This window comes from Coregonus clupeaformis, chromosome 20 (assembly GCF_020615455.1).
Source record: "Coregonus clupeaformis isolate EN_2021a chromosome 20, ASM2061545v1, whole genome shotgun sequence".
Classification (NCBI taxonomy): Eukaryota; Metazoa; Chordata; class Actinopteri; order Salmoniformes; family Salmonidae; genus Coregonus; species Coregonus clupeaformis.
The window spans coordinates 35,965,618-36,037,706 of record NC_059211.1 but is presented as its reverse complement, the minus strand read 5'-3'; the positions used below and the strand labels follow the sequence as shown (position 1 = coordinate 36,037,706).

General features: G+C 43.6%; 1 protein-coding gene across 1 annotated transcript; it reads right to left on the bottom strand.

Annotated features, from left to right (window-relative positions):
* Positions 1-12,252: 12,252 nt before the first annotated feature.
* Positions 12,253-71,504, bottom strand: LOC121553851 (ubiquitin carboxyl-terminal hydrolase 43). The gene is given in 15 exon segments (XM_045205482.1): positions 12,253-13,607; positions 13,609-14,159; positions 15,288-15,449; positions 15,878-16,036; positions 17,918-18,176; positions 18,347-18,466; positions 19,028-19,157; positions 19,344-19,421; positions 25,387-25,490; positions 32,613-32,724; positions 34,683-34,845; positions 51,266-51,410; positions 52,684-52,819; positions 54,243-54,335; positions 71,402-71,504. Coding segments are annotated over 15 exon segments (2,964 nt in total). The 5' UTR covers positions 71,503-71,504; the 3' UTR covers positions 12,253-12,956.
* Positions 71,505-72,089: the final 585 nt, after the last annotated feature.

The window sequence follows — 72,089 nt, the reverse complement described above, 5'->3', positions numbered from 1 at the left end:
ATATTTTATGTATACTGGGCATTGACAGTAGCTAGCTATGGATACTCCTTTCTGAGAACTTTCTATTATGGTTATTCTTGTCAAGTAATACCTCGTCATAGCAACCATCTGTCTCTCATGGCAACATTCATTTTCTCCTCTTAAAACAGAATCAGGCAACGTCATAGGTCATCGTCCTATCACTGTCATTGTGCCTGTGATTTTCCCCTCTTACTTTATATATGGAAAGTTGGAAGTCCATTACATGAATAAAAGCTTTCTAAGTTATTACATTACGTTTACAAAAGTTTTCAGTGTGAATTTTAAAAAGGCTTTGTGGAGGACGGCCCTCAAGGGGATCATCAGGTCCTGCCCTTGTTGTCAAGGGACTCTTACAGGTGAAGTGGGCGGAGCAGGTACTTGTTGGGCTGTGAAGCCATGGGAAAAAGCGATATGTCAGACCTCTCAGACAGATGAACACCCACACAAACACACACATACATGCACACCACAGACGACTACAGACAGTTGAGAGGCACCTCTTGGGCCCCAGAGAGATATTTTCTTGGGAGAGAGAAAAGAAGAGTCAGACAGTAACACAACATTTGCATACACTTGACTCACACCTAAGTGGGAGAAACCATTCTCTTTTCACTTCTTAGGTAGTTGTGGACTGTACCATTACAACCGTGCCACTCTCTATACATTTATCAGTTTCCACATAATCACCACTTTATATCTCTATCTCCTGCCTCTGTGTTTCTGTATTATTATTAAGTAAGTGGGCGGAGCAGGTACTGTGGTCCTCTGTAGCTCAGCTGGTAGAGCACGGCGCTTGTAACGCCAAGGTAGTGGGTTCGATCCCCGGGACCACCCATACACAAAATGTATGCACGCATGACTGTAAGTCGCTTTGGATAAAAGTGTCTGCTAAATGGCATATTATTATTATTATTATTATTATTAAGTAGGAGTAATTGTAATAAGGATCTATGTGTTTGATAGAAAGCACCAAGTGTGAACCCTTTTTCATATGTGCTCATTATAACAATTCCCAGCAGGGTGCCTCAGATGCAGCGTGAAACAAAAGAATGGGATCTACACTGAGTGTACAAAACATTAAGAACACCTTCCTAATATTTTGCCCTCAGAACAGCCTAATTCGTCGAGGCATGGACTCTACAAGATGTTGAAAGCGTTCCACAGGGATGCTGGCCCATGTTGACTCCAATGCTTCCCACAGTTGTGTCAAGTTGGCTGGATGTCCTTTGGGTGGTGGACCATTCTTGACACACACAGGAAACTGTTTAGTGTGAAAAACCCAGCAGCGTTGCAGTTCTCGACACAAACCGGTGCGCCTGGCACCTACTACCATAGCCCGTTCAAAGGCACTTAAATATTTTGTCTTGCCCATTCACCCTCTGAATGGCAAACATAATCAATCCATGTCTCAATTGTCTCAAGGCTTAAAAAGCATTCATTAACATGTCTCCTTCCCTTCATCTACACTGATTGAAGTGGATTTAACAAGTGACATCAATAAGGGATCATAGCTTTCACCTGGATTGACCATATGTCATGGGCGCTGTTCAAAAGTAATGCATTATATAGGGATTAAGGTGCCATTTGGGATGCAGCCAGTCTGTGTTCCTCTTTCCTTCATTTACCTTCTGCCTTTGTTGCTGGGCAGAAACTCTTCATTACAGCCTTTGTTTTAGTGAGGATCTTAGAGAGATGATAACTATGGTTCGCTGGGCTTTGACAAATGGACTGATTAGCGTGCGCACATTGCAGAATAGAGTTCTCACAGGCAGGCTGAGTTTGTAATGGACCAATGCTAAATAGGAAGAGAGGGAAGCAGCTGATGATGACTCATCAATTAACACCAGTTGCAGTTCCTGTGGTGATTGATTTTAGAGTGCCTCATGTTGCGATGTTGTTGATTGTACAGAGCCGAGTAGAGAGAGCCTATAGCAAGTCTTCCCATCTGAAGGCAACTGTATTAAATGAGGGAGGAGTTGAGTGTGTGTGCAACCACATACTTCCCTTTCATGAGATGAAAGAGATACACATAATATTCGTAGAACTAATAATGACAAAAACCACACAAAGGATGGAGGATGAAAAGGTAGAACGACAGAGAAGAAAAGGAAGTGGGGCAGTCCCACTCCTGTCATATTAAAAAAACATGTTTATTGGATAGGATAGAGACAGAGAAGAAGGATGGGAGGAGAGAGTGTGCTGAAATAGCAGTGGGCCAGATTCAAACCCATGCTGGCAGCAGTGTGTTCCAGAGGCAGCCTAGACCACCCTAGGCCACTCCAATACCGTTTTTAATCCAGAAACCTGAAGGCGACAACGGACAAAAGGAAACAGAAGAAGGTAGACCTCCAAGGGCAGGAGTGTGGGTAGCAGGGGGAATATAAAAGCTTTGAGAAACATTTTGCTTGGGAACCGTTGCCTTTTCCAGCTATTTTCAAACTTCAAGTGCTCTACAGATAATACTATAATATTATATTTGCTCTATCTATATATTGTTTGGCCATTTTTGGTCCATTATGTTCCATGATAGCCCTGTCCCCTTCATGTCCACATAAAAATAAATAAATAACAATAATAACACTATTAATAATAATAATAATTAGACATTGTCACTGCACCTCTTGGAGAAGGTCTCTTATTGGCTGAAGAGGTTTTGGTTGATTTTCATCTCCATCATGAGAGGAATCAATAAAGTGACAAACTACTTTAGGGTAACGGACAGTTGCTTTGCCACGATGTCTCAATGTGCTCAATTTACAGGATATCCGGTCACGTTGCAAGCACTTACATGGATTATAAGTAGCCTTTGTAACTTCACACAGTTGATATGACAATAAAGAACCAAGTCATGCTCCAGCAATGTCCTTAGGCTTTCTTAAGTTCTGATGTTGTGTATAGGGACAGAGAAATGTATAATATCGTGACTCAGTGAAAGTGTGAATACTAATGTGATTACTAGGAGTGAATACTAAAAGGAATGACTAAGAGATGATTCATTATGCATTTCCCGTGCCCATGGTCAGCAACAGGAGGGAGTTCGGTCACACTTAAACCAATTAACAACTTATAAAGGCTTCATAGAGCTTTCATTAAGTCTTCATAAGCACTACATAGATGGATCACCAATTATTTATAAGCAGACATACTCCATTAAAGGAGCTGTAGAAGGTCCTTTTATCTGGCCTTTGCCAAAAGTAGCGTAACCCTTTTGCCACCCTTTAAATACCATAACATTTACTTGAATTAATTATTTCTGAAGCATATACAGTAAATAGCCCTTATGAAGGGTTTATGAAGGCTTCAGTAAACCATATAAGTTACTTACAAGCTCAAACTTCTCAACAACCCAAATGTTTTGGGGTTGGATATTTGGTCAGACTGCGTCTTTTGATTGACAAGCAGCTCCATCATAATAGAACACAGACATAAAGCAGGCCTGCTAACCTAACCAGTGTTTATATAATGGATTTTCAAAGAGAGAGCATCTTGTATTGAGTATGACTCCTGGAGGTTATCATGCAGTGGTGCATCATTACATCCTGATCCCTGATCAGTTTGTGCTGTCTTGCCAATAGTTGTCAAGGTTGTCAAGACAGCACAAAAAGATCTGGGACCAGGCTAGCATCATTAGTGTTGCTGATGGATGAATAGAATGGGGGCCTAGCTTCATGTTGTCTCCACAGAGAGAGCTCACAGCATGGGATCAATGTGTGACCTGATCAACAGGTCTTCATATATAACTGGCACCTATATGGCTAGAGAGAGGTGTGTGTGTATGTGTGTGTGTGACAGTACATACAGATTGTTGAGTCTCAAGTGGATAAAGAAGACTAAGAAATACATTAATATGATTGAATATGGTTTCTTAATCCATCTTATTCATTTATGTACACACACTGCGTTAGATCTCAAACGGCTTCTCAATATCAATCACGCACAGTATGTGCCATGTTCAAAGAACATGTTTATTTATTGAACATGGTATACCCTCTCTAGTTTGCAACTGAAGATGGGTAAAGTGATCACATTTGAAGTCTTAACTATGCCGTGTGTTGTTTTTAAAAAAAGGTTTATGTTGTTTTTCTGTGCAGATGGCAAACATGCAATTATTCCCAAGCATGAATTTGTTTCTGGTTATAATTAGGGAGTATATATTCTGGGTTGCATTGACAAGTGCTGTGTACTTATGTTTCTAGAGAAAATAAAACAGATGGTCAATTCATACTGGAAATATGTTTATGAATAAATATAATTGAGTAGAGTCTTTAAATAATTAATTTCCTTAAAAAACACTCAGAAATCAAACAAACCTACAGTGGGGAAAAAAAGTATTTAGTCAGCCACCAATTGTGCAAGTTCTCCCACTTAAAAAGATGAGAGAGGCCTGTAATTTTCATCATAGGTACACGTCAACTATGACAGACAAATTGAGAAAAATAAAATCCAGAAAATCACATTGTAGGATTTTTAATGAATTTATTTGCAAATGATGGTGGAAAATAAGTATTTGGTCACCTACAAACAAGCAAGATTTCTGGCTCTCACAGACCTGTAACTTCTTCTTTAAGAGGCTCCTCTGTCCTCCACTCGTTACCTGTATTAATGGCACCTGTTTGAACTTGTTATCAGTATAAAATACACCTGTCCACAACCTCAAACAGTCACACTCCAAACTCCACTATTGCCAAGACCAAAGAGCTGTCAAAGGACACCAGAAACAAAATTGTAGACCTGCACCAGGCTGGGAAGACTGAATCTGCAATAGGTCAGCAGCTTGGTTCGAAGAAATCAACTGTGGGAGCAATTATTAGGAAATGGAAGATATACAAGACCACTGATAATCTCCCTCGATCTGGGGCTCCACGCAAGATCTCACGCCGTGGGGTCAAAATGATCACAAGAACGGTGAGCAAAAATCCCAGAACCACACGGGGGGACCTAGTGAATGACCTGCAGAGAGCTGGGACCAAAGTAACAAAGCCTACCATCAGTAACACACTACGCCGCCAGGGACTCAAATCCTGCAGTGCCAGACGTGTCCCCCTGCTTAAGCCAGTACATGTCCAGGCCCGTCTGAAGTTTGCTAGAGTGCATTTGGATGATCCAGAAGAGGATTGGGAGAATGTCATATGGTCAGATGAAACCAAAATAGAACTTTTTTGGTAAAAACTCAGCTCGTCGTGTTTGGAGGACAAAGAATGCTGAGTTGCATCCAAAGAACACCATACCTACTGTGAAGCATGGGGGTGGAAACATCATGCTTTGGGGCTGTTTTTCTGCAAAGGGACCAGGACGACTGATCCGTGTAAAGGAAAGAATGAATGGGGCCATGTATCGTGAGATTTTGAGTGAAAACCTCCTTCCATCAGCAAGGGCATTGAAGATGAAACGTGGCTGGGTCTTTCAGCATGACAATGATCCCAAACACACCGCCCGGGCAACGAAGGAGTGGCTTCGTAAGAAGCATTTCAAGGTCCTGGAGTGGCCTAGCCAGTCTCCAGATCTCAACCCCATAGAAAATCTTTGGAGGGAGTTGAAAGTCTGTGTTGCCCAGCGACAGCCCCAAAACATCACTGCTCTAGAGGAGATCTGCATGGAGGAATGGGCCAATATACCAGCAACAGTGTGTGAAATCCTTGTGAAGACTTACAGAAAACGTTTGACCTGTGTCATTGCCAACAAAGGGTATATAACAAAGTATTGAGAAACTTTTGTTATTGACCAAATACTTATTTTCCACCATATTTTGCAAATAAATTCATAAAAAATCCTACAATGTGATTTTCTGGAGAAAAAAATTCTCATTTTGTCTGTCATAGTTGACGTGTACCTATGATGAAAATTACAGGCCTCTCTCATCTTTTTAAGTGGGAGAACTTGCACAATTGGTGGCTGACTAAATACTTTTTTTCCCCACTGTATATTTTATCTTGAGTGGGCTGAAATGAAAACGTGCTTGGCATTTGGAGAAAAATGTCAAGTGTAGGTTGCTCAAAGCCCTCAGGCACTATATGAGCCTTCAGAAGCCAACCCAGCGCAGAACAGACACACTACAGGAGAGAGAGAATGCACACATGACCTCTCTCTGGAGGGCATTATCTTTTTTGAAGCACAGATTCTGAGAATGGCAGGTCAGTCAGTTTAATACTGCATGGGGGAGGTGTGTGTGTGTGTGTGTGTGTGTGTGTGTGTGTGTGTGTGTGTGTGTGTGTGTGTGTGTGTGTGTGTGTGTGTGTGTGAGCATGAGGCCTTTTAATGAGCGTACCTCACAGTCACACAGATCTGAAGTCCTGATTCATCTGCAACATCAATTTCGGTACCTGATGTCTCAGCTTGCCCCTGGAACTATTCAATATGAAATGACTCTGTGTGTGATATGATGACATACAGAAATACAACATGTGTTTTGAATAGTACTGATTATATTAACATTTACATTACATTTTAGTCATTTAGCAGACGCTCTTATCCAGAGCGACTTACAGTTAGTGATTTATTTTTATTTTTATACTGGCCCCCTGTGGGAATCAAACCCACAACCCTGGCATTGCAAACGCCATGCTCTATCAACTGAGCTACATCCCTGCCGGCCATTCCCTCCCCTACCCTGGACGACGCTGGGCCAATTGTGCGCCGCCCATGAGTCTCCCGGTCGCGGCCGGCTGCGACAGAGCCTGGATTCGAACCAGGATCTCTAGTGGCACAGTAAGAGCCATAGCTTTAACTTATAGGGCCTAATGACTGTCAGCACATGATTTTTATTACTTTTCCTTTAAATTACGTCATCACCTGAAGACTGGAGGCGCTCGCTGAGAGTTGGATTAAGAGAAAAGCTCCATAGTCATTAAAGCTCCATAGTGGGCTGATTTTCTTTCCACTTTGACGTTTAACTGAGCAAACAAGAATGGCTTTTAAAGGGCATCAGAAGTAATTGTATTATTACATTAGCCACCTTCTAGGGACTGAAGTTGAGGCTTCCTCCTTTTAATTTCAGAAAAGTCACCCAGAACTCAATAACTTTAAGTAAACCCTTAGGATGAGGGTAATATGGAAAGTACAGCACTGCGAGTTAGTGGCAAAGTCAACTCAAATAAACCCAACGTCCCAGTGGCCTCATTGGCGAAGCTTAGGATGCTGTTCCTTCTCGTTTCCAAGAACAGGGTAATGTCCTGTCCATTGTGTCCATTATCTGTGTTCTGTATAGTGGTCATTATCTCATTTAATCCCATTAATTCTACTGAGTCTGACAGTCCACTCTCCAGACCAGAATGCAGCCATAAATCAAGCCAAGATGATCACATATAAGAACACACTGGTTACGTCCCAAATTACACCCTATTCCCTTTATAGTGCACTACATTTAACCAGGGCCCATGGGGCTCTGGTCAAAAGTAGTGCACTATATGTGGAATAAGGTGCCATTTGGGACGTTTCCTCACATTGGTCAAAAGTCACTGCCCCAGAAAACGGACAAAACTCGCTGTACCTCTCAATGTCGTCAATGCAAGGCAGGAGGCATGGCGTGTGTTCTTTCAGACGTAGTAATACAAATCGAATGCATCAGATGTATCAATGAGACTACAATAGAGAGAGCGTGTTAATTCAAGTCTAAATGGGTGCCATCTTTGTGATGACTCCATAGGATACCTTTATCCTATTCATTCATCCCATCTCCTTTAGTTCACACACTGTGGATGTCTGTCTCACTCTGACTAAAGATCACAAGCCACATTGGTACATTTCTATAAATGGCTCTGAGCCATACTTGTCCGTTTCTCCATAGGAACTAAGGAGATAATTGTATCGGCATATCTACTGACCCTCAGGTGTCAGGGCAATGGCGTGTTGAATGTTCTACCTGACAGCTCACCATGTATCCCATGATTCACTGGTTCATTTATACACAATTTCATTTCTCAAGATGTACAATAATTATAAATGACATTAAGACAGGCTAATATGAATGTGTCTGGTCTCATTGCCTTCAGACTCAGGGCAGGTTTACTTTTCCAAATAGAATTAGAATGTGATGAACGTTGGAAATAAACCCGATATGATCCAATTTTATAATCTGCACTCAACCCCTAGACACAACCATACCAACTGCAATAGTACCATCTACTGAGCAATTATTGCCAACCATGTGAAATGGACTAATTGTCTAAATACTGGCATTAGGGTGATGAATGACAAAATGTCAGCTGACATTAAAATGAGCTGCTGCTTAGCCCCACTATGTGCATCCAAAATGACACCCTATTGGGCTCTGGTCAGAGTATTACACTATATAGGGAATAGGGTGCCATTTCAGAGGTAGACTCTTTGTAGAATAAATAGCACAGTATGATGTCACTGTGACTAGAGCACTAGGGGAGCTACAGTATAAGTATTCGTCTAGCCTTTAGAATCTCCATTGCACAGAAACATGAGCTTTATCTGAACAGAAAATGTGTGATACTAGTGGACTTTCTATTTACAGTAAACCTCAGACAAACGTCACATCTGAACATACAGAAAAAGGCTTTTATCATCATACTAATGGACTAGCTAGCTATACCACAGACAAACATACCACCTTTTTAGTATATAAATGTGCCATAATGCATTACACCTACGACGTTATTTGGACGTAATTATGACATAACTGATGTTCAAAATACTCTAGCGCTATACATAAAGGGAGATAAATAGTTTTGGATTATGCTGGACTGTTCTTGTGCTGTAGAAATGTAGGTACTAATTACACTATAATGCATACATACACCTGTGACATAATTTGGCCTTAATGGCATAATGGGCACATCCCTTCAAGAAAATACAGGAAGCCAGGGAAATAGCTTTGGTTAACAGGCTGCTCTTATTACCAATAAGATAAACACTGTTGAGGTATACTGTACTAGAGACCTCTTACAGTATGTCCTACCTCTTCTTAGGGAAATCATACTGAATTGCAAAGAGGCAGTATATTCAAACGAGAGCTTTGATGAAAGAGTATGAAAAATGCATTGTCCTGCTCAGTTAGTTATGTGTTCCATTATTCATTATTGTTCCAGTCACTCAATAGAATCAACAATTTTGGTCTGTTTATTTTTTTAAGTGTGAAAATTGCAGGTTTACTTGGAATTGTTCAGCGCACTAATGTCCTTGGTATTTGGCCTTCAATTCAAAACATGCCAGTTCATTCTAACTAAGTGCAACAGGGCTGGGGTCAATTCGAATTGAAGGTAGTCAATTCAGAAAGTAAACTCAACTTGAAAAAATTGCATCTATTTTCAATGACTTCTCAATAAATTGAGTAGTAGAAGCTATTTATTTCAAAAGTGTTACATTTTAGAATTGTTTTAATCACCTCCTGAATTGACTGCCTTGAATTCGAATTGAGCCCAGCCCTGAAGTGCAACAATGTGAACCTTTCAAAGAAATACTGGCATGTTGACGTTGTTAGGTGTGCTTTATGTAGACGCTTGAAGAGTAAAAAGACAGCTCCAACAATGGAACCAGCACCATACTATACCCATGTATACTATACACTGAGTGAACAGAACATTAAGAACACCAAGTAATAAGGCCTGAGGGGGTGTGGTATATGGACATTATTGCCATTATAAACTGGTTACCAATGTAATTAGACCAGTAAAAATAAACGTTTTGTCATACCCGTGGTATACGGTCTAAAATACCACGGCTGTCAACCAATCAGCATTCAGGGCCTCGAACCACTCAGTTTATAATGTACAAACAACACACATGTAGCCAAGTGAGTGAATACATCATAACTGCACACAAGCCCAATTGTGATAAACAATGTGTTTTATTTGCAGTATAAAAAAACCATTTGGATATCATAGCAGAGACATATTAGACAGATATAAACCCTTGTTGTTGTTTTACAGTAATAGCATATACCTTGTTGTACTCTTGTGCATAGAATAACAGTACACACCACAGTTGTAGCCTATACTTGTGCATCACCTTTAACCCCCATAGCCTCGCAATTTATACAAGGCTATACTACATCATGTCTCCCTTTATACATACATTATATAGAGCTATGTGTATTCATATATTTACAAAGCCTTTATAAAATGTAGAAAAGTTGCATATAAAACATCTTTATCCCACATTTCACAAAATAATTGGAAAAACATCCTTGATTCATAGTCTTCATTTTAAATACAAGTGCTCATTTTGGTACAAGTAAACTTTGTGTTAGGTACATTTTGTGTACTCATCTAGAACAAAATAAATAAACTAAATGTCAAATGAACAATACAGACTTTGTGTCCCATCTATACGCTCCTATTCCCACAGCAGACATAATGTTAGTTTCTGTGACATTCAGTATAACTACAACGGTTAATATGGCACTATTTTGACATGTTTTAATGAGACCATGTTGTCTACAGATAAGACATGCTATCTATCTCCAAGCATAGCTCTGTGACAGAAAAGACTACGGGCAACAGTGAAGTTTTAAGACGGTTGACTGGGAAGTAGCAACTCAAACTCAACCCCCCTCTATCCCCCTGGAATTCAAGCTGCAAAGACAAATTACACTCTTCACAATTTAGGATTGTAATAGTATAATTTATTTGGGAACTATATATTTAACATAAAACTGATGTCATCCTCCATCTTCCCAATAGAGTCAATAGTGACTGGTGAGTTTGGTACTGTAAAAAATTGCTCCGGGATAATACCAATGCTTTGGTAAAGGATTGGTCCACTAAGTTTTGCGAATGAAAACTGTCTATACTAACAAAAGCATCATTTGTTAAAGACATTAGCTAAAAACTGCCCATATGGATTTGGTAAATTTTTGTTATCCATGCTTGGTGTACCAATGATAAGCTGTTGAATTGCTGCCTACAATGCTTCTTTCAACTTGTACTTTAGCAGTGCATTTATTCTACGTGCAAAACATGGACACGACGTGACCAGACATTCATTCAACCTGTATTGCTTAGAACTGTGCCTGAGTGGCACAGACAGGCGCTAAGTGTGATGAGTTAATTAGTGTCATGGACGAACTGGTGTGGGGGTGTTGAAGTCTTTTTCTCACACCTACTATAAAGTGTGCCATTGCTAGGTCCGTTAAAAGTATCAACTGAAAGCTACATATACTGTAGCTTTCAGGAAGGAAAATGGATGACTAACCGTTCTCAGAGACTCAGACATATAGGATTACGTGACTGTCAGTATCTACGGTGTCTTCCTACAATGTACCTTAACGACTCTTAAGAAGGGACATTGTACCGTAGACACTCGACCCAATTACACCGTTAACTCCAACCCACAGTGAGAGTGAGGGTGTTTCAATCAAACGCCTACGCCGTTAACGCCAGCCGAGAGCTCTGCAGATTGGAGCAGATCGGTGACCTTTAGTCAGTGGCCAAAGAGACCTGATGAGAGACACGATGGATGACAGAGAATGAAAAAGAAGAAGATAAGATGGAGAGATGTGGAGGAGTGAAGTGAGAGAAGATGAGAAGCTAGAATGGATAAGGGGGCCAGAGAGCTCATCAAGGTTGATAAATAACATGTATGTGACGTTCAGGGGTGATCTGACCAGTGCATCTACTGCCTACTGTAGTGGACAGTCTGATGACTCAAATAAATGACCTTACTGTTACAGTGCATAATCCTTCATAGAGAACTGCACAGTAATGCAATCAATCGACAACGCTTGCCTCTCTAATACAGAACCACATAGACCCACATACCAGACTGTCAGTGTATCACCATCAATAAGTTCAATTACCGGTAGCAAGAATAGATCAATCTGAGGTCATTTTTTATTAATTTAAAACGCAGTAATTTCATTACAATCATAAAGCCTGATTTCAGTACTGAAAATGTCAAATTTCCATATAAATGTGCTTGAATTTATAATAATCTATTGTGTGGTCAAACTGCATATTTTTATGAGTTTAAGAATACAGGGGGACATGTTGCGTAAGCCAAGTTATATTGATAGGTATCTTTCTTACTGCATGAAATGGAGAGTTCGGTACCATTGGCATTGTAGAAAGTGCAATATCATAACCTTCATTTGCAATGTGTGAATCTATATAGCAGCCAGTTTGCAGTGCAAGCAGCACATACAACCAGTTAAATCATTCATAGTTCAATCTAGGAGGAAATCACCTATTAAAGCGCTGATGTATACTTTCAATGAATCAATGTTTTTGTACAAATCATCTAGAGCATATAGACATAATAACAAATGTATTGTCATGATACTGTCATAACTTTCCTTTAGGTGCCACCATTGGACAAACCGATCGAGGAAGATAAAGTGATGAATGCCATTAATTTACTGTGATTTTAAGACACAAGTGTAGATAATGTGTGTGAGTACATGCCTGTGTGTGTGTGTGCATGTATGAGAGTGTGAATAAAACATGTGCTTCCGGTGCTGACCAGGTGTCCACAAACTCATTGGTTTAAAACTGCATATCAGTTACTGAGGCACTTGTTAAGTCACAATAATTTTTACAAATTAAAATAAAAACAAAACTGGAATAGGAAAATATTCATTCTGATATGACATTTTGTTTATGTCAGCAGACGTCCTTCATGTGTCACCTTTTCTACATTTTCTCCTTGGCTCCGTGACTGGCTCTTTCACTGACGCTATACCCCTCCACAACACCGGAGGGAGCCACCTTGTGTTGTATACTTCTGTATGTACCTACAGGAGTATCCTTCCAACTGAGCTCCATTGCTTTGATCAGGGTTATATTGATTAGTGTACACCGCCACCGTAGCAAAATGTAGTAAAACATTTTGCAATGGAAAACAAAAACTAGCGTTTCTTACTGGACAAATTGAGCTAGTCCCTCCTCTTTCAGTCCATTTTCTTCTGTTTGGTGCCTAGTGAATATGACCCTGGTGTGTGCGTGTGTCAGGGTATGTGTGTGTGTGTGTGTAAGCTAAAAGCTGGACTCGGGGACCGTCCTCTTGCGTCCCAGTGAGGTGGTACTATAGCGAGTCTTCTGCAGGGTACCGTAGGAGGGCTTCTCGGCTGTGAGGCTGCGAGGGGGCGGAGCCACGCCATGGGACAGCCCGTTACGGTGTAAAGAGGCGGTCCTTCGCATGCTAGACTCTTCCTTGCTGGGGATGTTGGACGAGCTCTGGGAGCGTTTGATATCGGCGGCACGTCTGGCTTTACCGTTGGGCAGCTCGTCTCCGAGACAATTGGCACCCCCGTTGCGGGGGGCTCCATTGGGTTTCGCCTCCCCTGTCTTCGTGGCCCCGCCTGGGTCTCCACTGGACAGGGACAGCCGGGAGGTGCTGGACCTGCCGACGTCGCCAACTTTTCCAGAGTCGGACTTGCGAGAAGATGACGACTCCTTGTCCTTCTTCTTGAAGTTGCTCTTGAAGAAAGACAGCAGCCCCTCGTGGCTCTTGGAGGCCTCCTCTACCTTCTCACCCTTCCTGGTCTTTTCTCCCTCGGGTGGTACAAGGCGGTCCCCTGGTGGTGGGTCCTGGTTGCCCTTGGCACCCCTCCTCAGGGTGCCTTCCCAGTCTCTGTCCCTGAGGCTGTGGGTGCTGGAGCTGGGCTGGAAGCCTGCACTAGACCCCCCTCCTAGACTGGGCCTCCTGGAGCTTTCCCTGGTCTTTCTCCTTACTCTTCTTGGTACTCCTCCTGGTCAGAGTGTTAGTACTACTACCACTGCCCATCCTACCCTCGTCCCTCTGGTCTCTCTGCTGCTGCTGGGACCCTTTGCTACTTCGTCTCAGACTCCCTGTCTTGTCTGTGACTGGTCTTCTCTGGCCCTCTGGCATCTGCGGAGACTCTGGTTGTCCCATGCAGTTCAGGTTAGTGCTTCCCACACTGGGGGAGCTGATGGCAGATCCCTGCTTGCTCTCAGAGCCCGTCATTAAATTGACTATAGAGTCCTTGGTGCAGCGAGGTCTTCTTCCAGACTCTAGGTACTCCACCAGTTCCACAGGGGCAGGGGTGGGGATGGGAGCAGGGGCGGGCTCGGCTGCAGTTTTTCGGCGGTCCTTGGAGCCGAACGACCAGCGTAGCGGGAGGACCTTGTTCAGTGTCTCTTTGTTCTTAGTGGGGGTCCTCATGCTGACGCTACGACCCTGTATGCCCCGTACGAACGGCCTGCTCTCAAAACCACCTGGGGGTGAAAGAGAGAGAAAATAACACTATCATAGTGTCTCTGACATTTAAAGCTAGACTAACTTTCATTTTCAAACCCCTTTTATTAAGTTGTAAATAATAAGCACAGTGATCAATATGAGCTTTTCTTTCAGCAACATTACATATGTAGGCATGGACTGTGCATGGACTGTATAGTTTCTGAGTAGAATATGTTCAGCTAAATTAAAGAGATTCTGCAATCTATTGGCAACAACAAGGAATAATAATAACCATTGATTAGATTGAGCATTTTCCAGATGCTCAAAGTGATTTAAATAGGGGAGAGTGGGGTAAGTTGAGCCAAAGGGGTAAGTTGAGCCACCGTTGTTTCTAGGATACCATACACAACATTTATAATTTGACCACATATTTGGAGAGGTCATCATTTCATGGCATCAGTGAAGGAAGAAACCACATGGAAAAAGTGGTAAGCAAGTTAGGTCAAATTTTGGACCTTCACCAAGTCAAATAAATTGTATTGTATAGAGGTTTCATGATGCTTGTGTCTAAACAAAGGTAGATCATTTTAAGTTGGGGTCTCTATAAGCTTCAATATATGGTCCTAAACCTAACATGAAAGTGCATCCTTGTAACTGTGTGGGCTAAAAATGTTTGCCTTAGGGTAAGTTCAGCCAATGGCAAGTTGAGCAAATGTAAGTGTTTTCTTCCTAGGTGTAATGCAAGGCATTATCACTGGGATATGAGGTCAAAACAGGGCCTCAACAGTTTCCCGTGTGTATCAAGAATGGTCCACCACCCAAAGGACATCCAGCCAACTTGACACAACTGTGGGAAGCATTCGACAACATAGGCCAGAATGCTTTCGACGGGGGGGGGGGGACGTCGACTCAATATTAGGAAGGTGTTCTTAATGTTTGGTATACTCAGTGTATGTAGATATCTTTGTTAGAAAGAATACTATATTTCCCTTGACAGAGTGATTCTGAATGCAAATCACTCAACTTACCCCACTCTCCCCTACCGTAGTAACGAAAACTCACCACCCCACACCCATCACTCATCCACCACCAATGGAATGAAGACCTAAGTTTTTTTTTACCTTTCTTTGGTTTACCATGCATCTCATGTTTCCCAGGCCCCTCACCTTTCTCCTCTCTGGGGGGGTCATCAAGGAAGACGGGGGACTCTGGGGAGTCGGGGACAGAGGAGGGGCAGGTGGTGGAGGAGCGGGACACCAGACTACCCCTCTTACTGTCCCCATTCAGACGGACCAGCCAGTGGTCCGACATGGAGGAGCTGGTGGAGCCTACGGAGGGGAGAGACGTTTCTGGGACTATGGACACTGGACCAGAGAGATACCTACACATGTCAGTTCCATTCCAATTCAATTCCAGTCAATACAGAAAATACACAGAAAAACTATACAGATAATTCCTATATACTATATAGCATTTAGCAATTGAAATATCACATTGTGGTTTTGCTGGTTCATGTGGTTGGAGCAAGGTGCTTGCAACACCATATATTGCAGACATGAGTAAACCCTGCAGTTATGAGTTAACCTTTAGTGGATAAAGGCTAAATGGTTCAGCTGTAATGGAATTGAACCCAGAGTGAACTCTCTCCTGTGGTGTGTGTGTGTGCATGCCTGCATGTGTGTGTGCCTGTGTGTGTGTGTGTGTGTGTGTGTGTATGTGTGTGTGTATGTGCATGCCTGTGTGGTACACTACCCACCTCTGATTGAGCTGCTGGCGGACCAGGGGGGGATGACGTTACGTCTCTGGTAGAACAGTATGTAGGCCCCTCTGGTACACACCTCCTCCTCAGGCACCAGGTCCACACTGCTGTCATCATAGCTGTACCACTGGCCGTCCACTGAGTTCCTGCAGTATGCTGCAAAACGCACACAGAACACAGAACATTAGAGACAGGCTGCACCACAATCATTATTTCCTGGGTATAGTAATGTAGTATGTAAGTTGATGTGACCACTATTGAGGAGGGCACTGTATTGTTAAACACTGCTCAAAAAAATAAAGGGAACACTAAAATAACACATCCTAGATCTGAATGAATGAAATAATCTTATTAAATACTTTTTTCTTTACATAGTTGAATGTGCTGACAACAAAATCACACAAAAATTATCAATGGAAATCAAATTTATCAACCCATGGAGGTCTGGATTTGGAGTCACTCAAAATTAAAAGTGGAAAACCACACTACAGGCTGATCCAACGTTGATGTAATGTCCTTAAAACAAGTCAAAATGAGGCTCAGTAGTGTGTGTGGCCTCCACGTGCCTGTATGTCCTCCCTACAATGCCTGGGCATGCTCCTGATGAGGTGGCGGATGGTCTCCTGAGGGATCTCCTCCCAAACCTGGACTAAAGCATCCGCCAACTCCTGGACAGTCTGTGGTGCAACGTGGCGTTGGTGGATGGAGCGAGACATGATTTCCCAGATGTGCTCAATTGGATTCAGGTCTGGGGAACGGGCGGGCCAGTCCATAGCATCAATGCCTTCCTCTTGCAGGAACTGCTGACACACTCCAGCCACATGAGGTCTAGCATTGTCTTGCATTAGGAGGAACCCAGGGCCAACCGCACCAGCATATGGTCTCACAAGGGGTCTGAGGATCTCATCTTGGTACCGAATGGCAGTCAGGCTACCTCTGGCGAGCACATGGAGGGCTGTGCGGCCTCCCAAAGAAATGCCACCCCACACCATGACTGACCCACCGCCAAACCGGTCATGCTGGAGGATGTTGCAGGCAGCAGAACGTTCTCCACGGCGTCTCCAGACTCTGTCACATCTGTCACATGTGCTCAGTGTGAACCTGCTTTCATCTGTGAAGAGCACAGGGCGCCAGTGGCGAATTTGCCAATCTTGGTGTTCTCTGGCAAATGCCAAACGTCCTGCACTGCACGGTGTTGGGCTGTAAGCACAACCCCCATCTGTGGACGTCGGGCCCTCATACCACCCTCACAGAGTCTGTTTCTGACCGTTTGAGCAGACACATGCACATTTGTGGCCTGCTGGAGGTCATTTTGCAGGGCTCTGGCAGTGCTCCTCCTGCTCCTCCTTGCACAAAGGCGGAGGTAGCGGTCCTACTGCTGGGTTGTTGCCCTCCTACGGCCTCCTCCACATCTCCTGATGTACTGGCCTGTCTCCTGGTAGCGCCTCCATGCTCTGGACACTATGCTGACAGACACAGCAAACCTTCTTGCCACAGCTCACATTGATGTGCCATCCTGGATGAGCTGCACTACCTGAGCCACTTGTGTGGGTTGTAGACTCAGTCTCATGCTACCACTAGAGTGAAAGCACCGCCAGCATTCAAAAGTGACCAAAACATCAGCCAGGAAGCATAGGAACTGAGAAGTGGTCTGTGGTCACCACCTGCAGAACCACTCCTTTATTGGGGGTGTCTTGCTAATTGCCTATCATTTCCACCTGTTGTCTATTCCATTTGCACAACAGCATGTGAAATGTATTGTCAATCAGTGTTGCTTCCTAAGTGGACAGTTTGATTTCACAGAAGTGTGATTGACTTGGAGTTACATTGTGTTGTTTAAGTGTTCCCTTTATTTTTTTGAGCAGTGTCCATGTTCTATGTATCATCATTATTTGGCAGTAGGCATCTCTCCCACTAACAATATTCTATCCTCACTTCTACATCAACAGCCCCATACATACAATGCCAGTCAGTATACCTCTCTCATCAAGATCATGTCTCCTATATCTCTCTCCTATATGAATGGCCGGTCAGTACCTGTGTAATGTCCACCGTGCATCCCACCATGGTGGTTACACACTGCATAGAGGTCATAGAGGAAGTCAGGAGGCAGGGCCATGTCTGGGTGACTAATATGATGACTGCTGCCTCCAGGCTGTTTCCATGTGGGGGGCCAGGGTCCCAGGTTCCCCAGGTTCCTCATACTCTGGGACCTCTTCACCACGTGGGGGGCCATGTCCAACCCGGCCAGGGGGAAGCGCACCTGGGTGGACAGCTTGTTGCGCCGCTCGCCCACCTGATTCATATAATTAAAAAAAAGACACATACAACCAGTACTGGCATTTAATCAACTATGAAGGTTAACACAATAAATTACTTATTTCCATTGTGGTCCTTTTGGGAAGAATAGACAGGCAAGTTAAGAATGGTAATACACTACATGAGGTCGGCTATAGTTCCAGTTACCTGTCGGAAGCGTTTGAGGTGGAGGATGAGGATGTCGGGGAGGGTCCACAGGGACATCTTCACCATGCCCTGCTGGAGCTGCTTACAGTGGGGACACTTCCATGCGTCGTCTGGGGCCAGCTGGAGAGAGAACCCGCACACAGACGGTCAGTGGGGAAGTCTCAGATAAAGTTACATTTCCCATACACTTTGTTTGTCCAAAGCCATATAAAAATACACAGGGAGTGGAAATATGAGACAGAGAGAGGGAAATCAATTTATGAATCAACTAATGCAATATTAAAGCTGCAATATGTACTGTAACTTTTTGGGCGACTCCACCCAATTCACATATAAATGTGTGTTACAGATCTGTCATTCTCATTGCAAGCAAGTCTAAAAAGCGGTAGATATTTTCTATGTGCGCTATTTTTATTCTTCCCGTTCTTAAATGTTGTTTTTGTGTCTTTTACTTTTGGTATTGTACACTAGCGTCAAACAGCTGAAAATACAAGATTTTTGGTTATGGAAAATATATTTCACAGCAGTTTAGATGGTACAATGATTCTCCACACTATACTTGCTTGTTTTTGCAACCAGGAAATGGCGGTGCAATTTCTGCATAGTGCATCTTTAATGTTCAGTACCCCAAGGGTAGGTTAAGACCAGTTGTATTGGACGGTATTGTATATTCCATGTTACCTGTTCCTCTTTGGTGTAGAGCTGAAAGCACTCGTCCAGGGTACAGCTGTGCTGCTGCAGGTGCTGCTGCTGCTGGACTCTCACACTCTCTGAGTCCTTCACCACCTCCTCCTGGATGTTACCAAACAGACTGACACACACACAGACATGTACAGACGCAGAAAGTTAGGGTATGAGTGTGTGTGTGTTTGTGAGAGAGAGAGTGAGAGAAAGACAGAGTGAATCCTCCTATGCAATAAATAATGAGTGCGTGTGTGTGTGTGTGTTTCTGAGTCAATTGAAGTGGTGTGTGTACATGTGTATGTGCAATGCTCACCATTCTTTGATCTTGTGTTCCCACTCAATCACCAGCTTCACATGGGGTGGTCCTCCCGGGCCACATAACTTCAGGGCTCTGGAAAACACATGATATTACATGATAAATACACACCATCTTCTGAGTACAATGTCTACCAGACTACCACTGGGTATAATGTCTACCAGACTACCACTGGGTACAATGTCTACCAGACTACCACTGGGTGCAATGTCTACCAGACTACCACTGGGTGCAATGTCTACCAGACTACCACTGGGTGCAATGTCTACCAGACTACCACTGGGTGCAATGTCTACCAGACTACCACTGGGTGCAATGTCTACCAGACTACCACTGGGTACAATGTCTACCAGACTACCACTGGGTACAATGTCTACCAGACTACCACTGGGTACAATGTCTACCAGACTACCACTGGGTGCAATGTCTACCAGACTACCACTGGGTACAATGTCTACCAGACTACCACTGGGTATAATGTCTACCAGACTACCACTGGGTGCAATGTCTACCAGACTACCACTGGGTATAATGTCTACCAGACTACCACTGGGTATAATGTCTACCAGACTACCACTGGGTACAATGTCTACCAGACTACCACTGGGTACAATGTCTACCAGACTACCACTGGATATAATGTCTACCAGACTACCACTGGGTATAATGTCTACCAGACTACCACTGGGTACAATGTCTACCAGACTACCACTGGGTACAATGTCTACCAGACTACCACTGGGTGCAATGTCTACCAGACTACCACTGGGTACAATGTCTGCCAGACTACCACTGGGTACAATGTCTACCAGACTACCACTGGATATAATGTCTACCAGATTACCACTGGGTATAATGTCTACCAGACTACCACTGGGTACAATGTCTACCAGACTACCACTGGGTACAATGTCTACCACTGGGTGCAATGTCTACCAGACTACCACTGGGTATAATGTCTACCAGACTACCACTGGGTATAATGTCTACCAGACTACCACTGGGTGCAATGTCTACCAGACTACCACTGGGTGCAATGTCTACCAGACTACCACTGGGTGCAATGTCTACCAGACTACCACTGGATATAATGTCTACCAGACTACCACTGGGTATAATGTCTACCAGACTACCACTGGGTACAATGTCTACCAGACTACCACTGGGTGCAATGTCTACCAGACTACCACTGGGTACAATGTCTACCAGACTACCACTGGGTACAATGTCTACCAGACTACCACTGGGTACAATGTCTACCAGACTACCACTGGGTACAATGTCTACCAGACTACCACTGGGTACAATGTCTACCAGACTACCACTGGGTACAATGTCTACCAGACTACCACTGGGATAGAGCTAGCCTTAGGTATCCCATACAGTCACTTTTTCACATATTGAGAAAGGTTTGAGTCTCATACCTCAAGGATTACTGTTTTAAAATGCCATTACAATGGGACCCCTGAGGGGATCAATAAAGTTGTATTATATGTCATATTACATTGCAGTCCATCTGTAATTTACACCGTAATAAACCTCAGTTTTCTGCAGCATGACACTTTTAGTAATCCCAGTTTGTAAGCACTGTCTCAAGCCTTCGGAATCCAAAAGTGTCTGAGACTTTGGTTGATGAATACTGCCAACACATTGTTTTGCGATGTCATCAGGTCCATGCTAAACTTACCCTATTAGTTATGGTGTATATGTGTGTGTCAGTGGCGGACTATTCTTTTTTCATGAGAATGGTCTTATTTCTATTACAGCATGTTGGATGATTGTCATTCATATTCCATTCACCCAGTTCAATGTAACAGCGATAGGTTTAGGCTACTACATGAAACTCAAATTTTCCCTATACCCATCATGATGTTGCTACATCCTAGCCTATGAATGACAGTTTATAACATAGGCGCACACAGGTCGAGACACATTTGAGGTCACAGACAGTGACACATGGATGGACAGTGACATTCAATACCGCCTTGCACACTCTTGCCTGAATCTTTATAGTATAGTTTTATCTACAAATGATAACTTTTTAAATGTTACAATTTTTATTTTTATGAAATTCACTGAGGAGGATGGTCCTCCCCTTCCTCCTCTGAGGAGCCTCCACTGGTGTGTGTAGATGTTAACAAACATCAGTATTCTGTATTCTAAGTCAAGTCATTGTTGATCTGAGATTTCAAGCATGGTAAAACGTTCCTGACTCAAACGTACAGGTAATCTTTGTAGTGAGTTTGATTGATGATAAGAAGTGCCGATGCAATGAAATACAATGGGCACCGGTTAGTGGGCACAGTGGGAAGCTCTGAAATGCACCACTAGGTGTCAGGCTTCCATAAGGTATAAACGCCAATAGTAAAATCAAACCATCTTGATCATAGAGTTGATTACTAAAACAGCATGAATTGAAAGTGACTGAAATTAAATAGATTCAATGAAAGAGACTGCTTTCTGTTATAACTGTAAACGGAGTGCTTTTGACTTTGATTGTGACTTTCGACTGTTGCCAAGCAGCTGCCACAATAGACACTATACTGTTGTGTGACTAGGATCATTCAGCTCCCTTTTGGTCTCATTGACACAAAGGGGGGTTATAAAAGGCAATCTTCAATATCTCTCTCTTCAGTAATCACTCTTCAGGAAAGAGGGAGAAATCCATCTGGGGAATCAACTTCGTGTCTGAGCACTGCAGTCAGAAGAACAATTGTGAGAGGATTCATTTGGTGTGTGTGTGTTTGTATCCTTGAAAGTGTACGTTGTAAAGGTACGTTTGTTCTCAGTTGTGTGTGTGTGTGCTGCGGACTGCCTTTGACTCAACCGAAGGTCACAGTCCCAGAGGCTACAGACAGACAGACAGACAGACAGTGATGAGTGATGAACACACACTGAGATAGATCTAACACCTCCTCTACCTGCAGGACACTGGGAACCTAAAGAACACTGCTTCAATAGTGGATGTAGTCTGACTTTTCTCTCTCTCTGTGTGTGTGTGTGTGTGTGTGTGTGTGTGTGTGTCATGGACCAGAGAGATCGCTTTAGTTTGAAGTCAAAGTAGAGACGTCCATCAAGGTCCCAAGAACGTGTAGAATTGCTTTCAAAACCGGCCACTAGGGGGAACGGTGAGCACTATTACCCTTTAAGTAGGCTGCTGGCTTGCTAGGGCGTTGTGGACAGGGATGGTGGATAGGAGTAAAAGCTGCTCTCTGGCGCTGAGGGTTGCCTGTTCAATCCCAGTGCTAGGCAATCGTTTTTTAGTTTTTCGGTTTTATGCCTTTCCCAAACTTTAACCCTTAACTTAACCACTCGGAATTCATTCCTAAACTTAACCCTATTTTAACCTGATCCCAAACCTTCACCCTTAACGAGAAGTGAAACCTCCAGCCCGACGCAAGTGTTTTTGTTTAACTTACGCAGAGTTAGGTAACAGTGTGCCAACTTCAATGTCAAAAACTGACGTTTACTATGACTTCACCATAGACGTTTGGAAAAACGTGGACAAACCTCACATTTCGAAGTGAAACTGATACCTTGTTAGCATGGACAGGTGTGTGCACACACGAGCACAAATTACTGAATATGTGACTCTTTGTCATGTAAAGGATGTTCTTCGTATGTGTGTGTGTCATGCAATCATGCCTGGATGCATGTGTATTGTGTTCAGAAATATCAGCCAGCTTCGCTCCACAGATGACAGCAGCCCCATTAATTCCTTTCACGTTCATGTATTATTCCAACCCGCCTTCAAATCCACGCAGAAACAATTGCAATCAAGGAAGAGCGGCTGCTTGTCAAGACTAATCTGACTGTGGCATTCAGAGATAAAAAGACTACCACGGTCTGAACCCAACGTCATAAATGCCTACTTATAACTTCACACACTGTGGGCTCCTCATATTGTTTATGACAGGAAGACAGCTCTGGTGCAAAGAGCAGGCACTTAGGCACTATAGCAGAGCTGCTTATCGGATTTGTGTCTTTGTCTCTGTCATGGAAGAGATTAAAATAGAGTTACAGAGTTACAGAGTTACAGAGAGAGAGGGGGAGAGGGAGAGGGAGAGAGAGAGAGAGAGAGAGAGAGAGAGAGAGAGAGCGAGACAGTGATGTCACTGTTATTATTTTGCCTGGATAAAACTGCTAATCCTACAAAAAGAAACTCAAGGAAGACAACCAAGTTTTTTCCCCTCTGAATTCCAGTTGTGTTGACTGTATTTTCAGTACAGAATGACTTTGTCAAGAGGCACTTGTGTTTACATTCTTTATATTGTATCTTTGTCATGTCATCTGACTTGGAATTCAGCCTCAATACATTCAGACAACAATGCACTCTGATCCAATGGCTCTTTCATACACATGCCTGTGTGTCACACACACACGCACCTTCAATGGCCATGCCTGTGTCTCATCCCTTGCCCGTCACTCTAATTCCCTTGAGAACAGTCCTACTTCTCAAACCCCCCCCCTTCACCTTTCCTGTCGAGCCCTTTCTTAGTGCCCTTGACCTTTCCTAGAGCCCTTTTCCACACCTTTGACCTTCAGAGGATCACTCCTTCATGGGAGAGTGAAGCTCAGAACCCTGAAGAGTGGCTGATGATGTCCCCCTACTGTCCACCTACTCAGTCCTCAGGCAACCATCTCCTTGTCAGTCAGATCCTACGCTCTGTCACTCTGTCTCTCTCTCCTCTTGTCTATATACTTGATCTGAGGAAAAAGTATCCTGTCTCCCTGTCTGTCTCCCTGTCTGTGTTTGTTTGTGGCTCACCTTGCCCTCTGCCTCCAGCAGAATATCTAACTGACCACACAAATCCCCAATGTGGTTCTTTCCTAAAGACTCCATCTCTTTAATCGAATCTTGTTCATACCTGAAATTGTTGCCTCAGGCTATGTACTGTTTCTAAGGAACATCATGTTCGACATTGGCCAGGGTAAATTCTATGAAATAACTTCCATATGACGACATGTTTGCAAAGCCAACGCTGTATAGAGGTCAATATCCCACACCTCCTTGCATGCCCGTTTATGAAAAATGAGTTGGTGTAATTATATTATTATGATGAAAATATGAGTTTAAATAAAAACACCAGACAGGATGGCTCCTCTCTAGCTTTAGGGAAGAATGTAATTGAAATAATAAAGGTACCATGTTTTTGTTTATAACCACATTGTAATTCAAGGACTGAGAACTGAATGGTCATGCTCTTGACTGAGATGAATTGCCAGAACAAAGGATAATGGATAGTCAGATAGGATACCAGTCACTTATTCATTCTGGTCAATTCACTATACTGAAGGCACAACTCAAAGATGATTCAGATCAAGATGATCTTCTGATCAATCTATGTATCTCTGTATATAATGGTTATACGGTTTAGCATTCAAGGACAAATCTTCTCTTGCAATTGCTGATGAGAGAGGGTCACACAGACAACCCCGCCTCCCCAAACTCACCCACCCCAAGAAAAGTTTACTTTTACCTAGCGTCTGACCCCATTTCCCACCTCCTCAATAGAACTCCTGTGCTCTGAGTACAACTACACTACACGATCACATCACAACATCAGCACAGCGTTAGATGGAGCTCCCTGTGGCTCCTACGACAGCTCAATCCAACTCTATAGAAGGGAGTATAAAGGCTCTTGTCTTATCTTCACTGCGACTTGATTTCTCTACCTTTTTACAGTAAGCCCCTCATGGCTCATTGGCTTCTCAAAGGCACTGTTTGGACAGAACAGGCAAACGATCTCTACTTCAACATGACATTCATTCACCTGTGATGTTTCTTGAGTGTTCAGAGATACCATGATTTACCATTTTATGTCTGACAGCGGCTGTTCAGTAGACTGGAAGAGTTACTAAATGACAGGCATTTGAGTGGGCATTAAGTACGAATTGTACCTTAGTTCACATATTTTAGATTGACTGGGAGAGCGAGAGCGAGAGCGAGAGCGAGAGCGAGAGAGAGAGAGAGCGCGAGAGAGAAAGAGCAAGCGACGAGAGAGAGAGAGATGGATAATGCAGGTGCTGGCGTTCTTACCTGTCCACGGCAGGGTGGAAGAGAGGGCGTCCATCTTGTGGGGACAGGTAGCTGTAGGAGGCAGATCCTCCCACCACTCTGATCTTGAACAGCAACCCTGCATTCTGTAGGCAGACAGACATTCAATGAGATAAGTGAGACATGAGATAAGACGAGATATCATACATTTGCACTGAAACTTGCTATGCATCTCAAAGCTGCTTGGTCACCACAATAGAGGAGGTCTAAAACTGTACCTATAATACAAGTGCATTGTAATACTGTAAGAATACTGCGGGAGCAAGCAGTACAGTATCTTTCTTTGGCTAAGATAAAAATGTTTCTCAAACAACAGCATTGTTAACTATTTCTCTTTTCGTTTTGCTCCAGCTACACAGCTCCACCCTTGACTGAACAAGGTGCATTAGGAGATGAATTAGACAAGAGGGGCTAAGTTATTAGAAGGTAGAGAGGAGAATCACGTTCCAAATTAAACCTAATGGTCTCATTTGGAATGAAGGCCGCTGGAGAATAGCGCCGCAGCCAAGCATACAGAGAAATAAATGAGTAAGTCTTCATCCCAAATGGCACCCTATTCCCTACACAGTGCACTACTAGAGCCATAGGGCTCTGGTCAAAAGTAGTGCACTATGTAGGGAATAGGGTGCCATTTGGGATACACACTAGTTAATAAGACCAAATGACAATGTCAAAGAAGTATTTTGTTTGGGGGAGTGGACCATACATATGCGGTTGTGAGGTTATCTTTCGTAAGACTATAAATGAACAACTCCGCGTTGATGAGCAAATATGCTAAGCAAGTTTGAGGAAAGTTTGGAACTCGAGGGAACTTCTTTGGATGAGGGAGAGTGCCGTGAAAGTGAGTGGAGGAGGTGTGTGTGTGTGCATGCATGTTGAAGAATAGATAAAATGTAATGCTTGTGAAGATTTCATGTTATATCACTGTCTTTCTTGAGGATATTTGTACTACTTTTAATCTGTTTGGATTAGGGACTAATCAAGTCGGATTAAATATTAAACCGACAAAGCCTTGAGGAGAGAATATCCTTATCTTTCTTTTCAGCAAATGTTTGTATTTGTTGGGTACAGACAAAAATGATCAAAAATACCCTGCTCGCGAGAACAACAAACTGTATGCTGCAGAAAATACACCAAGCCTGGATGACTTGGTCAAAATCACAGGGTCTGTGTCTAAAATGGCACCCTATTCCCTATATAGTGCACTACTTCTGAATGCACTAATGTGGTAATAGGGTTCCATTTCCAACACACACAGAGACATCCTCTCTGAGCCTCAAAGTAATCTGTCTTGTACATTCTGATCTGTCTTGTAGATTTGATCCAACAGTTAGCAGCATACTGCAGACTGAACTTGACACAATGCTGGAATGACTCATCCGTAGGTGGGTACTAAAGCTTTCATGTAATGTGGGATCTAACGAGTGCAAGATCTGACCTCTACAACACATGGTGTGGTGAGGAATTTACCAAACCATTTTGGTACAAAATGTTCTGCTCCCTAAAGCTCATCATTTATATGAACTGCAGCTTGCTCCGTTGATACTGTATGAACTGCAGCTTGTTATGTTAGTTTGATGTTAAGCTAATATGAATTGTGAATACTGATAGAGGGTTCAAGGGAAGTTAAAGTATGCAGGTTATACATTGGGTTATACATTATTCAGTATGCAGGTTATACATTATTCAAGGGAAGTTCATTACATGCAGGTTATACATTGAGCAGCATACATGCATCAAACCGCATGAGGAATAGTTATCTGATGTAACATGAAACATGGGGTCAAACTAACGATCACATTAAAGGCCTAGTGCAGTCAAAAAACGTGATTTTACATACATACACACACACACATATATATACATATATAAATATACATATATATATATATATATATATATATATATATATATATATATATACACATATATACATACATTATATATATATATATATATATATATATATATACACATACATACATATATTTTATATATATATATATATATATATGTATGTATATATACACATACATACATACATATATATATATATATATATATATATATATATATATATACATACATACATACATACACATATATATATATATATATATATATATATATATATATATACATACATACAGTGGGGGAAAAAAAGTATTTAGTCAGCCACCAATTGTGCAAGTCCTCCCACTTAAAAAGATGAGAGAGGCCTGTAATTTTCATCATAGGTACACGTCAACTATGACAGACAAAATGAGAAAAAAACTGAAAAAAATCCAGAAAATCACATTGGAGGATCTTTAATGAATTTATTTGCAAATTATGGTGGAAAATAAGTATTTGGTCAATAACAAAAGTTTCTCAATACTTTGTTATATACCCTTTGTTGGCAATGACACAGGTCAAACGTTTTCTGTAAGTCTTCACAAGGTTTTCACACACTGTTGCTGGTATTTTGGCCCATTCCTCCATGCAGATCTCCTCTAGAGCAGTGATGTTTTGGGTCTGTCGCTGGGCAACACGGACTTTCAACTCCCTCCAAAGATTTTCTATGGGGTTGAGATCTGGAGACTGGCTAGGCCACTCCAGGACCTTGAAATGCTTCTTGCGAAGCCACTCCTTCGTTGCCCGGGCGGTGTGTTTGGGATCATTGTCATGCTGAAAGACCCAGCCACGTTTCATCTTCAATGCCCTTGCTGATGGAAGGAGGTTTTCACTCAAAATCTCACGATACATGGCCCCATTCATTCTTTCCTTTACACGGATCAGTCGTCCTGGTCCCTTTGCGGAAAAAACAGCCCCAAAGCATGATGTTTCCACCCCCATGCTTCACAGTAGGTATGGTGTTCTTTGGATGCAACTCAGCATTCTTTGTCCTCCAAACACGACGAGTTGAGTTTTTACCAAAAAGTTCTATTTTGGTTTCATCTGACCATATGACATTCTCCCAATCCTCTTCTGGATCATCCAAATGCACTCTAGCAAACTTCAGACGGGCCTGGACATGTACTGGCTTAAGCAGGGGGACACGTCTGGCACTGCAGGATTTGAAACCCTGGCGGCGTAGTGTGTTACTGAAGGTAGGCTTTGTTACTTTGGTCCCAGCTCTCTGCAGGTCATTCACTAGGTCCCCCCGTGTGGTTCTGGGATTTTTGCTCACCGTTCTTGTGATCATTTTGACCCCACGGGGCGAGATCTTGTGTGGAGCCCCAGATCGAGGGAGATTATCAGTGGTCTTGTATGTCTTCCATTTCCTAATAATTGCTCCCACAGTTGATTTCTTCAAACCAAGCTGGAGTTTTGGCCTTCCTGATGACATCACCAGGTGGAAAATTATTTAATAGACCAATAAGAAAGAGAGTTCCAAACCTCTCTGCCAATAACAGCTAGTTTTGAGTTCCCCCCTCCCTAGTCAGACCACTCCAAGACAGTCCTAGCTAAATTCTTGCTTAAGAAATGGTTATTTGCTAAGAAGCAATTTTTGTATATTTTTGACTATTTTGATTGAAAACAATCATAGTAAGGTACTTAATTGTTACCCAGAAATGATTTGATATTGAGATAAAAACGGCTGCATTGGACCTTTAAAGCTTTAATATCAGAGACTGACTATAACAGACACTTCTCCTCACATGTACTTTTTTCACTGGTGTAGTGTCTGTAAATGACGAATCTTTCAAGCAATCTCTTCCTTCCTCTTTCCTGCTAGATGGCAATTTTGGGTAGTATGTAGTGGTCAAAAGATCACTTGCTACAGTGCCTTCAGAATGTGGTCCTCTGTAGCTCAGCTGGTAGAGCACGGCGCTTGTAACGCCAAGGTAGTGGGTTCGATCCCCGGGACCACCCATACACAAAAAAATGTATGCACGCATGACTGTAAGTCGCTTTGGATAAAAGCGTCTGCTAAATGGCATATTATTATTATTATTCACACCCCTTTAATTTTTCCACATTTTGTCACTGGCCTACACACAATATCCCATAATGTCAAAGTGAAATTATGTTTGGGGCAATTCCAACACATATTTTATAGTGGTGGCTGCATCATGTTATGGGTATGCTTGTAACCATTAAGGACTGGGGAGATTTTCAGGATAAAAAGAAACAGAATGGAGCTAAGCACAGGCAAAATCCTAAAGGAAAACCTGGTTCAGTCTGCTTTTCACCAGACACTGGGAGATGAATTCACCTTTCAGCAGGACAATAACCTAAAACACAAGGCCCAATCTACACTGGAGTTGCTTACCAAGAAGACAGTAAATGTTCCTGAGTGGCCAAGTTACAGTTTTGACTTAAATCTACTTGAAAATCTATGGCAAGACCTGAAAATGGTTGTCTAGCAATGATCAACAACCAATTTGACAGAGCATGAAGAATTTTGAAAAGAATAATGGACAAATGTTGCACAATCCAGGTGTGGAAAGCTCAGATTCACAGCTATAATCACTGCCAAAGGTGCTTCTACAAAGTATTGACTCAGGGGTGTGAATACTTATGTAAACTAGATATTTCTGTATTTAATTTTCAATAAATGTGACTATTTTTCTAAAAACAAGTTTTCACTTTTTCATTATGGAGTATTGTCTGTAGATCAATTGAATCCATTTTGAATTCAGGCTGTAAGACAAAATGTGTCAAGGGGTATGAATACTTTCTGAAGGCACTGTATGTCGTTGAGAAACCCACAGGGGGCGCCACAACATCTTATGAATTTCCTCTACCACAAAACAAATAAGAATGACATAAGAAAGCCGGACAAACCACACTTTGAAGTGAAAAATCCCCCAGGGAGTCAAACAAACACCTCAAATACAAGTAAGTACCAAACAATCATTCTGTCCTGGAAGTTAACTGTGAATTCAGTCTGCATACAGCTTTGCTATGAATGAGAAGTAAAGGGAACCAGACAGTGCAGTTGATGGTCACACAGCTTGACAGAGTTAACTTGACAAGGAGCTTGTTGCCGTGGAGATACAGATCAGTGTGTCAACACTAGGTGTAAAGAAATAGTTTATTCTCTGTGGAGGTAGGACCTTGTCTGGGGCTTGTCAGCCTTAGCACTACCTGAGACTTTGAGCCCAGGGCTGTTTGCTCTGGATAAGGCCTCCTTGTCAAACACCGCACTATCACCATGGCTTCTCCCATAGCGACAGGGCAGCCCACCTTAGGAGCAGAGGATAGTTGTGTGTTGTGTGTATTTAAGGGTCAAGGTGAAGTGAGGGGGTCATTGTGGCAGTGTTGAACTCCGTTGTCTATAGCAGTGGTCACCGACTGGTCGATCTCCAAGGCATTCCTAGTAGATCGGCAAACATTTTTGTAAAAAAACCAACGATAAAGCCTTATGTTAATATCATCTCCCTCTGTTGGCGGTAGGTGCACCCAATTCAGCTGCCCTGGGCACCGGGTAGGTGACGTGTTCCCATTTTGAACCATTTCATATGTCTGAAGGTACAAACTCTCTCAGATTACCCTGTCTGCAGCAACATAGCAGGCGTGAAAGAAAGCTAAAGCAAAGTCGATACTGTGAGATTTCTAAGCTTTTAAAACCATGACTAGAGAGAGAGTGTGAACGAATGCAGCAAAGAGCTGCTGTTTTTATGAGTGAGTTCATGTTTAAGTTTTTACTCAGCACTGTCAACACTTTCTATTCAACACTTTTATAAGCCATAAAATGCGCATTCACCCTACTTCCACTAGCGCTACAACCAGCACTGCAGCTGCAATGAATGAGTAGCAAAGTGTATCAAAAGGCTTGCGTTGTTATTATTATTGGCGGCTTGGGTCTTTTTTAATATCAAGGAATATTTCCCTTTCTCTGTTCATAGCAGTAACAAGAGGAATTTGTGCATTAGGCAGAAATAATGTGGTCCGACTCGATTTTCGCCATCAACTGGAAGACGGTGTCACTTTTTGGTCAGTGTCAGCAGAGGAAAGGGAGAGCGGAGGGATGTTGAGCGGTGGACCCTCAGTCTGCTGCCCTCTCCCTCCGCTGAGACTGACCATCAGATGCAGGCTCCATCAGCCCAGTAAAATAAAAAAAGCTAATTATTTAAATGTATGCTCACTCAGCTGTGCCTCACAAGTAATACAACAACTGATCTATTAACGGTGTGATCATATAGCCTACCTCAAATGTTGAAATATAATTGGCAGTGATAATGTTTTGGGCCTATAGCCTACTGCACAAACCTCATTACTACAGTACTGTTTTTAATAGGTTCATGTTGCATAGGCTTACGTTTTTTAAGTCATGTCCCCAAAAACATGTACGGTAGATCTCGGCTTGCATTTTGACTCAGAAAGTGATCTCGACTCAAAGAAGGTTGGTGACCACTGGTCTATAGAATAAACAATGCATGTGTACCAAAAAATGGTCCTGCTTAATGTGTGTATAGAGTAGCCCTATAGTGTATAGTGAATACAGCATGGTAAGGGAAAGGGGCTCATTGCTACAATGCTCACTTATGTCTACAGTGGATCCACTGTAACAAACTGATGACATGCTGGTCTACGTAATACCGGTCTTGTCTTTAGTCACTCCCTGTATTCTGTATTAAATCTGTGTGTTATCAGGGCAGAAGCCACAGTGAGGTGTATGGATGCTGACCTAACCCCCACTCTGCTCAGTGCATAGAGTTAATTGCTATGGTGAGAGAACTATGGGGCTGTCCTGGACTCCATTGCCAGCTACATTATCTGCTGTGTCACTCCTCCTTGTGTCTCAGGCAGAGTCTAAACTGCCTGGGTGTAAATGGAAGGTCCTGAGACAGTCCCTACGGCCACTCAGGTTAATTGAAAGCCTCCGTTCGTAATTAAAGCCAATTCACTCTCATTATGTTTTTTTTTTTTTCTTCCAGGAAGTTGTTGAGGACTCAAGAGCACACACACACACGGTGGCTTGTGTCTTAAGAGTGTCTGCATATGTCATTATGTGCACGCAGATGTCATCCTAGAGGGTGTGTGTGTGTGTAAGTACTCCCGGATATGTGTGTGTGTGTGTGTGTGCGCATGTATGAGACTCACTAGATCATTAGGATCTCCACTCTCCATTAACTGCATATTGGTAGGCTGAATGTTAGTTCTGGTGGTAGTAGCACTAGGTTGTTCAGGTAGAATGTACTGCTGTTTCAGGTAGTAAACAGTAGGAAACAGTAGTAGTAAATGAATAGTAGTGACCAGTGGTGCCAGTGTTAACTGACCTGAGCCTGTGATCCGTTCAGCATCAGGTAGTAGAGCTTGCTGAGGATACTCTGCTGGAGCTGGTCCCAGGACAGGGTACGCTCCTCTCTCATGAGGAAGGGAGGGCCGAACCTGGGGAGGGGGGGTGAAGGAGAGGAAGATGGAGTAGGGGAGAGGGAGAGAGAGGAGGAAGGAGAGGGAGAGAGAGGAGAAAGGAGAGGGAGAGATGAGGAAGGAGAGGGAGAGAGGAGAAAGGAGAGGGAGAGAGGAGGAAGGAGAGGGAGAGAGGAGGAAGGAGGGGGAGAGAGATGAAAGAGAGGGAGGAAGAGACAGAAGGGGGGAAAAAGACAATGTTATTCTGCAGTTGTTTGAGAGGCAAACATATGTTTGGATTTGCATAAAGTAGAGTACATTACAACCCTGTGGCCTCTTGAATGTAAAACGTAGTTAAGCAGGTCTCTCAACTCAACATGTATTTAATGATCACAGGACTCCAAGTCAAGAGAAAGCCAGCATTTTCAACGCGGCATTGTAAGCATATTTCAGGCATGAGAACATTTTGGCTGAGAATGTAGTTTTTTAAATTATGGATTTACATTTCCAATAGCATTGTGTGCGTTTGAGAGAGAGCTAGTCAGTGATCCGAATGAGAAAACCTAGAAGAAAGTATTTTCATTCAATGAATTGAACATATTCCAGTCCATTTAATCCACCTTCAAATAATTGGGGCATAAGCCTCTTTTCCCATCTACTGCTTAGATTGGTTTTCTTATAAAACCGGTGGAGGCTGTTTTGAGACTTCAGTGTGTGTGTGTGTGTGTGTGTGTGTGCACACGTGCGCACCTGGTGTGTCTGTGTGAAACATGGTCTGTCCTTGTAACCAGTGCCACCCCGCATCCCTCGAAGCAGTTTATTAGAGTGAGCAGGTAAGCCAATGTTTACTGCTATGGGAATACTTCTCCTCTAGGTTAGCCCAAGGACCAAACTCTACCCCAAAGACATCTATGATGATCATCCATTCAATGGTTATATTACACACAAGGTGAGCCCAGGGTGAATTTCCTAAAATGATGCCCAAGATATAACTACTCAATGGGCTGGTTACCTGGACACATTCCTGGAGAATCTCTATTGCTTTTTAGTCCACTATGGCGCTTAATCTGTGTCTGGGAAACTGGCCCAATATGAACCATTATGTGGTTATGATCTGTAGGCTTTTCCTCTGTTGTAGAGACAGTTGGGGGAAAGAGAGAGAGAGGGTTTCTGTCAAACAGGCAGCAATCTGGGCCAACCACAGTTGACATGTGCCAGTCAGGGGGTGTAAACAGTCTCCCCATGGGGTGAAACAGAGACAGACTGGGCTGAGATGGGGCCTCCACAGGTACTCAAATATCACTCTCACTCACTCACTCACTCACTCACTCACTCACTCACTCACTGGGATTTAGAGTATTTAGTTTCTTTCAGGAGCGATGCGCCCTTTGATTTTCAGTAGGAAAAAATACATGTTTTAAAAAGATGTCAAAAAATGATGACATGTTGAAAAAAGTATATGGGTTCCTTTATACTATGATATGAATGTAAAATCCAACAGCCAGCCAGACCATAAAGTTCTGATGACTTAGGCTGTGTTTACACAGGCAGCCCAATTCTGATATGTTTTATAGGTATTGGCAAAAGAGCTGATCTGATTGGTCAAAATACCAATTAGTGGAAAAAGATCAGAATGGTTCTGCCTGTGTAAACGCAGCCTCTGTAATGGGACATGGAACTGGAAAATGGAACTCGGAGCACATCCCCTTGGGCCCAGCGTCACACGTTACAGCTGGAACTAGTAAAGAGATAGAGCTTTTGCCCTCTGTACAAAACGTTGGTGCACATGTTTATCATAACACCTTTGTTCATCCATGAGATTCGCCACTATAAAACCAACTATAAAATAAAAAGGCTTGTTTGATTCACACCTAACACCTCATATTTTCAAAATGGCCTCCCTCCCTACCTCCCTCCATCCCACCCAATCAACCAATCAAGATTCCGACCCAATCAACCAATCCAGACTCCCACCCAATCAACCAAACCTGACTCACCTGACGGCCTGCTGGCCAGAGCCTGCTGTGTTGCAGATGACGAGGAGGACCTTGGTGGAACCACTGTGGTTCAGGAACTCTGAGGACAGAGTGGTCGATGGGGGTAACCTTTGACCCTCTGGCCCAGAGGTGTACGGAGAGGATGGGAGGCTGTGGTGGTAGCCTGAGAGAGGAGAGAGAGGTCAAAGTTGAGCTCAGACACAAGGTTGTATACATAACAGGGGTAGTTTGTGCCAGAGTCTGCTCAAGAGAGGTTCTATCAGGTCTCAATGCCTCAAAAAGACACCATCCACAATTGTGAAAACAAACCGTATCAAGTGAAAATCATTATACAATGGAGCAACGATTGTGATTTACCCAAAGGGCGGCATTGTAAAATTGACATCTGTTACGACATGTACACATTGATTCATCGTAGGTGATAGCTACAGGGGAGTGTGTAGGAGGCTGAACCTCTGTCTCCCGGGCAATGTACACATTGTAAATGTTGACATTATCTGAGGATTTAATTAAACACACTTGTTCAACGCCGTCGAGCAATTAATCACTGTAGAAATGTGTCACACACACACATAATCATGTACCCGCACACACACAGACACAGCAGTGCATGTACTGAGAAACCCTAATCATTCAGGAGCACAAGAAGTGTACTTTAATGTCACATCGTATCACGTCAACTCAGATATCGAAGCTGCCAGCGAAAAGGCCACCAATTGAGTATCAACTGATGTATTCACCAGTGCATGGCCTTTGGTGAGTAAATCTTAGTGAATTAATAATCAAGTATTCAATTTTACAAGGTAAATGGAAATAGCTTTTGGCTTAGTTGATTCCTCTCAACCATCATATAGTAAATCATGTGGAGGCTGTTTTTTCTTTACCCAGTGGAGCAGCGCTGTGTAATTCCTGTCTGCCTTTTTGACTGCTGCCTACTCGTTCTCTCCTCTCTCCACTCGCTCTCTCTCTCTCTCACGCCCCCCGTCTCTGCTATTGAATTCCCCACTGGGAAGGTAAAAGGCACTGAAAGGCCAAAGCCAGTTTCATTTCAATCCGCACAGAAAGGCTAGCCTGTTACCTAGGTTATCCTAGGTATCCTATGCTTTGCTTTATCTTGGCCAGGTCGCAGTTGTAAATGAGAACTTGTTCTCAACTGGCTTACCTGGTTAAATAAAGGTTAAATAAAAAATAAAATCCACAGCAATAAGGAGCATAAGCAAATAACAAAATACTAAGGACACAACAGCTTACTTCTCCCACAAGACAATACCAGGATGCTATTTTAAATATATACAAAGCCTACACTCCTATGTCCTGAAATTACTCAGGAAAGCAGTACTTTGTTGGGATAGCTGAGTCTGTGAGGAGTGTGGGTGGGTCTGTCTGTCTGGCTGCTGTATCTTCCAGAGAGGGTCTGAAGGGAGAAACCTATGCCAGACTCTCATTCTCACAACCTCTCCCTCATTCCTTCTTTCTCTGCCAGACAGGAGAGAGGGATATATAGAGGGAGAGAGAGAGATATATAGGGCAGAGAGAGGAGGAGGAGAGTGAGGGAGAGCAGTTCTAGTAGAAGGGGAGTGTCGCTAGAGTGTCTCTTCAGGGGCTGAGCTGTTTAATTACAATTGTCACTCTCACAGTTCTCCATCTCCCTCCCTACTTTCTCTCTATCGCTCTCTTTCTCCGCCCCCCTCTCTCTTTTTAGACCTACTATTTCACTATACTTTTTTCACACTACAATTCTCTCTCTCTCTCTGTCTTTAGCTATCCCATTGATGCTTTGGGGCTTACCTACTCCAATATGAAGGAGAAAATAATTATCTTCATTGTATCAATACTGCAGTGAATGAAATCAGTGTCTAGAGTTGATATACTGAACAAAAATATAAACACAACATGTAAAGTGTTGGTCCCATGTTTCATGAGCTCAGACATTTTCCATATGCACAAAAAGCTTATTTCTCTCCAATTCTGTGCACAAATTTGTTTACATCCCTGTTAGTGAGCATTTCTCCTTTGCCAAGATAATCCATACACCTGACAGGTGTGGCATATCAAGAAGCTGATTAAACAGCATGAACATTACAAAGGTGCACCTTGTGCTGGGGACAATAAAAGGCCACTCTAAAATATGCAGTTTTGCCACAAAACACAATGTTACAGATGTCTCAAGTTTTGAGGGAGCGTGCAATTGGCATGCTGACTGCAGGAATGTCCACCAGAGCTGTTGCCAGATAATTTAATGTTAATTTCTCTACCATAAGCCACCAACATCATTTTAGAGTGATATGGCAGTACGCCCAACCGGCCTCACAACCGCAGACCACATGTAAACACGCCAGCCCAGGACCTCCACATCCGGCTTCTTCACCTGCGGGATCGTCTGAGAACAGCCACCCAGACAGCTGATGAAGCTGAGGAGTATTTATGTCTGTAATAAAGCCCTTTTGTGGGGAAAAACTCATTCTGATTGGCTGGCTCCCCAGTGGGTGGGCATGGCTCCCCAGTGAGTGGACCTATGCCCTCCCAGGACCACCCACGGCTGCGCCCCTGCCCAGTCATGTGAAATCCATAGATTAGGGCCTAATTAATTTATTTCAATAGATTGATTCCCTTATGAACTGTAACGCCGTAAAATCATTGAAATTGTTGCATGTTGCGTTTCTATTTTTGTTCAGTATAGAAGATGTAGTGATGCAGGGTGGTCGCACGAGGACATTGGAACATTGTAGCACACTGCACCAGAGCACCTGCAGCACCTGTCTCACATTAGGAGGAGGGATACGTATTGTAATGAACACCAAAATAACTACGGCTCTAATCTTTTTTTTTTTTTTTCAGTAACCCCCAGGGATCTACTTCTTCACCGCAGTTACTAAGGCCTACTTTTTCTGCTTCACTCCTTCAAGCTAGTTTTAATATCAGAGCACTATATAAAACTGTGTTCCCTGAAGTAGCATCATGCTGGATAACGACTCTATTATCTCTGTCTGACAAGATAGTGAGAATATACAGTATGAATATTGGCTCATTAATGATGATGACTTGACATACTACTATTTTCTACTGCAGGGGGATTAACACATAATACTTTTGAGATGTCAAAATAGTGGGTTTACAACCCATTTGTGAATATAGGTCATAGGCATAAAGCTGTTGTTAGCTGGCGAGCATGCAGGCTACAGCACATACAGAGCTGCTTCCGTTTAGTCTGATCATAAACTTCCAGCTGGTTGTTGTGCATGTGACTGCCGAATTTAATGCTCAACCGAAATAAATTATTATTGTGTACTAGTAAATATCACAAAATAATGCTTTTCAAATGCTTTTCTGCTCCTATAAGCTTAGCCGTCTTGGGACTCGAGAGACAGATCTCTAGTGGTTTGTCACCTAGACAAGTGACCACTGTCAATTCTGTCCACACTCTGTGCTACAAATACCCAGGGGGTAGTGGGGTCCGGCGGAGGGTGGGAGAGGGGACAAGCCCTAGACGAGACAGACGTCCCGACATTTCCTGTGTCTGGTTGCCATCATCACCGGCGACCAGAGGACACCTGAGTTGTCTGCTGCTTGGGTAAATGACAGATGGAGTAAAACGGCAGGGGAGGGGGGGGAAGATATATATATATATAGACCTGCCACACCTGCTCCCCCTCGCTGGATCCCAAACATGCATCTCATCACTGCCACACCAGGTCCTCGAAGACTTCCGTCCCCTATGATTGATTCCACGGTTGCCTCCCGGTATCTCGGCAACATGCATCTCGATAAGGTAAGGTATCTGTGCCATCTACAGTGAATAAGTAAAAAGGGATAGCGAGTCTTGGGGCTAAAACTCAGTAAATTACATGACACAGACAGTCAGAGATTATAGATGCTGTAAGACAAGCAGAGGAAGCGCTAGCTCACTGATGGAATGTTGGTATGTGGCGCAGTGGTCTAAGGCACTGCATCGCAGTGCTAGCTGTGCCACTAGAGATCCTGGTTCGAATCCAGGCTCTGTCGTAGCCGGCCGCGACCGGGAGACCCATGGGGCGGCGCACAATTGGCCCAGCGTCGTCCAGGGTAGGGGAGGGAATGGCCGGCAGGGATGTAGCTCAGTTGGTAGAGCATGGTGTTTGCAACACCAGGGTTGTGGGTTCGATTCCCACGAGGGGGCCAGTATGAAAAAAATAAAAAATAATAATGTATGCACTCACTAATTGTAAGTCGCTCTGGATAAGAGCGTCTGCTAAATGACAAAAATGTAAATGTAAATTGTGATCAGGCTGTTGCATCCTCTGTGGGCGTATACCTCTAGAGTATAAAACCACAACCACACAACTGGTCTATTCACATGGATGGCATTCTTCACTGACTTTAGACCTGCACCCTCCCTCTTTCTGAATGGCCATCTCCCCATCCTGCCTATCTCTGATTGGCTTGTGTAAAATATGCCATGACATGACTCAGGATGTCGTTTACTCAGAAATAAAGAATAACGATGAGGAAATCAATTAACTGATGTTTCTGAAGCAATTATGTTGACGTAACAGTATATCAGTGACCGAGATTAAATACCAGAGCCATGCTGCTAACAGCTAAAAGACTGTCTATCAACGCACTCTTAGAAACAAGGGTTCCAAAGGGGTTATTCGGCTGTCCCAATAGATGCGGTAAAGGAGTCAATGGAACGCAGACGTTTCATTGACCAGATTGGCGCACATTCAACAAATGTGGATATTTGTCAAATCCGTTATGATTTATGTATTGTAACAGGCCCACAATGTGGTTAATTAAATCCGATTTGGATATATTTGGCTGTTTTCACTGCATAACATGTAGAAGTTGTCCCTTTTCAGGTTTAGAAGATGTGACTGCTAAACGCTAACTCCATTTCTTATAAGCTGGTTAGCATAGCTAGCATACAGAAATCGGTGGTGGTAGTCAAATTCGTTTTTAACTGTAATGCAGTTGATTGGTAGCGATGACATGAACATGTGTTGGGGTTGACATCCATACAAGCTTTATACAACCTTTTACTTCAACATAGTGTGAAATACACATATCAACAATAGCCTAAATGTAGGATAATTTTGCTTGGGGCAATGAGGAGACTCGGGATCTTTCCCCCACGCGTTTCCATGGCAATTACATTGTTTCGGTCGATTGACCTCTTTACCTATTTATCTATAGGAAAACCCTTTTTGGTTCCAGGTAGAACTCTTTTGGGAAGGGTTCTACATGGAACCCAAAAGGGTTCTACCTGGAGCCAAAGGGGTTCTACCTGGAACCAAAAAGCATTCTTCAAAGCGTTCTCCTCTAGATACACTACATGAGCAAAAGTATGTGGACACCTGCCCGTCGAACATCTCATTCCAAAATCATGGACATTAATATGGAGTTGGTCCACCCTTCGCTGCTATAACACCCTCCACTCTTCTGGGAAGGCTTTCCACTAGATCTTAGAACATTTCTGCGGTGACTTGCTTCCATTCAGCCACAAGAGCATTAGTGAGGTCAGGCACGGATGTTGGGCGATTAGGCCTGGCTCGCAGTAGGCGTTCCAATTCATCCCAAAGGTGTTCAATGGGGTTGAGGTCAGGGCTCTGTGCAGGCCAGTCAAGTTCTTCCACACCGATCTCGACAAACCATTTCTGTATGGACCTTGCTTTGTGCACAGGGGCATTGTCATGCTGAAACAAGAAAGGGCCTTCCCCAAACTGTTGCCACAAATTTGGAAGCACAGAACCGTCTAGAATGGAATTGTTTGCTGTAGCGTTAAGATTGCCCTTCACTGGAACTAAGGGGCCTAGCCCGAACCATGAACAACAGCCCCAGGCCATTATTCCTCCTCCACTAAACTTTACAGTTGGCAATATGCATTCAGGCAGGTAGCGTTGTCCTGGCATGTTTGATTCGTCACTCCAGAGAACGCATTTCCACTACTCCAGAGTCCAATGGCGGTGAGCTTTACACCACTTCAGCCGACGCTTGGCATTGCGCATGCTGATCTTAGGCTTGTGTGCAGCTGCTCGGCCATGGAAACTCATTTCATGAAGCTTCTGATGAACAGTTCTTGTGATGACGTTGCTTCCAGAGGCAGTTTGGAACTCTGTAGTGAGTGTTGCAACCGAGGACAGACGATTTTTACACACTACGCGCTTCAGCATTTGGCAGTCCCGATCTGTGAGCTTGTGTGACCTACCATTTCGCGGCTGAGCCGTTCACAATAACAGCACCGGGGCAGCTGTTGACCGGGGCAGCTCTAGCAGGGTAGAAATTTGACAAACTGACTTGTTGGAAAGGTGTCACGTTGAAAGTCACTGAGCCCTTCAGTAAGGCCATTCTACTGCCAATGTTTGTCTATGGAGATTGCATGGCGGTGTGCTCGATTTTATACACCTGTAAAATACTAATCCACTAATTTGAAGGGGTGTCCACATACTTTTGTATATATAGTGTAGCATGGTGACATGGTGCATGTGTACACAATGTCAAAATCAAATACAAACTTTAATGTGAAACAAATGGGTCCCATTCATCTTTCAAACTACAGTATTTCTAGAAGTACTTCTGACGATGGGTTTAAACAGCTCATCATCAATCATTGAAAAACTGCCTTGTAAAAGCAGATGGAGATATGGGGGCTGAGCCATTGGGCACAGCTGGGGCTTTTTCTCAAGATTCTCTTCACCGCCCTTCAGCAGATACATCCACAACCTGTGTGTGTGTGTTGGTGTAAAGATACTTGTGTGAATATATATAATAATAATAAAATGTGCTCACTAAAGGCAGAGCTAATGGTCTCTATATGAGTGCCTATGCATCCTCCGCTACACAACATTCAACCCCAACCTTGTCTCCAGTCAACAGCTTTTAGCATTTTGATAGGATGAAAGTAAACGCACACTGAGATTCTACCTGAAGACCTTCCCTATAACTCCTCTGTCCATTGTGAAGGGAGATGAATACTGAATACAATGGTGGAGAGAGAGTGAGAGAGTGTATGTGTATGTGTGTGTGTGTGTGTGTGTCTGTCTGTGTCCACTGCACTGACAGATTCCTTTATCTCGGTGGATATGTCCCTGCTTCACCACCTTTCCCACAGGGCACCTCTTCTTTCACACAAACACTCTCTCAGCCCTGATCCTCCGACCTCGCCGAACAGACAACTCAGTCTCTAGAGCTTGATAGACTATTTGATTACACCAGGGACACCAGGCCTTTTGTAAAGGTAGTCAGTGAGTGTCTAAGAAAGTTAGTAGGAAAGTTTCAAAGATTTACTCAAATTGAAGGTTTTATGTACTGCAATAGACACCTGATATCTGTTCTGTTGAGAGATTAAATTGTCATATCTGTATAAAGTTCCCATTATTTTTTGTGTGTTTTCTATCATGAGTGCTTGACTCCTAGGCTAGCAATATCACACTGTTTTCCCAAATAATAAATCTCATTACTATAGTATACGGAGAAGGGTTGATCCAATATCCATTAGAATGTCTTCCTGTGTTTTCCAATAACTTCTAAATATGAAATCCAAAAAGAAATTCATAACCATGAAACGGTGGAGACTATTCCTCCAGAGCAAAACATCCATAAAATCCATCTCTTAAAATAGACTCTGACTTCCGCCTAAAAACATATCTCACCTAAAGTTATATTTGTCTTTCTTTTCTGCCAGTGCGACACAACACGTGCCATTGTTCTACAGTGCCTTGCAAAAGTATTCTTCCCCCTTGGCGTTTTTCCTATTTTGTTGCATTACAAGCTGTAATTTAAATAGATTTTTATTTGGATTTCATGTAATGGCCATACACAAAACAGTCCAAATTGGTGAAGTGAAATGAAAAAAATAACTTCTTTCAAAAAATTATACTAAATAATTAACGGAAAAGTGGTGCGTGCACATGTATTCACCCCCTTTGCTATGAAGCCCCTAAATAAGATCTGGTGCAACCAATTACCTTCAGAAGTCACATAATTAGTTAAATAAAGTCCACCTGTGTGCAATCTAAGTGTCACATGATTTGTCACATGATCTCAGTATATATACACACCTGTTCTAAAAGGCCCCAGAGTCTGCAACACCACTAAGCAAGGGTCACCATGAAGACCAAGGAGCTCTCCAAACAGGTCAGGGACAAATACAAAGTTGTGGAGAAGTACAGATCAGGGTTGGGTTATTTAAAAAATATCAGAAACTTTGAACATCCCACGGAGCACCATTAAATCCATTATTACCTGCCAAGAGAGGGCCACCCACCAAAACTCACGGACCAGGCAAGGAGGGCATTAATCAGAGAGGCAACAAAGAGACCAAAGATAACCCTGAAGGAGCTGCAAAGCTCCACAGCGGAGATTGGAGTATCTGTCCATAGGACCACTTTAAGCCGTACACTCCACAGAGCTGGGCTTTACTGAAGTGTGACCAGAAAAAAGCCATTGCTTAAAGAAAAAAATAAGCAAACACGTTTGGTGTTCGCCAAAAGGCATGTGGGAAACTCCCCAAACATATGGAAGAAGGTACTCTGGTCAGATGAGACTAAAATTTAGCTTTTTGGCCATCAAGGAAAACGCTATGTCTGGTGCAAACCCAACACCTCTCAGAACACCATCTTTTTTCATCGGCAGGGACTGGGAAACTGGTCAGAATTGTAGGAATGATGGATGGCGCTAAATACAGGGAAATTCTTGAGGGAAACCTGTTTCCTACCGATCCTTGACTTCGGCGATGTAATTTACAAAATACCTTCCAACACTCAACTCAGCAAATTGGATGTAGTCTATCACAGTGCCATCCGTTTTGTCACCAAAGCCCCATATACTACCCACCATTGTGACCTGTACGCTCTCGTTGGCTCACCCTCACTACATATTCGTCGCCAAACCCACTGGCTCCAGGTCATCTATAAATCACTTCTAGGCAAATCCCCGCCTTATCTTAGCTCATTGGTCACCATAGCAACACCCACCCGTAGTATGCGCTCCAGTAGGTACAGTGAGGGAAAAAAGTATTTGATCCCCTGCTGATTTTGTACGTTTGCCCACTGACAAAGACATGATCAGTCTATAATTTTAATGGTAGGTTTATTTGAACAGTGAGAGACAGAATAACAACAAAAACATCCAGAAAAACGCATGTCAAAAATGTTATAAATTGATTTGCATTTTAATGAGGGAAATAAGTATTTGACCCCTCTGCAAAACATGACTTAGTACTTGGTGGTAAAACCCTTGTTGGCAATCACAGAGGTCAGACGTTTCTTGTAGTTGGCCATCAGGTTTTCACACATCTCAGGAGGGGTTTTGTCCCACTCCTCTTTGCAGATCTTCTCCAAGTCATTAAGGTTTCGAGGCTGACGTTTGGCAACTCGAACCTTCAGCTCCCTCCACAGATTTTCTATGGGATGAAGGTCTGGAGACTGGCTAGGCCACTCCAGGACCTTAATGTGCTTCTTCTTGAGCCACTCCTTTGTTGCCTTGGCCGTGTGTTTTGGGTCATTGTCATGCTGGAATCCCCATCCACAACCCATTTTCAATGCCCTGGCTGAGGGAAGGAGGTTCTCACCCAAGATTTGACGGTACATGGCTCCGTCCATCGTCCCTTTGATGCGGTGAAGTTGTCCTGTCCCCTTAGCAGAAAAACACCCCAAAAGCATAATTTTCCACCTCCATGTTTGACGGTGGGGATGGTGTTCTTGGGGTCATAGGCAGCATTCCTCCTCCTCCAAACACGGCGAGTTGAGTTGATGCCAAAGAGCTTCATTTTGGTCTCATCTGACCACAACACTTTCACCCAGTTCTCCTCTGAATCATTCAGATGTTCATTGGCAAACTTCAGATGGGCATGTACAGCGGGGATAAAAAGTATTTAGTCAGCCACCAATTGTGCAAGTTCTCCCACTTAAAAAGATGAGAGAGGCCTGTAATTTTCATCATTGGTACACGTCAACTATGACAGACAAAATGAGAAAAAAATATCCAGAAAATCACATTGTAGGATTTTGTATGAATTTATTTGCAAATTATGGTGGAAAATAAGTATTTGGTCAATAACAAAAGTTTCTCAATACTTTGTTATATACCCTTTGTTGGCAATGACACAGGTCAAACGTTTTCTGTAAGTCTTCACAAGGTTTTCACACACTGTTGCTGGTATTTTGGCCCATTCCTCCATGCAGATCTCCTCTAGAGCAGTGTTGTTTTGGGGCTGTCGCTGGGCAACACGGACTTTCAACTCCCTCCAAAGATGTTCTATGGGGTTGAGATCTGGAGACTGGCTAGGCCACTCCAGGACCTTGAAATGCTTCTTACGAAGCCACTCCTTCGTTGCCCGGGCGGTGTGTTTGGGATCATTGTCATGCTGAAAGACCCAGCCACGTTTCATCTTCAATGCCCTTGCTGATGGAAGGAGGTTTTCACTCAAAATCTCACGATACATGGCCCCATTCATTCTTTCCTTTACATGGATCAGTCGTCCTGGTCCCTTTGCAGAAAAAACAGCCCCAAAGCATGATGTTTCCACCCCCATGCTTCACAGTAGGTATGGTGTTCTTTGGATGCAACTCAGCATTCTTTGTCCTCCAAACACGACGAGTTGAGTTTTTACCAAAAAGTTATATTTTGGTTTCATCTGACCATATGACATTCTCCCAATCCTCTTCTGGATCATCCAAATGCACTCTAGCAAACTTCAGACGGGCCTGGACATGTACTGGCTTAAGCAGGGGGACACGTCTTGCACTGCAGGATTTGAGTCCCTGGCGGCGTAGTGTGTTACTGATGGTAGGCTTTGTTACTTTGGTCCCAGCTCTCTGCAGGTCATTCACTAGGTCCCCCCGTGTGGTTCTGGGATTTTTGCTCACCGTTCTTGTGATCATTTTGACCCCACGGGGTGAGATCTTGCGTGGAGCCCCAGATCGAGGGAGATTATCAGTGGTCTTGTATGTCTTCCATTTCCTAATAATTGCTCCCACAGTTGATTTCTTCAAACCAAGCTGCTTACCTACTGCAGATTCAGTCTTCCCAGCCTGGTGCAGGTCTACAATTTTGTTTCTGGTGTCCTTTGACAGCTCTTTGGTCTTGGCCATAGTGGAGTTTGGAGTGTGACTGTTTGAGGTTGTGGACAGTTGTCTTTTATACTGATAACAAGTTCAAACAGGTGCCATTAATACAGGTAACGAGTGGAGGACAGAGGAGCCTCTTAAAGAAGAAGTTACAGGTCTGTGAGAGGCAGAAATCTTGCTTGTTTGTAGGTGACCAAATACTTATTTTCCACCATAATTTGCAAATAAATTCATAAAAAATCCTACAATGTGATTTTCTGGAGAAAAAAAATCTCAATTTGTCTGTCATAGTTGACGTGTACCTATGATGAAAATTACAGGCCTCTCATCTTTTTAAGTGGGAGAACTTGCACAATTGGTGGCTGACTAAATACTTTTTTTCCCCACTGTATATGTGCTTTCTTGAGCAGGGGGACCTTGCAGGCTCTGCAGGATTTCAGTACTTCACGGCGTAGTGTGTTACCAATTGTGTTCTTGGTGACTATGGTCCCAGCTGCCTTGAGATCATTGACAAGATCCTCCCGTGTAGTTCTGGGCTGATTCCTCACCGTCCTCATGATCATTGCATGGAGACCCAGGCCGAGGGAGATTGACAGTTCTTTTGTGTTTCTTCTATTTGCGAATAATCGCACCAACTGTTGTCATCTTCTCACCAAGCCGCTTGGCGATGGTCTTGTAGCTCATTCCAGCCTTGTGTAGGTCTACAATCTTGTCCCTGACATCCTTGGAGAGCTCTTTGGTCTTGGCCATGGTGGAGAGTTTGGAATCTGATTGATTGATTGCTTCTGTGGACAGGTGTCTTTTATACAGGTAACAAGATGAGATTAGGAGCACTCCCTTTAAGAGTGTGCTCCTAATCTCAGCTCGTTACCTGTAGAAAAGACACCTGGGAGCCAGAAATCTTTTTGATTGAGAGGGGGTCAAATACTTATTTCCCTCATTAAAATGCAAATCAATTTATAACATTTTTGACATGCGTTTTTCTGGATGTTTTTGTTGTTATTCTGTCTCTCACTGTTCAAATAAACATACCATTAAAATTATAGACTGATCATTTCTTTGTCAGTGGGCAAATGTGCAAAATCAGCAGGGGATCAAATACTTTTTTTCCCTCACTGTATGTCTCACTGGTCATCCCCAAAGCCAACACCTCCTTTGGCCGCCATTCCTTCCAGTTCTCTGCTGCAAATGACTGGAACGAACTACAAAAATCTCTGAAGCTGGAGACACTTATCTCCCTCATTAACTTTAAGCATCAGTTGTCAGAGCAGCTTACCGATCACTGTACCTGTACACAGCCCATCTGTAATTAGCCCACCCAACCACCTCATCCCCATATTGTTATTTATTTTGCTAATTTGCACCCCAGTATCTCTATTTGCACATCATCTTCTGCACATATATCACTCCAGTGTTAATACTAAATTGTAATTATTTTGCACTATGGCCTATTTATTGCCTTACCTCCATAACTTACTACATTTGCACACACTGTATATAGATGTTCTATTTTCTATTGTGTTATTGACTGTACGTTTTGTTTATTCCATATGTAACTGTGTTGTTGTTGTTGTTTTTAATCGCACTGCTTTGCTTTATCTTGGCCAGGTCGCAGTTGTAAATGAGAACTTGTTCTCAACTGGCTTACCTGGTTAAATAAAGGTGAAATAAAAATAAATACAAAATTCAGTCTTCCAGAGATTTGAGACTGGGACGGACGTTCTCCTTCCAGCAGGACAATGACCCTAAGCATACTGCTAAAGCAACACTCGAGTGGTTTAAGGGGAAACATTTAAATGTCTTGGAATGGCCTACTCAAAGCCCAGACCTTAATCCAATTGAGAATCTGTGGTATGACTTAAAGATTGCTGTACACCAGCAGAACCCATCCAACTTGAAGGAGCTGGAGCAGTTTTGCCTTGAAGAATGGGCAAAAATCCCAGTGGCTAGATGTGCCAAACTTATAGAGACATACCCCAAGAGACTTGCAGCTATAATTGCTGCAAAAGGTGGCTCTACAAAGTATTGACTTTGGGGGGTTGAATAGTTATGCACGCTCGTTTTTTTGTCTCATTTCTTGTTTGTTTCACAATAAAGTGGTAGGCTTGTTGTGTAAATCAAATGATACAAACCCCCAAAAAATCTATTTTAATTCCAGGTTTTAAGGCAACAAAATAGTAAAAATGCCAAGAGGGGGTGAATACTTTCGCAAGCCACTGTATCTGTATTTTATACCTCTCTCTCTCCCTCCTTCATAATGTTTTCAACAAATTTATTGGGCTCTGCTAATTTTGACTCCCCACCAGGAGGCAATGGGCCTGATTCCCAGTCCCCCGCTGAGCTACTTTCTCTTATCCGACATGAGAAATCGTAACCTTTCCTTTGCTAACCAAATTCCCCATTTCAATTTGGGACTTTTATTAGCCGGTGAGCAGATTGGCTTTGTGCCTGCGCTGTGCCCGCTGGGGCTCAGATTGTGCCGATGTTGTAGAGAGAGTTATGAGACACACACACACACACACACACACGACACAGAGACAGACAGACAGGCACACATGCCTGCACGCACACACACACTCACATGAAATGAGATTATACACACAGGGCCATTACTCATGGTGAGGAGTCTGGACCACGCCGGGGGTCGACTGTGTGACTGTCTGTCTTTAGCCCACGGGGGGAGTGACGCACAGGCTAAGGCACATATGTACCAGCCAAAAGGGGGCTGGGACGTGTGTGTGTGTGTGTGTGTGTGAGAAAGAGAGTGAGAGAGAGAAAGAGAGCGAGAGCATGCGTGCATTCGGGTGCTTGAGGGTGACTGGCTGATTTGTTCCGCAAATGAGGGCCTGTCTGGTCACAGGTTTAAAGAGCCAACGGTGTCCATGATTAAACATATTTCTACAGCGGAAGAGAAGGAGGGAGGGAGGTACTACAAGCTTAATACAGTCAATATGGGTCGTGACAGCAGTGGTTTGAACGCTAGCTCATATACGTAAGCATCCTCTGTTTATTTAAGACGATGACAGTGGTTTACTGACAGGTTGTCTTATTCTAACATGCCCCATTTAAATTAGGCTCTAACAGCATGCAAAGGTTCCACAGCATATTTCTACGGCTAGCCACAAGAGATAGGGATTTCTGGGTATTGTTTGTGACAGACTGAGCAGACAGATCTGTCACAATAGTTCATTCTTAATTAGGACAATTTCCTTATTAATTGTGGCTCATCATGAAAATATCATTATAGCCTACCATCCTAAAATATATTATCAACCCAGCCCCATTCTTCAGTATTACATTTCTCAATTAGTTCGCTAAAACTAAATGGGTGGATGCCGTACTGGATGCTGAAACCACAGCATTATAGCTCCATAATAATGCATGTATATTTCAATGGCTCATTTGATTACATCCACATCACCCAGTGGTTCTGATTGAGTGATGATTACACATGATTACAGTAATTGGATACTTAACCAGTACAATAAGGAACACACTAACCAATTAGACGACAATAGGATGTAACAATATCTTATCATGTCTTCTCCCTCCCCACAGCTTTGTAAAGCTAACAGTACACACACACACACACACACACACACACACACACAATGTTACTCAGGCTTCTATTCAATCTAATCCATTAAAGCAATGAAGGCCCTATTCAATAAACCTGTTACGAGCGTTTAGCTGTTGTGAAATGACCCACCATTGTTATGCAGACTATGGGGTAGTTAAGATGGCAGGGAGGTGTTATGAGATGTCAGAAACAGTAATGACGCTTGCAATAACTGAATGCATGTTATGTCGAGTCTAATCAGCCCAGTTGAGGTTTTGAATCATTACACTGGTAATAGGAGTTCACTCATCATTTACAGTAGAATGTGTATACAAAATATATAGTTATTGTATACATGTGTGTACTGCATGTGTGCTTTTGAGTGCTAATGAGTGTCAGTGTGTGTGTGTGTGCCTGTGTGTCTCTTCCGCTCTCCTCTGATCACCTCCATTAGTGCTGGGACATTATTTTCTCTCCTCTGTCTCGAGGTGATAAGGATATCGTTTTATCGTTGCTGGAGAGAGATTGAGGATCGTACATTTTTCATGACCCCTTTGAGCACATTATTGAATTATTGATGTGGCCCTTTTCAGGAGTTAAAGAACATTGAAAAACACTAAAGGTTTCTTTTAGCGTTGTGTTGCTCTGAACGTAGCCCTCCCGGTCGGGCGTCCCGCAGGGATAAGAGTTAAGACACCCACCTTTTGGAAATGGGTCAACTAGAAAGGAGTCAACAGGTGAAAACAAGTGTGTGTGTGCGTACATGCGCAGTCGCCATATCAATAGTTAATTTGACGCCGCCTGGCGAAGCTGGGGCTGATTTCAAAGGGAGGTGACGCAAGGCTGGCTCCATCTCATCCACGTTCACGATCCAAGTATGTGAGAGAGTGAGTGTATGTGTGTGTGCATGTATGTCGTGTGTGTGAGTGAGTGAGAGCGAGCCTTTACCTCAAGCCCTCAGCTAGATATAAGACCGTCAGGGACACTGTCTGAGAGAATTGAATAACCTAGACAGAAATACAGTACCTGTCCATGAAATAACACGAAATAGCAAAAAGGAGAAGACTGTCGTGTGCAAGGATTCAACACCTTTCAACATTGATCCACTGAAATTGAAACAGCTAAGAACCTATACAGTGCCTTGCAAAAGTATTCATCCCCCTTGGCGCTTTTCCTATTTTGTTGCATTACAACCTGTCATTTAAATGGATTTTTATTTGGAGTTCATGTAATGGACATACACAAAATAGTCAAAATTGGTGAAGTAAAAAAATAAATAACAGAAAAGTGGTGCGTGCATATGTATTCACCCCTTTGCTATGAAGCCCCTAAATAAGATCTGGTGCAACCAACTAGTTAAATAAAGTCCACCTGTGTGCAATATAGGTGTCACATGATCTCAGTATATATACACACACCTGTTCTGAAAGGTCCCAGAGTCTGCAACACCACTAAGCAAGAGGCACCACCAAGCAAGCGGTGCTATGAAGACGAAGGAGCTCTCCAAACAGGTCAGGGACAAAGTTGTGGAGAAGTACAGATAAGGGTTGGGTTATAAAAAATATCAGAAACTTTGAACATCCCACGGAGCACCATTAAATCCATTATTAAAAAATTGAAAGAATATGGCACCACAACAAACCTGCCAAGAGAGGGCCGCCCACCTCTTGTCTTATTGTTTGTCTCACAATAAAAAAATATTTAGCATCTTCAAAGTGGTAGGCATGTTGTGTAAATCAAATTGATACAAACCCCCCCAAAAATAAGGCAACAAAATAGGAATGATGCCAAGGGGTTTGAATACTTTCACAAGCCACTGTAGCTCTATAGTGTTTGTCTGAACAAACACTATCCATTGTGCTAAAGCCAAAAAGCTTCGGGCTAGCCTGAGAGAGAGCGAGAGAGAGAGCGAGAGAGAGAGCGAGAGAAAGAGAGAGAGCGATAGAGAGACTTGGGGCTGTGGCTGCAGCCATGATTACCCGAGATTCGCGTGGAGCCTCCCCGTGTGTGGAGGGGCGGAGCCTGGAAGGCATAGACCACATCGCTCTCGGCAACGCTGGTCAGATCGTCGTCGTCAGAGAACGAACGCTGGAAGCCGGTGGCGTAGAGCTCTGACAGGATCACCTGGATGGGGGGCGGGGGGGGTGATGGAGGGAGAGAGCGAGCGAGGAGGAGATGGTTTAAAGAGATGTACATTGCTTAATACAGCACGGAAGTAGACTTTATAATAAACAGCCGTGGACATGGCTAAGTGGCTTAGCATGGGGGTCAAACACACACATACACAGGCTAATAGTTGTAGACAGACAAGCTATAGAGGACAAAGGGAATGTATGTGGCAAAGCAAACAGAGAAAACCCGCAAATCAAACAAAGCAGACATGCTATATTTGTGTTTTAAGTCTGTTCAAGATCCTTCTAAAGTAAACACATATTAAAGGCCCAGTGCAGTCAAAAATGTGATTTTCCACACTATGGGGTTGGAATAAAACTTAAATTTGGATAATTACGATAATGCCCTTTTAGTGTAAGAGCTGTTAAAAAATAAGTATCAGTCTGTTTTGGTGGGATGGAGTTTTGGCCTGCTTGGTGACATCACCAGGCGGTAAATTAGTTAATAGACCAATAAGAAAGAGAGTTCCAAACCTCTGCCAATAACAGCTTTCAGTTTTCCCCTCCCCACTCAGACTACTCCCAGACAGTCCTAGCAAAATTCTTGCTTGAGAAATGTCTCTTTGCTAAGAAGCTAACTTTGTATATTTTTGACAATTTTAATTGAAAACAATCACAGTAAGGTACTTAATTGTTACCCAGAAATTATTTGATATCGAGATAAAAACAGCTGCATTGGACCTTTAAGGATTCCTTACTATCTCCTCACTTCTGTTTTCTGAGAAGGCTTTCGTCAAATCACAAACAAACAGACAGACAAACAGTGATGTCCCATCCCGCTCATCCTCACATAGCATGACGAGACTTTAGGCCCAGCTGTGGGGCTGACAGCTGACTCTCTCAGTCTGGAATATTCCTATCTTTCTCTCTTTTCCTGTCTATCTGTTCCCTCTTTTCATCTGCTCCATTCTCTGTCATTCTGCGTCTGGACTGCTCCTTTCTCTGTCTGTCTAGCCCCTCTCTCTTTCTCTGTCTGGTTTTCCTTTTTCATAGCAGCAGGGCTTTCCATGATGGTCCCTTTAAAACCGGTAAAAAGCCTCTGTCTGAGATGTATTAACGGACAGAGATTCTCACCACGACTAAGGGAGAGGGTTTTATATGTTACAGTGAGTGAGTGGAATAATTCATTTACACCCCATAGAGACAGGATAGAGCTGGATAGGGCCTTTTAGATTTTGTAGGCTAACGAGTCTGGCCCACTAACCGTGTGTGTGTGCAGCCCCTACCTGGTCTGGCGTGATCTTGCCCTCCTCAGCCACCATGGCACGCAGGCAGGAGATGGAGCCAATGAGAGGCACAGCCAGACCAACACGTATATACCTCTGACCCTTAGTACTAAGCACCAGGGTCACACTCATACACCTGGAGAGAGAGAGAGAGAGAGAGAGAGAGAGAGAGAGAGAGAGAGAGAGAGAGAGAGAGAGAGAGAGAGAGAGAGAGAGAGAGAGAGAGAGAGAGAGAGAGAGAGAGAGAGAGAGAGAGAGAGAGAGAGAGAGAGAGAGAGAGAGAGAGAGAGAGAGAGAGAGAGAGAGAGAGAGAGAGAGAGAGAGAGAAGAGAGAGAGAGAGAGAGAGAGAGAGAGAGAAAGGGCGAGAGAAAAGAAATAAAGCGAGAGAGAGAGAGAGAGAGAGAGAGAGAGAGAGAGAGAGAGAGAGAGAGAGAGAGAGAGAGAGAAAGAAAGCGAAAGAAGAAACTTGTTACAGCCAGTTCTTCACAAGCACACACACACACACACACACAAAGACAGGTTCTAGACATTACACTTGCTGTGCTGTTCTCTTATCTCCTCCACAATGTCTGTCTGGGCATGTCTGACTGCAAGGCGATGCTAACGTGTTAGCATTAGCACCACAGGGCGCTTGTCTGTGTCTGCTGAGGCACGCCTATCTACAATCAACAGGAGCTAGCTAGTGCAGAAGATGTAGGCATGACAGGTGGAGCAATGGAAGGATGAAGGGGTGAGCACTTAGTGCTATTTGAGGCCACAGGTTTGAGGTATGACTCAGTGGAGGGATAGAGAGATGGAGGGATAGAGATGGAGAAAAGTCTGGGAGAGAGACAGGAGCCCTGATGACGCCCCAGCTTCCTGCTTTCCCATCATGCATTATTCAGGAAGTGTTGCGTCGTCGCTAACAGAGTGCTCAAAGAGCAGAGACACAGGGAGGATGTGAGAGCTGGTTTGTTGATGTTGTTAGACATGCTGAGATGAGATGAGACTGGATGAGAGACAGAGATGTGGTATACAAAGTAAGCGCCAGTGATGTTAGTTAACCCCCTGCTGATGTAAGAAGACGCCACCATCACTGAGATCTCACTGAGATTTCAGTTGCTGACAGCGGGGCGATAAGGGGAATATGCCATTAGTAAGTGAGGACAATGACATGAGAGGATACATCCATCCCAAAATCAGTAACTGTGTGGGTCTCACTTGAACCGATGAGGATTCATGAGTCAGTCTCTTAGTATTAAGGCCATATACTGGATATGTGAGAGCTATACAATAGTTATACCTTAATACAAATGCGGTAAGTTGCATCGGATAAGAGTGTCTACTACCAAACTAGCATGTTAATAGCATCAGTATCAGACTGGCCCTGTGGATAGACATGTTATTCCAGCAACCTGTTGTGTGTCTATCAGAAACACCCACCCTGCTTTTCACAACACTAGCACTTGATCATATTCCATTGTGTCTTGTCACAAAAAGGGAGAACTGGTCAAATAAAAAGTGTACATGTCACACAAACACACACACGTGCAGTGGCTTTATGACTGGTGTCGCTTACCTGGTTTGCCGTAGGGGAATGGGCAGTGAGATGCAGAGGAAGGGGTCAAAGGTGTTGCTCTGTTTAAGGCAATGTGGACATGTCAGGGAGGACCTACAGACAACAAAGAGAGAGGGAGAGACGGGTTGGGTTAAAGGGATACTTCACCCCAATTACAAAATGACATATTGGTTTCCTTACCCTGTAAGCAGTCTATGGACAAGGTATGACAGTAATCACTGCTTTGCTTTTGTTTACCTGGCCACTGTTTCAAATGCTAACTTTTTAGCATTTGTGGCACAATTCCAAAGCAAGTCAATGCTAGCTATATTAGCATTTTTGTGCTTCATGTCCAAGTCATTTATTAGTCACTTGGGTTGAGTGGAGAGGTAAAGATTTTCGACCTCACCTGGCAGGGCTTCTATATGTGTAACGTCATGCATGTAGATGGACAGAACAGAGAAAGTGCATTTAGCTCCAAGAGAGACAACACTCCACCTGGAACCACACATCCCCAGTAAGAAACACACCGGAATAGACTGAAATATTCACAAGACAGGAGAGAAATAAAGTTGTTTTATTTGAATATTTCAGCAGGTGTTCAAAAACCGTGCTGGGAAGAGAGGAATGAGGGGAAGAGAAAAAGAGAACAAAGAAAAAGAGAGTAATCCAGCAGGAATACAGCGGTTAACCGTTAATCGCTTAATCCATCTTAAATACATTTGACCGGTAATGCTCATCGGTCTATAGGTTCATTTGCATAATTTTGTAGAATTAAATTGCTGCGTGTGTTTTCGTTAGTCATCATGCTTTTTATTTATCACACGCACACAGCATACAGGGCCTAGCTTGAGGAGCGGAATAGCCTACCTCCTGGAGTGAACCCTGCTTTTGTAAACCCAGTCATTGCGCAACAAATAACAATTCTAAATGCAATCGCGTGTTAAACTCTTTGGTGGCTACGATTAAAAAGGAGCTATTTTTATTTCTCAATCTCAACTTGTAAAGCGCGCCTCCCATTCGCCATTCGGATGCCTACCGTTAACTATCAGCGCGTCACCCACCACTTTACAGTGTGAACTTTACTTCAAAGTGGCCCTGCAAAAATCCATCCATAGAAACGTGGAGACTATTATTTTATAAAGACTTCCTCATGCCATTAATCAGCATTTCTCTCCTGTTCTATTGGTTTTCATATCAACTTTATTTCATTGTCCAGAAGCCAAAGGCCCAATCCTAATAATATTAGCAACCCATCATAGTAGTTGCTATTAGCAGGGGTGCACATAACTGGTACGCAGGTACGCAAGCGCGACAAAAATCAGGAATGCGTAATGCCACTTGTGTTACTACGCGCCTTTGCGTACTTGACCGATCTTCTCATCTAACCTTACACATGACATGTTGCTTGTCAACTACTGTCAGGGATGTCCAAAAAGCAACAGACATTAAGCAGCTTCTTTGGCGTTTCGCCACCTACAAAGAAACGCCAACTGGAGCCAGAGCCGAAGAACATACTTTTTTCGGAAAAGTGGTTCCAAGATGTGCAGTGGCTTGAAGCTAACGATGAGCGCACTGAAATGTGGTGCAAGATTTGCCGCTCAAATCCACATCTAGCAGACAAAACAGGTGCATTTTATAAAGGCTCAAAGAATTTCAACCATCCTTTATTTGACAAACATGAAAAGAGCAAGGAGCACACGAATGTGGCGCAAGCCATTGCTAATAAACAAGCTAGCCGAGAAGAAATGTCCACTTGCCCACTTGCCAGATGGCGAGACAAGCTGAATGAAGAACAGCGGCAAGCTCTGTTTAATACTTTTCTCCTCGCCTTCCATAAAGCTAAACACGCACGTCCCATGTCTTCCTATTCTGAGGATGTTCCTTTACTGAAGCGGCTAGGAGTAAATGTCGGAGGTGCATATCATTCACGTGAAGGGGGCACACGGATCATGCAGAGCATCGCTCACACCATCAGCGGGGAGTTACGAGCCAAGTTGCAGTCTGCTGAATTTTGGGGGCTGCTTTTTGATGGATCTGAGGACATCACAAAAACTGAGCAGGAAATCATTTACATTGTGTCTGTGTCCAGCAACGGCGAGTTTATATCGGACTTTATTGGACTGATTGAATTGGGTGCTGACCGAACCGCGCAGGCCATAACAGACGGACTTGTGAGACTTTTCCAGGACACAGGCTTGGATGACTGGACAACAAAGTTGGTCGCTGTGTGCACAGACGGGGCTGCTGTCAACGTAGGTATCTACAACGGCGTTGTGCCAAAACTCCGGCAACTTACTGCGGTTGGAGACTCCCTTGTGCACATTCTGTGCATCGCACACACACTGGAGAATTGCGCAAAATCAGCTGATCGCAACGTTCCTTACTGTGAGACATTTAATCGCTCTGTGGTCAAGCTGCTGCAGTTTTATTTACAAAAAGGTGGAGTAAAAAAAACTGCTGCACTGAATAAGCTATGTGAAGAAAATGGGATCTCCTTTGTGAAACTGGGTAAGTTTCATAATATCAGATGGTCTGCATGGAGGCATGAAACACTGTTAAAAATATCAAGACTATTGCCAGCCATTAAAATGCAACTGGTTAAGAGTGATAACAGTGACTTGCAGCATATCTGCACAGAGCGTTTTCAGTGCTTTCTGTCAAACATGCTTGACATTTGCAACATTTTGAAGACCACATCCATTAGGTTTCAGAAGGAAAAGCTGACCATTGGAGAATGTAAGGATGAACTCATGGTGGCCATTGGACAGTTCACACTTCTGCTTGATGGTGAAAGCCACAGGGCACACACTGTTTCCAATGCTGAAGCTGACAGAGACAAGACACACTTACTCAGGGGGTTAATTGAAGAGTTTGAAATCAGATATGACTCCCTCAAGTCATGTGATCATTTCTTAGTATTTGATCCTTCAACATGGCCTCAGGAAATGCAAGACCTCTACAGTTTTGGAAACACAACAGTTTGCAGCATTCTCAAGAAATATGAGGCCACCTTGCAACTTGACAAAGATACCACTGTGACAGAATGGATGCGCTTAAAGCAGGCAGGAAAACGCCTGGGAGCCTCTTCTGTGTATGACTTGGTCCAAATAGTAAATACAAGTAACCCAGATGCTTACTCCAACATCAACAAGGTGGTTAAGCTGTCTTTTACACTGCCTTTAAGCAGTGCAGCTTGTGAGAGGGGATTCTCACATCTCAACATAATAAAAACCAAGTACAAATCTCGTCTGTCACATGCTCGTCGCTCAGTGATAAAGGTAACGTCCTCAACATAGGAATGACCAATATCAATATTCAGACTTTGGTGTCACTGCAGAATAATAAAAAGGAAGGTTCTAAGTAACATCATACCAACGTTTGCAGTATGTTGACCACAGCCCCATATTGCACCTAGCAAAGGACTTCCACCTCCTTTGATCATAATCACACACAGATACACACGACTGGGAGGAGACTAGCTGGTCACAAAACACACCAACATTTAATATCTATATTCGTTTCACAGGGAAGTCAACATCTTATCAGCTCATTTTACCTCCTTCTATTGCACCAATCTCACTGTGAAAAACAGTACTGTTCAAGGATGCCTTGCTAGTTGCAGACCACAGAGACATTTGACCCAAAGCCTGCTGTTGACCTGTGGATGGAGACAGCTAATCGGAGGCTCAACGAAGGACAGGGAGGTGCATCTGCAGCATCTTCATCATCTACCATGCAGGAAGCTGAAGCAGAGGACAGTGGGGGCGACACTGAAGAGGACAGTGGTGGCGGCACTGAAGAGGACAGTGGTGGCGGCACTGAGGAGGACAGTGGTGGCGGCACTGAGGAGGACAGTGAGGAAGACTGCACTTATTAAGACCACGCTACATATGGGGTGAGTACCAGACACCATCTGCTGGTACTAACCTGAGTAACTCACTGAAAAAGTTATGTGCACCCCTGGCTATTAGATTTCCCCCTCTTTCTAAGTTTCTAATTGAGATTTAATCTCTGTCACGTATGGAACTGCTTGCATTAGGTGCGCAGTTTAGAACTGTGTTTTCCGCTAATTGCATTTGGGCAAATGTTTTAAAATGACGTTTTATTAGCTGCTTCATTACAGGAGTTGCATGTTCAATAATAGGCTATAGCCTTTTGACTGTAAGACGATAGGCTTGCTACTGTTGCATGTTTCTATTAAGCTCTTAATGAAAAATGTCCGGTCCTTGTATGCATGCATACTATCAGAGAGGAAGAGGCGAAGCGAGAGGTTTCACTCACACCAAAATCTGTCCAAAATAAGTCCTATGGGCTTATTTTGGGCCTAAGCTTGTCGCCTGCCTTCCCATCTTTGGACGACTCCCATTATTCTGGCGGAAACATAAACATCTTGTCATTATATACAGATCTCTCACAGCATTTTCTGTCGGTCACGTCATTTTATGTAACAGTTTGTTGACCGGTTAATGAGGGCCAGTAAGTCGGCAGCAAAATTGACCGAAATTTGCATCCCTAAGTAGATGTGGTTAATAGAAAAAGAGAGTAATCCAGCAGGAATACAGAAGAGAGAGCACCAAGTCAACTGAGAAGCAAGGACATCCAGATTGACAGGGACATGACATCATTACTCTGCGACATCATCCCAATGCAGTATGGGTACGCTGGTCAAAAGAGTCACTCTCCCGTCTCATCCTCCCGTGTCACACAGGGCATCCACTACCACTGTCAACCAACACAAACATGACTCCAACATGAATACCTCCCTGGCCAGTGGCCCAGCCAGAGTACACCCTGAGGGATATAGTAGTGGTGTGGAACAGGGGGGATCAGCCCTACAGGGGGGATCAGCCCTACAGGGGGATCAGCAGGGGATGAGCCTGGGGCTGGGAAAGCCAGCCAAGAGGACTGTGTCAGCAGCATCCCCATGGGGAGGGGGAGAGACGGGGAGAAGGGAAAGATGGAGGCAGAGGAGAGAAGGAAAGGTGGTAGAGAGAAAGATGGAGGCAGAGGACAGAAGGAAAGGTGGTAGAGAGAAAGATGGAGGCAGAGGAGAGAAGGAAAGGTGGTAGAGAGAAAGATGGAGGCAGAGGAGAGAAGGAAAGGTGGTAGAGAGAAAGATGGAGGCAGAGGAGAGAAGGAAAGGTGGTAGAGAGAAAGATGGAGGCAGATGAGAGAAGGAAAGGTGGTAGAGAGAAAGATGGAGGCAGAGGAGAGAAGGAAAGGTGGTAGAGAGAAAGATGGAGGCAGAGGAGAGAAGGAAAGGTGGTAGAGAGAAAGATGGAGGCAGAGGAGAGAAGGAAAGGTGGTAGAGAGAATGATGGAGGCAGAGGACAGAAGGAAAGGTGGTAGAGAGAAAGATGGAGGCAGAGGAGAGAAGGAAAGGTGGTAGAGAGAAAGATGGAGGCAGAGAAGGAAAGGTGGTAGAGAGAATGATGGAGGCAGAGGACAGAAGGAAAGGTGGTAGAGAGAAAGATGGAGGCAGAGGAGAGAAGGAAAGGTGGTAGAGAGAAAGATGGAGGCAGAGGAGAGAAGGAAAGGTGGTAGAGAAAGATGGAGGGGTGAAAGAATGAAGACGAGACAGACACAAAGCAGATTGGTTGGAGAGAGAGGGGCAGCCATTCAGGCTAGCTTGTGTGGAACATATTAGCTCCACTGTGCTGATACATTTGACTGCTCCGCTCTTTCTGCTTTCTCTTTTCAACCTGGTTGTTTTCAGCTGGATGAGTCCAGGTTATCAGGTGTTCTGCTGAGTCACTCCAGGACAGTGATGCAGTCAAGTATAGTCAGTACAGGTCTGTAGCTAGAGTTGTTACTCCAATCTAGACCAGGGCCTGTAACCACAAAGCGTATCAGAGTAAGAGCGCTGATCTAGGATCAGGTCCCCACCTGTCCTTATAATCGTATTCCTTTTGATCTAAAAGCCGAAACTAATCCTAGATCAGCACTCCTACTCTGAGAGGCTTTGTAGATATGTGCCCAGATATCATAGAAATAGCATTACTATTTTAATAGAATTACTTATTCTATTTCTATGGATCTAGTAATTATTTTCTATGGATCTAACACAGATTTCCCCATTCAAATTTCTAGGTCAGGCTGTAAATGACATTCTGAGAGTTGGTTAAAATGATTACTCTGCATGGGAAAGTGACAGTCACAGCATTAGTGGTGCTTCCACGTTCCAACATCATTTAGAACACACACACACACACACACACACACACACACACACACACACACACACACACTAGCATCACTTAGAACTCTATGTGTGGAGGCTGACAGCATTTCCAGTCTGGTTGGTTCATCTGTCTGTGAAGAGAGAGTCTGTCAGTGTGTGTGTCTGTGAGGAGAGAGTCTGTCAATGTGTGTGTGTGTCAAACCTATCCTCGCACCACCACCCACTCTGCATTTGTCTGACTCTCACAGCACCAATCTTCTGGCCTCTAGCCCACAGCAACGAGTTAGCAGTCCTACCAACCGATGGTCTACCAGAGACCCTTATTCATCATTTATACAGATGAGGTTTTGAACAGCCTCTCTGCACCACCTAAATAAATAGTACGTGACCAGCATTACTAAACACGTAGCCTCATATCACCTTTCTTGAACGCAGCATCTATATACAGTGGGGAGAACAAGTATTTGATACACTGCCGATTTTGCAGGTTTTCCTACTTACAAAGCATATAGAGGTCTGTAATTTTTATCATAGGTACACTTCAACTGTGAGAGACGGAATCTAAAACAAAAATCCAGAAAATCACATTGTATGATTTTTAAGTAATTAATTTGCATTTTATTGCATGACATAAGTATTTGATACATCAGAAAAGCAGAACTTAATATTTGGTACAGAAACCTTTGTTTGCAATTACAGAGATCATACGTTTCCTGTAGGTCTTGACCAGGTTTGCACACACTGCAGCAGGGATTTTGGCCCACTCCTCTATACAGACCTTCTCCAGATCCTTCAGGTTTCGGGGCTGTTGCTGGGCAATACAGACTTTCAGCTCCCTCCAAAGATTTTCTATTGGGTTCAGGTCTGGAGACTGGCTAGGCCACTCCAGGACCTTGAGATGCTTCTTACGGAGCCACTCCTTAGTTGCCCTGGCTGTGTGTTTCGGTCGTTGTCATGCTGGAAGACCCAGCCACGACCCATCTTCAATGCTCTTACTGAGGGAAGGAGGTTGTTGGCCAAGATCTCGTGATACATGGCCCCATCCATCCTCCCCTCAATACGGTGCAGTCGTCCTGTCCCCTTTGCAGAAAAGCATCCCCAAAGAATGATGTTTCCACCTCCATGCTTCACGGTTGGGATGGTGTTCTTGGGGTTGTACTCATCCTTCTTCTTCCTCCAAACACGGCGAGTGGAGTTTAGACCAAAAGCTCTATTTTTGTCTCATCAGACCACATGACCTTCTCCCCATTCCTCCTCTGGATCATCCAGATGGTCATTGGCAAACTTCAGACGGGCCTGGACATGCGCTGGCTTGAGCAGGGGGACCTTGCGTGCGCTGCAGGATTTTAATCCATGACGGCGTAGTGTGTTACTAATGGTTTTCTTTGAGACTGTGGTCCCAGCTCTCTTCAGGTCATTGACCAGGTCCTGCCATGTAGTTCTGGGCTGATCCCTCACCTTCCTCATGATGATTGATGCCCCACGAGGTGAGATCTTGCATGGAGCCCCAGACCGAGGGTGATTGACCGTCATCTTGAACTTCTTCCATTTTCTAATAATTGCGCCAACAGTTGTTGCCTTCTCACCAAGCTGCTTGCCTATTGTCCTGTAGCCCATCCCAGCCTTGTGCAGGTCTACAATTTTATCCCTGATGTCCTTACACAGCTCTCTGGTCTTGGCCATTGTGGAGAGGTTGGAGTCTGTTGGATTGAGTGTGTGGACAGGTGTCTTTTATACAGGTAACGAGTTCAAACAGGTGCAGTTAATACAGGTATAGAGTGGAGAACAGGAGGGCTTCTTAAAGAAAAACTAACAGGTATGTGAGAGACGGAATACTTACTGGTTGGTAGGTGATCAAATACTTATGTCATGCAATAAAATGCAAATTCATTACTTAAAAATGATACAATGTGATTTTCTGGATTTTTGTTTTAGATTCCGTCTCTCACAGTTGAAGTGTACCTATGATAAAAATTACAGACCTCTACATGCTTTGTAAGTAGGAAAACCTGCAAAATCGGCAGTGTATCAAATACTTGTTCTCCCCACTGTAGCTCAAGACGACTGAATTAAGACATAACACCATGACTAAACTTGCAGCCTCACCCTTTTGGAATGCAGCTCTCATATAGTAGGCTTACATATAGCACATGCTATGCATCAACATACATTAGACAGAATTCAAACATCATAATACAGACATAGTGCTTTTAGAGAATGTTTGACCAGTAAATTGGTCGAAGAGCTTTCTTGAACGCAGCTCTCATAGCAAACAGCTCATACTGTGCATTACCCTAAACCTACATTCGACAGAATGAAGATACTGTATCAGACACATAACACAGACCTTTTAGTAAATACATTTGAACCCACGGTGAACCTCGTCTTCCATCAATCCCCTTTTCCTTTCAGTTTCACCAGCTACAAATCCCTCTCTGCTTGAATAATGTATTCCAATGGATTCACAGTCCATTTCATCAAAAAGTTGAGAGGAAAAATGTGAGATATAACTTTCACAGGGGTTGGAGTCATCCGGGTCTCAAAACCACTCAGTGCCCATGTGAAAAGCCCATTTGAGATTCAATATCACGTCACTGGTGATTTGCATTTTCCACAAATGTGGCTAAAAGCGGTGGTAGAGAAACATTGGTAATCGAGGGGGTTGTGAATTATGCCTGAACAGAAATGCAAGGACCCCAATCCCAGTCACTGATTGATACAGGCCGGCACAGAGGTCCTGATGCCATTTCAGCCCAGTGCCACTCCAGGACAAAGGCAAAGGCTCAAGTATCCCCTTCCTTAGTCGTTCGACTAACCAATCAATCCACAGAGAAATGTCTACAGTATAGTATCTACTGCCCTGTAATTAGCAAAACGTCTAAAGTGGAACACATGGTAATGACAAGTCCTTCCAGACCTTTACTCTACAGGTCAGCAGACAGTTCCTCCTCTGCTCCCTCCTTTCCTCTGCTCCCTCCTTTCCTCTGCTCCCTCTTTTCCTCTGCTCCCTCCTTTCCTCTACTCCCTCCTTTCCTCTCTTCCTCTGGTGAAATGGGGAGGGCAGCTGTAGCCAGAGCGAAATTCCCCTGTCAGTCAGTCTGTCTGGGTTGCTGGCGTCTGCGTTGGTTGGATGAGTGCACTGAGGCTGATCTGCTTTTCCATTAGAGACCTTTAAACAAAGGGCCCACGCCATGGGAAATTAACAGAGGGCTACGCCTCAAAGAAAATAAACAAATGTTTTAGGCTGCCTCTCTCTGAGGGGTGTGACGAGCTGGAAGATGAAGTCCGGGAGTTCGTGCAACACGGGACAGGAGACACGCTGATTGGTCTGTTGAATGCTTCCTGTGCTGGGACATTGGGATTTTGTCTTCAACTTCAAGAGATTGAGTGTGACATTTGTGATATTGGAGGCAGCACTAAGCCAAAAAGGATGTTCATTTGTTTAAAAAGTTTGAGTTGAAACCCCCCCAAAATAGTTGTTGTGACCGTCATCACACAGTGTTGATGAAGTTTAAGGTTGACCATCCTCATCCTCCTGCGCCAGTATTTCCTCTGTTGATGATGAGTACCATCTCTGAGAGGGGCCTGTGCAGTTCCAGTGTGTGCATGTCAGAGAGTTCATGAGTATGCGTATGGTTACTGCCTCTATCCACTCAGAGAAGGGCATCTGCATCCGTATCCTGCTTGCATACTGAGAGGTGCGATGCGCTTTGGTCCCCATCTGCTGTGTGGAGATATGAGGCTAGACGAGGCTCTAAACGTCCCTCTCTCTCTGGTCTCGATCCAGGACGCTGACAGCCTCCTCCTCCATGTCACCGGAGCATTGGGGACCCGAACACCAGTTGTGGAACTGATTCTCTAAACAAACAACTGCACTGGGCTATCATCTCTAGCAAGCTCCAACTGCAACCACTTACAGTGAGGGAAAAAAGTATTTGATCCCCTGCTGATTTTGTACGTTTGCCCACTGACAAAGAAATGATCAGTCTATAATTTTAATGGTAGGTTTATTTGAACAGTGAGAGACAGAATAGCAAAAAAAATCCAGAAAAACGCATGTCAAAAATGTTATAAATTGATTTGCATTTTAATGAGGAAAATAAGTATTTGACCCCTCTGCAAAACATGACTTAGTACTTGGTGGCAAAACCCTTGTTGGCAATCACAGAGGTCAGACGTTTCTTGTAGTTGGCCACCAGGTTTGCACAGATCTCAGGAGGGATTTTGTCCCACTTCTCTTTGCGGATCTTCTCCAAGTCATTAAGGTTTCAAGGCTGACGTTTGGCAACTCGAACCTTCAGCTCCCTCCACAGATTTTCTATGGGATTAAGGTCTGGAGATTGGCTAGACCACTCCAGGACCTTAATGTGCTTCCTCTTGAGCCACTCCTTTGTTGCATTGGCCATGTGTTTTGGGTCATTGTCATGCTGGAATACCCATCCACGACCCATTTTCAATGCCCTGGCTGAGGGAAGGAGGTACTCACCCAAGATTTGACGGTACATGGCCCCGTCCATCGTCCCTTTGATGCGGTGAAGTTGTCCTGTCCCCTTAACAGAAAAACACCCCCAAAGCATAATGTTTCCACCTCCATGTTTGACGGTGGGGATGGTGTTCTTGGGGTCATAGGCAGCATTCCTCCTCCTCCAAACACGGCAAGTTGAGTTGATGCCAAAGAGCTCCATTTTGGTCTCATCTGGCCACAACACTTTCACCCAGTTCTCCTCTGAATCATTCAGATGTTCATTGGCAAACTTCAGACGGGCATGTATATGTGCTTTCTTGAGCAGGGGGACCTTGCGGGCGCTGCAGGATTTCAGTCCTTCATGGCGTAGTGTGTTACCAATTGTTTTCTTGGTGACTATGGTCCCAGCTGCCTTGAGATCATTGACAAGAGCCTCCCGTGTAGTTCTGGGCTGATTCCTCACCGTTCTAATGATCATTGCAACTCGAGGTGAGATCTTGCATGGAGACCCAGGCCGAGGGAGATTGACAGTTCTTTTGTGTTTCTTCCATTTGCGAATAATCGCACCAACTGTTGTCACCTTCTCACCAAGCTGCTTGGCAATGGTCTTGTAGCCCATTCCAGCCTTGTGTAGGTCTACAATCTTGTCCCTGACATCCTTGGAGAGCTCTTTGGTCTTGGCCATGGTGGAGAGTTTGGAATCTGATTGATTGATTGCGTCTGTGGACAGGTGTCTTTTATACAGGTAACAAACTGAGATTAGGAGCACTCCCTTTAAGAGTGTGCTCCTAATCTCAGCTCGTTACCTGTATAAAAGACACCTGGGAGCCAAAAATATTTCTGATTGAGAAGGGGTGAAATACTTACTTCCCTCATTAAAATGCAAATTAATTTATAACATTTTTGACATTCGTTTTTCTTGATTTTTTTGTTGTTATTCTGTCTCTCACTGTTCAAATAAACCTACCATTACAATTATAGACTGATCATTTCTTTGTGAGAGGGCAAACATACAAAATCAGCAGGGGATCAAATACTTTTTTCCCCTCACTGTACTCTGTAGGCTCCTACAGTACAGATCCAACTCCATAAAATATAAGGTACATTGTGAGTGGGCACGCAAACACACCTGAGAACTCTCTTATCTTAAGTATGCGATTTCTCTTTTTATTACGAGGAGGGAAGATGTCAAAATTAAAACCTATTGGCACTCCTCACAATTACTCTACAGTCCTCAACCACTAGAGTCAATCATATCATGAAAACAGCATAAATAGTGTCAGAGAGTAATAAAGTGCTTCAGCTATGACAGTAGTGGATCAATACAATTGTACTGGTGTTTGTTTGGCAGAGAGGGTCGCTCAAGGTTAAGTAAACAGAGTAAACAGAACTACTATTACTAGTGGGGTAATTGGCAGACCCGTGTGTGTGCGAACAGTGTGTGGGTGTGAGAGAGAGTAAGTGTTAGCTGACGATATTTAGAAGGTGTCGGGTCAGAGAGAGGAAGCGGGGCTTGGCAGAGTCTCTACACTATGTACGTTAACAACAAACGCCAGTGGAGAGATCAAAGCAGCCCTCCACTTCATCAACTCTCTAACCCCCACTTCAAAGCATTCAGCCTGGGATGGGATCGGCTCAGAGACGCCCCAGGTAAGGTCAGGTGGGGGAGATGGCAGCCCAGGATGCCTCACCGATGGAGGGGGAGGAGAAGGAGTGTGAGTGGGTCATCATGGTAATAAAATCAAAAGGAGAGGTTGAATGAGGAGTGACTGTGTGAACTCTGGATAATCTGCTTTAAAAGGTTTGGCTTCAGAAATCTGCACCACCATCTTGGGCAGCTGTGCTGAACTGAAGACACAGGGGAGAGTACAAATAGAAAGACAATATCTATTTCCTCAGTCCTTTGGGTGCCTCCCAAATGGCATGCTATTACCTTTATAGTGCACAATGTTTAACCAGGGCCCATTGAAGTTGTGTAGTCTACTTGAAAGGAAAGAGAGTGCCATTTGGGATGCTGCCTTTGACACTAAGAAAACCAATGCTCCAAACTCAACATGACAGACTGAGGGTGTAGACGAAAACTCATTTGAGGCCGCAAAGTGACTGTCGCTCGTCTCTCCCGTCTCTGCAGCCTAAACCACCAGACAGCCTTCGCTCTAATCGCAAACATTTATTCAGATCAGAATGCCCCCGAGGAGTCTCACAGATATAAAAAGACTGGCAGACAGAGAGAGAGAGAGAGAGAGAGAGCGAGAGAGAGAGAGGAGTGAGACAGTGAGAATGGGTGATTGATTCAGAGAAAGATTGAAAGAAAGATAGTGAGATTGACAGAGAGAGAGAGAGAGAGAGAGAGAGAGAGAGAGAGGAGAGAGAGAGGAACCATCTAAGAGTGATTATTATTTTGTTTAGTCTTGCAATTAGAGACGAGTGCCATGGCAACCACAATTATAGAAGGACAATAACATAAGGAGGAAGTGTGGAGGACGAGTCACAGAACCCAAACTCATCAGAGCCAATGGGTGTTTCTCGATATGCATACTACCATGCTCCACACTCTCATGCTCTGACGACGTTCTCTTGAGTACGTTCTTGTGAGGACGAGAGTATGGAGAATGCATAAAACATTATATTTGAGAAGCACTCACACTTCCCCTCACACTGCACCTCCCCATTCACTGAACCTTCTTCCAGCCAGGACAATGTCAACAACAGACAAAACACGATATACACAAAGCAAATGTTGTACTTCATAATTATCAGCTACATTTACATTTTAGTCATTTAGCAGACGCTCTTATCCAGAGCGACTTACAGTTAGTGAATACATATTTTTTTATACTGGCTCCCCGTGGGAATCGAACCCACAACCCTGGCGTTGCAAACGCCATGCTCTATCAACTGAGCTACATCCCTGCCGGCCATTCCCTCCCCTACCCTGGACGACGCTGGGCCAATTGTGCGCCGCCCATGAGTCTCTCGGTCGCGGCCGGCTGCGACAGAGCTAGATATGTGAATCGTAATAATCAAGCTAGCCAGCTAGTTAAACAGGCATAAATGGCCTAAAAATTATGTTATGCAAGGTAGATATACATTTTTCGTGGGTAGCTACCAATTCTTCGTGGCTAGCTAGCTAGCTAGCCCTATTGACTTACTATGGACTTAGCTACCCAATCACTGAACCGTCTTCCAGCCAGGACAGTGGCAAGAGACTAAACGAGATATACACAAAGCAAATGTTTTACTTCATAAATATCAGCTAGCTATATGTGAATCGTAATAATGTTGCTAACCAGATGGCATAAAAAGTCACAAATGACCTAAAACTAATATTATGCAAAGTAGATGTCAATTCTTCGTGGGTAGCTAGCTAACAATTCTTCATGGCTATCTGGCTAGCTAGCTAACAGTAATAGCTAGCCAGTTATCCCTATTGAATTATTATAGGCTTCCGATCTATGGTACGTAGGCAGGTAAACATGCCAAAAATTTACACAGCATGTATTTATTTACATATCAAGATAAAATATTGTAGTCAAGCAACATATTATATGTGAATAAGCAACATTTCATTCCGAAGTCGGAGTGTATTTTCTCTCGCTTCAGCTCAAATAATGGCCACCATTGAAGAACTGTTGAGTCATTTTTTACGTGGTTGCGTCATATTTCTTTGCATACTTTCCGTTGAAGCTTGCATCGATGCATGCTTCAAAATATGTACAAACGGAGTACACATTCGAGAAGTGCCCTCCGTGCTCCATTCCTCCGTGCTCCATTGATTTTGACTCATACTCCGACCCTCCCGTGCTCCAATTTGCGTGCTCAGAGCACGGTAGTATGCATTTTGAGAAACACCCATTGTCTGAGTCACACTACTACACTACCTGTCTTGTGACTTCAGAAGTCTGGAAGGTGGAACACAGCCAATACTGCAACGTTGAGTTAGAATGTTGGAACGGAGCCCAATGTAACACAACAGTTTGAGTGCAGTGGATAGGATACATTACTTGTGTTGATCTGTATTCATACTCAAATGCACTTGCATGAACAGTTGCTAAGTACAGTTGTAGGCAGGCACAGTGCAGGAGCTTTACAGACAAAAGGAACTTTACAGACGGCCCCATGTAATGCAAGACCAGGCAGGGGTGGGGAACAGCCAGGCAGGCTCTACCTCTCCCAGGCTCTACCTGCAAGGTCATCTGTAACAAGCCCTCCAGCCACCTGCCCTCTCCATCTGTACCTCCCCCAACACCCTCCCACCTCCCTCCAGCCAAACCAGACAGCCGTTAGCCTGCTGCCTGAGTCTGTGTCCGGAACTCCAGAATCGCAATTACAGTGTAACCCTGCTACTCTCTGACACTTCAAGCTGTTGAGGTGGAGCCAGGCAGAAAATTACAAGGTGCGTTTCGGGAGAAACAACAGAGTTTGGAGTAGTTCTGTAATCACTTTACAGTAGACTGCATAATAATGTGACAAAAACATGTACTCAATACTGAGACATATACTTAGGGAGCAGACCATCAAAGTACTAATTACTGGTGCTTTAAGTGTTGTTTTGTAACCCCTGACTAAACACACACTACACTCTTTTTTAGCTGTCCCCATAGGAAAACCCTTCGAATAACCCTTTTTGGTTCCAGGTAGAACCTTTTTGAGTTCCATGTAGAACCATTTCCAGAGTGTGTTCTACCTGGAACAGAAAACGGTTCTCCTACAGGGACAGCCGAAGAACCCTTTTGGAACCCTTTTTTCTAAGAGTGTACTACTATTCGAGCCAGTTTGCTAGAGCAGGAAAATAATCTTGCAACAAAGGGAAATGTTAATTATTATGTGGATTATAATTAATGAACATTTTTGTAGGGGTGGATACATTTTTCGTTACGGCAACCCAAATCTGACATTTCTAAATTGAAATTACAAACTCCAGAAGCCTTTTAAAAACTCAAATACACTAGAAGTTTGCATTTCCTGCTTTGCAGGGAAATTCTCAGCAACAAAAGAGTGATCAAATTAAGATCCTACATCTGTATATCCATCCACCTGAGGGGGAAGGATGGTGAGTCCAGACACTTCACAGCTGTCAGCCAAAACTGTTCGTCTAGGTAGTGCACTATGAAGGGAATAGGGTGCCATTTGAGACAGAGACAAAATTGTTGATGAGAGGAGCTATTGCATTAGCATTCTTTACTAAGCTGTTTAGGGATGCATTTGGCGTCTCAGATTTCCCCTAGTGTCGCTACTCTTTCTGCTAATGAATTAACGGCTAATCTGATAATAGCACGTAAACACAACCATGTGCTGTTGTGGCAAACACATCATAGCCAAGAGCCAAGGGGGTTGGATGTTAAAGAAGACACTTTGAATAGCAGGAGGGATCATCATCACATTCAAGGGAACACCCGGAATTCCAATATTCCATCTCGGAATTCTGATATTCTGCCTCAAAATTCCGATATTCAATTTTAGACACACATTTTTCCATAAGGGAGAATGGATTCGGAGAGCAATTTCCAATTAGCAGCCTGGAGGAAACAGCGGGAGAGATCAGTCTCTGCAGGGATACAGTGGGTTTGTATAAGTGTATAATCCATAATCCTGTGATGAGGGAGTGGGAATCATAATCCCGTGATTGAATGGGTGGTTAACCCCGCGTCATCATCAATACAGTCTAACTGTCTGGGGTTAACCCTATACTGATTGACTCACGCTAATCTGCCAGCATGGTGTTAAGTCCAATACTAAGCCCGATACAACTGGAGTCCTTCTTTGTTATAGAGAGGAGCGCTGCCTGTGGCTGCAATCAACTCCCTGCAGATTCTGTACATTTAATGTCTAATCTCATTCTCTCTACAATATGGATGTGTCAAAGTCTAATCATCCGTTAAACTGCTCAGTCAATCCATGTGGTATACAGATCAGTGGTTGGTATCATAAAATCAACAAGTGGAACGTTTCAACAGATTGATCTAAGAAGAGAGATGGATGGGGAGGAAAGGAGATGAAGAACATCATGACAAGGCTAGCAGAGGGTCATCACATTTCTATTAGACTGGCTACGCAGGGAGCCTGCTGCTGCTACTGTGTGTGTGTGTGTGTGTGTGTGTGTGTGTGTGTGTGTGTGTGTGTGTGTGTGTGTGTGTGTTTACTGCAGACCAGGAGGAAAAGAGCTAAACAAGATTCAGACAGAGATTAATCCCAGAAAGTGTTCACAGCTCAATGTGACCTACTTTAGCAGGCTAGAGGTTCTTATCCACAGGAGGGAAAGTGCATGCTCACCTGTTCTGAATACCTATACTATATCTAACGGCATGCTATAGATTCTGGGGAGAGAAAACAATGCACACAGACATTACAGAAGCCTTGGATGAGGTGTTTGGGTACTCCATGAAGTCTCATGTGGGAGAAACGTTCTTGAATTGCTGCATAACTTAAGTATGCGTTATTACATGATCTGTACTAATTGAATGTGAGACTCTCACCTCTTATCGTCTGTTACTACTAAAGTACCTGTATGATAATATCTATGACTCCTACCTGTACTGTGCCTGAAAGTGGTCCTGGACGAAGCTGTGCCGCGTCCCAGGCTGGTGTGCTGCTGCTGGGCCGGAGACAGGGCTCTCCTCCCCTCCACCCATCGGGCCCTGGAACAGAGAGAACGCGTGAATGACTGTGTGTATATGTGTGTGTGTGAGAACGTGTGTGAAAGAGAACGTCAACACTGAAGCTAGAGCTGAACACCAGCAGGGTAACAAGGTGTGGCGGCAGGTAGCTTAGTGGGTAAGAGCGTTGTGCCAGTAACCGAAAGGTCGCTGGTTCTAATCCCCGAGCCGACTAGGTGAAAAATCTGTTGATGTGCCCTTAAGCAAGGCACTTAACCCTAATTGCTCATGTAAGTCGCTCTGGATAAGAGCGTCTGCTAAATGACTAAAATGTAAAAAATGTAAAATGTGTATCACAGCAGATGTGAACAGGAGCGCTACAGGAGGTAAACACATTAAAGTGAATATACTAAATCTGGGTTGAATCAAAACAAGTCGGTCCGGCTGCCCACTAGGGCTTTAAAGGCTCACCAAATCCACGGTTCGGAAATACGAATTGCGGTTTTGGGGATACGGTTCGGCTCAGTTTCAGTACAGCGGGAAAATGAAATGCCAACCGTTACTGTAGTTCATTCTTGTTTACTTAAGAAATACAAAGTGTTGATATTCCTGATTCCATATAT